A 72,089-nucleotide genomic window follows, 5' to 3' on the forward strand; every position below is an offset into this window, starting at 1 on the left:
AGATCAAAAACTCATGTCATATGCTCTTATTAACATATCTAATAGTGGAATTGTTCATTGACTTTTTTCAACTTTCATTAGGTGTTCTTCTGAGTATTTCGATGAAGAGTTATGAGTAAAACATATATAGTGAAAATCAACTCACAAGCTTGTCAACAAGGACACTCTGCCTTGAAGAGGATTGCTCCACAGCTGGCTTATATGTTGCCGAACAATTTTTTGTTTCACACATCTTTGTTTTTGGCCGTATTAAATATGAAAAGGAAGGATGTCATCAAACAAACAAAAAACTGCAGTGAATAAATCAGACTTTATTTACTAACAAAACATATCAAATAATACTACATGAAACACATGAATTGTGATTACTCCTGCAGCAATCTTCGTCTCTTCTGTTTAGATCTTTTACTTCTTCTTGGTTCCACTTTGTTGGGTGAACTGTGTTCAGCATGACTTGGTTCAACTATATCTGGTAAACTTGCAAATGCTGTAGGTGGTGATAAACTGTTGAATGTGTCCATGTCAGTTGTTTCAAACTGTGGTTGTGATAGCAGGGTGGTACTGTGCATCAGCTGATTCTCTAGAGGGACTGGTGTACTTGAGGTAGTGACGACAGGTTACAGAGGTGGCAAGCTGTTGATTAATCCGTCTGGATCTGTAAATAAACTGTCTTCCAATGCTATATGAATCGTTGGCTGGTTCTGTGTTCAAACCTGTATATTGATTAATATAGTGAAATTGTTAATACATGTATCTTAATTTGAAATACTAAAAATTTTCAAATTAATTATAGGTGTATTTATATTATAAGGTATTGATTTGCATAGCAGGCTTTATTTACTTAAATCATTACAGCTTGCAACTGCATTTTCATATGATTGAACAGTATTTTTTTAAATAAATATTATTGCTACACTGAATAACTTACCTGGAATTTCTTGTGTGGGTGTGTTTCCATATTGTGCCAGATATGTAAGAAAGAACAAAGATGATTTATGATTAACAATATTTGTAGCATGCTACAAGAACCATTATTTTTGTTGCACAATTCTACAATATATAAAGAGTTGAAAACAAGTCAAGAAATAAAACTTTTTTCAATTTTTTTTTTAATATGTGAAAATAGTGTTAACTTCACCATCTCTCTCAGATTGTTTCCTAACACCCCTTGCCTACTGGAAATAAAACTAAAATAATTACCTGGATTAGTGGGTTCCTCCTGTATTTCCAAGTTCAGCTACTTGGTCACCTGTGCGAAAAGGAAAAGGGGATAAGTTGGGAAAAACAACATTTTTGAGAGAATGATGTAATCTGTTAAAAGCTAGCACTTCGTCAGAAAGTAATATGAATATTTACCTGTATTTTTCAGTGCACCATAGTAAGGATAGCACTCTCTCGCTGCTGCTCTTCTTTAGTAAATAGTAGCTGGCCGGAGGCACTAAGTCAGTTGGTGCCTTACCACAAGGGTTTTGATAGGAGGTATCACTTGGCCAGTAAGCAGGTGCTTTAGACCGGTCTCCCCAGTGAGCCTGCAGTCTCCCGTCAGTGAAGGAACTCACTACAAGTGCTGGTACAAGTTTTCTTAAACAGTGGTTATTCTGCTTTGATAGTGTTTTCTTTAAAATTGGCAGGTTGTTTGACACCGTTGCACGATCGTCTGGTTCTGGTGGGGTATTTCCCTCTACATGAAAGTCCTCTTCCAAGTCCTCCTCAATAATGTCTGGCATCCTCTTCAAAATGCGTGATTGCATTGACTGTGTGCCATACACAGAAACATTTTCTTACTCCTGTTAGTCTGTCAAGGTACGTGGTTATTATAGCTGTTTCTTGGGTGCTCTTCTTATAACACATATCGGCTTGTCTGGAAAATGTTGTCCATTCCTTGGCGATGTTCCCTGGAATGGGTATAATACGTACAATATAGCAGGATAGCTTGAGCAGGAATGGTCACTAAAAGAACTCTAACCGAGATAAACTCAATTTTCTCTGGCTTTTTATACCCATATTTCTTTCAAGTACCGAGTGATTCACAACTTTTTAATAGATCTGACTATTCAACAAATCACGTAAGTCGGAAGAACAAGTTGCAAAGAGGTAGAAAAAGGTGTCCATTTTATGTGAATGGAAATTAATGAAAAATATTTACTAGGATGCAGTCATATATAACCAGTTTTTCTCTATGTTTTAAACTAACTATCGTAATTTTGTCCCAGAAAAAAAACGGTGGTTAACATACATTATACATTCTTGCAAATAATTTGCACTTTTCCACTTCCACAACAATCTCATAGTGCACATTGAGTGACATAAACCAAGGTTGTAACTAGTAATGAAATGTACTTCGATGTGAAAGGAATAAAAAAATAAAAAAAAAACATTTGATGTAATCGCGACAAAACCATATCCATATAACACTTGTCGTAGTTATGTAGGGCAAATAAGTTCAAAGTTTCCACGTATATTATATACTATACTGACAGTGTTAGTGACAAAAAAAAAATTGATCTTTCATTTCTATGTGTCACGTGTACAACTAATACTGAACGGGGACTATGCATTATCAATGCTTGTTAACTTAAAGATTAGATCATCACGTACACTAGCTGTGGAATCATAGCCCTATGTTGCCGACCGCATTATTTACGTGACTGACTCTGGCCGGCCCATAGGGCTATGGGGCCTTGTGCGACTGAATACCGGTTAAAATCCACATGCCAAATTTGGTCGTCGCGAAAATCACATTTTAAGACCTTCGAAAGTACTCACTATGTTTATTTACTTCCAAACAATGAGCAGAACCTATTTGCGCTGTGAAATGATGACGGTGGTCATAAAAAATTGACTTTATTTACCGTACACCGAGTCGCAGAAAAATAACAAGACGAAAGACGCCATTTTGTATTCCAGAGTTTATAGCAAATTACGCGAGACCTATAATTTTGTACCACGTGACCGAAATCCGTAGATAAATTGCGTTTATGCAACTAGTTTCTATTATTAAACAAAAATCATACAATTATAAATACTGTATGTGATTGCTTTGTTGGAACAATTAGAATAACGGGAAGAGTGAGTTTTATTCTTCCACCACTGTATCACATGACCGCCAAACGAGATTACATTTATTCTGCGCTAGGGAGTGTGGGATGTCAATGGCTGCCGTTTTCTCGTAATTTGCTTGGTTTCTGCGGTAATTGTAAAATATCACAAATTATTGCTTATTTATAAACACAAATTGCAAACAAAAGTTTGTATGTTATTCATCCAGCGATCAATTCACAATAAAGGTACGTCACACCATCGTAATCGAAAGCAAAAGCGATTTAATTTACGTATGCCAGATTTCTGTTTTTAAATGGTGATAGATCCCGTAGCTCTATGTTCGACGTACAACAACAAAATTTAAAAAAAGACGTCCAAATGAAATTGTTAGGGCGAAATTCGATTGTAGGTCGCACCAAAGAGCTACGGAACCGCAGCTACACGTACACGAAAATTCTTTCTAACGTTCGATTTTGAATTGTTAGAATTTGCTTTGTTCGAGTTTGGAATGTAACTGGACAAATTTCTGTACCCTATTTTGTCGCTATCTGCTGATATCAATGTGCTTTCTAGCAGAATCAATATTGAATCTTCGGCGTTCATTTGTCCGAGAATGCAAAGCTTTAAACATAAGCCCAGACGTCCTTTTGTTCGTAGAGACGTTGTCAAAATAGTGTGAAAATTTCAAGACAAAGTGGGAGCTAATTAATTTTCAATCTTTCTGACAAACCAAAAACCACCAACGGAGATAATGCCCGTTTTAAGAAAGTGATGTTAATCGTCTACAAAAATGGCTATTGCATCACGACGACATGCCAAAATTCATCATACACCGACGCTTGCTGATGTTCAATCGTCAGATAAAAAATAAAAATATTAAAACTGTCATCAAGCACATGAAGAATTTGATTTTAGTGTCGTGTGTATTGCAGGTTAAAGGGTTGAAACGTAACAAACTGACTGAAACCAGCACCGGATAGAAATTAATAGACACACTTGCTAAAAGGTTACCTGGACATTTCAGCAGCAGTTTGTTTGCTATTTAAACCCAACAGGCCGTACAATTAACATGAAAAGATTTACAACCTTGATAAAATTTATAACATCCCGAGATGTCCCCAACACGTCAGATCTTCCATATACAAGGGGATGCCCTTGATATGGTGGTGAGGGCGTAATACTTATGTTACTGAGTAGTAAAAACGGAACATCAAGAACCATGATTTTGTAGTTCTGGTAATATTTCAATATTTGTCAAAATTGATCAGACAACATAGGGGATGTGTGGTCAGTCAACCGAATGAAGTTTTACCCAGCAATGGCAAGTTTACACCTTGTAAATCTGATAGGCAGCTTTTATTACTATGTATTTGCTCTTGTGTGATACTTATCAGATACTTATTAGAAAAGAAGTTCAACAAAGTTTTAATGTAATACAAATACAATTTTGTTGGAAGACAAGATAACAAGTTACATACCTTAATGAAATTGTGCCACGTTTTGTAGTAAACAATCAAACTTTGTCTTAATTTACAGAAAGTTATGTGATTTTCTCAGATTCCGAGTTACAGAAATAAAAAAACTTAATGCAACACTCATTGAAGCAATTAGAAGAAATTGGTGGGGGGTATTGAAAGTTAGTTTTATTATGGCAGCAAATAATGGTGCCACACCGGCTCCTAAAGTTCTCAGTCATGATACTGAGATCGTTAACAACAAACTTCAATCATCAGTTTGTGCGAAATCAAGCTACACCAAGCTCATGCGCCATCAGTGCTAATTTTCTGTTGAATGGTTTTAACTCTTGTCATCTGTTCAGGATATTTCACATCTTCATGGTTTTCGATTCCACGTGTTCTGGAAAGTTTAATATTTTGTTCATATTTAAGTAAATGTCGGTTAGTAGTTGATACTAAGTAAATGCAACAATAGAGATTGTGGGGCTTTAATGTGATAGAAAGATATTGAAAACATTTTTTATATTTTATTACCAGTTTTTCAAATCTACTTATAGGAAACTTTTTCTATGAACAACGATAATTACTCAGATAAAAGTGTGCTATCATCAACTACAAGAACAAAAAACAGCTCGCATTTGTCCTAGTCTTGCATGTATACATACCTGGAAGATCAACATGACTGTCAGAGTTGTATTTATCAACATCATATACTAAGGCAAATAGTTTAATTGGTGGAGGTCCTGGTTGGCAATGTTTGCTGAACGCGATACATTAGTAAAGCTGTTTGCTCTGAAACATGCCTTTACTCAATTCATGGATGGCTGTGATCAAATCATCTATTACATAAATGATTGTTGCATGTAAATAACATACTGACAGTTATATGTAGACAAGTTTATGTAATTATCAGAAACAAGTTTTTGATACATCCCTTTCTGACGCTATGCTAATTGTATATCAATTTCATTAATATGCATATACTGTAAAACAAATCTGTTTGCCAATTTAATGCACTCAAGTAAAAGCATTGATACAAGGTACAATTTGATAGGTTGAACAAATCAACACAGACACAAAGTTCGCTTTCAGATTGACTAGATGGCAAATTAAATTGAATAAAATATTGCAATATGTTTTTGTCTTTTGATGTGGTTAGGTATTTAGTGTAGAAAACAAAATTTGTGTTTGCCTCTGTCAGAGTAATGATTTTGAAGTCAGCCCAATAACAGATTTATAAGCAATTCACACCTAAATGGTATGCCTTGACATCACCATGTACAAGACACTGGCTGGTACTTAATTTACAATGGAATGCTCGCGTACAGATGCAAAGTTGCATTGGGCATTGCACCAACACTTTAAGATATATTTCTACGATGGCAGTGCTAAAAGAGAATGAAGCTATTTATTACACATGGTTACAAAAGTACTTCAAAATTAAATGTTTGCATTTATTCTGTAAAATCTGTCAACCTCATTCAACAAATTATTAAACTCATTTAGAAAATCAAATGGTTCAAAACGTATATTTAGAAGGCAAATTATATATGTATCTATAAATCTAAGTGTCTAAGGTACATCACCACATTCATCTGAGGGAAACAAGTATGAACAATACAACTTTGCATGCAAAAAATGCATGTATGTGTAATATTTATAGTGAAGTCAAAGTAATATCAATTTTGACCAATTGCAATAATGTTTATACTTTAAATCATGACTACCTGTAAATAATAAAAATTACTATACAATACTCGTATGGCAATGTTGATTTTGTTTAATTGTTTATCACAAGGGCTTGTCAACTAACTGTAAAGTTGCAATAGAAAATATTGTTGCTAGGGCTTAACAGTGAGTTCACAAACCCATGAGATATGTGCATACCTTTGTCCTGTCTGTGTACTTCGGTCAGAAAAAAATGATGTGGCACCAGTTGTCATATGTCAATATGGTGACAAAGGAGAGCTCTTTTTAAGGGTTAGGTATTGGCTTTAGCCGGTTTAAATCCCCACAAGATGATCTGTACTCCACAGGATAGCTTGATGATCTTTTGCTTGATGGTCAAACTGCTTCTATCTAGACAAATATATATAAATATATTTAAAAAAGCTAGTATTTTCTTGTGTCCCTGAGGATGGCCCAAGTAGTTTCTCTCAGAATGTCACTTGTCCTTGTAATGGTGTTGATACCAATGATGTCATGTGGCATTATTATACATGAACTGCAGATTATGGCAAGCCAAACGTTGCAATATTAGTGAAAACGCATTTGTATTTAATATTCAATATTTGTGTTTAATAAACGTATTTTATATGCAACTTTTTATTTCATGTTATGAGTGTAATTTGATTTTTATGAGTGATTTTTTCATGTGCAATAATCCACACGCACTTGGTGGGGGGGGGGGGGGGCTCTGATAAAAATGGCGGTAGATTCTTTTGTGCAAGTGTTGGTCACAGCGGACAATGAACCTATTCATTTGCGTGTACAAGGGGAATGTCGTTCAACCATGAGTACTGACAGGGTTTTATTGTCTCCCTCCCAAATATGCTAATACATATTAGATAATTACAATTTTAGACCAGGGAGACATTGAGAACTGACTGAGGTTTATTGTCTCCCTCCCAAATATGCTGATACATATTAGATAATTACAATTTTAGACCAGGGAGACATTGAGAACTGACTGAGGTTTATTGTCTCCCTCCCAAATATGCTAACACATATTAGATAATTACAATTTTAGACCAGGGAGACATTGAGAACTGACTGAGGTTTATTGTCTCCCTCCCAAATATGCTAATACATATTAGATAATTACAATTTTAGACCAGGGAGACATTGAGTACTGACTGGGGTTTATTGTCTCCCTCCCAAATATTAGATAATTACAATTTTAGATCAGGGGACATTGAGGAATGATAGTATTTGTCAGATTGTGATAATTTTTTTTCATTCACTAAAATTATCGAGTATCATAGAACTACGGGAAGCAGATCAGTATTATTGTCATAAGCGAAGGTCTGATTCCCATAGCTTGCCTGGATCTCAGGTCACATTGTACCCACCCTACAAACTATGTTCGTTATATTATTTTGCTTCTATGTCTTATGAGAAACAATATTTTTTTGGTGTTCTCAAAAAAATCATTGCGGTCACCTTCAAATTCAAGATGGCGTCCAATATGGTTAACTGAATGGTAAATGTACACATATCTGGTTAAATACTTATGCTAGAATGTTAGTTTAAATGGCTATACAGATGTGTTATTGTCTAAATAATCAACATATTTGCATTCCAAGTTGATATCAATAGTTTTGATAGCAAGATATTCATGCTAACCAAGCATTTTAGTGAATTGTTCGTCTCGTGGACCTGACGACTTTAGTAAAATTATTATAGAAGTACCAATTAGTCTTTCTTAAACAATCAGTAGTCAAGAAAAATATACTGACAAAATCGATGGAATCGGAACATCATAAACCCCCATAAGTGAGTCAGGCCAGGTGCTTGTGAAGGGTAGGCATCTGCTGCGGGCATGTCAAACCCGCCCTGATGTTCCAGTCATGTCGGCGAGAAATGTCAAAACAAGTTTACTAGACAAACAACCACACCAAACCATGAGGATAAATAGTTGTTTTGTATATTAGATAGTGGATCTCTTTTATTGATACATGTATAATATTGTTCACTTCAAATTGACAAATATAAACCGAATTGTGTACAAATGATTTGCGCAATGAGCAGTTCATAACTATATGCTGGGCCATAATTTTCATAGTTGTTTTTGGACCCTATACATATATTTATAAACAGCTATATTTTTTTGCCAGATAGAAAATAACAATTTGCAATTGAAAGTCTGAGTGACTTTTTTTTTGAAATGTCCAATATGAAGTATACAGTGGGAAATTAAAGCTATCATTACTGGTTACAAATATTTATAATAATTGTGTGTGACACACATACACTAACATATCAAAGTAACACACACGTTTTAATATTACGATCTGAACAATAACTACTAGTATATGATAATCGGTATTCTGTACTCAGCGAAACAAGGATCTTACACATACACGTACAAACTGTCGGACGAAACTTGTCCTGTATACGTAGAGTTACCTTTCAGTAGTGTATATAAGGACATAAAATATTTGCCGAAAATAACAAAATTTTATTCAGTAAATCATTTGTTTCGCTAATTACTGATAAATATTGTTATTTTCGGCTAATGTTTTATGTCGTTATACTAGTATACACTACTGAAAAGTGAATATACAGGTCAGGTTTCGACCGATAGTTGTAAATATTGTACTTGTAAAACATTTGTTTCGCTGATTACGTATTTTTAATTATCTGTAATCAGCGAAACGAACCATTTATGTATTAAATATTGTTATTTTCGGCAAATATTTTGTAAATATTGTACGTATAAAAAACATTCCACTGATTACAGTTTAATTTTCATTATATGTTAACCCCGATTTGTTTTGTTTTTTCGATTACAATAAGCCAAAATGTGCCAATGACTCTTTAAATCTCGAAGGGCTTTTTTAAACTGTTTGTCCACTTGTTGGTGTGCATTGCAATTACGGTGACAACGCCTTCTGCTGATCAGTCCTTTGAGGGACTGTGTGCTGATTGAGTTCGATTTTCTCGTTCAGGATTTTTTATTGATATTTCTGGATATGTGCCAGTCACCCAATGTACATATGCTGTACATCTCGTAGGAACCTGTCTCATTATCAGCCTTAGTACAGTTCCTGCCAAGTCACCAAATGTGGAATTGCGATTCACTTTCAGCTGCCGAATAAGTGCCATGGTAAAAGCAAATGGATCATCAGTTATATACATAAAACGTGGTTTGCATCAAATGTGGGTGAATATCGTATAGTTTGATAAGAAACAATTCTTTTATCATCATGGAATGTTTCGTTCACAAAAACATATATTTAACCACTTTCACAAATATTCTATCACAAATGGAACCAGCTATATTAGGTTGTACAGGATTGGTCGCCATCTTGGATTTGAAGGTTACCGCAATAAATGTTTTAGAGCACACCAACAAATTATTGTATCTCATACCATAGAGGTGCAAATAAACACAGTGAACTTAGTTTGTAGGCCGGGTACAATGGGAGTGCCTAGTATGTGGGATCAGACCTTCGCTTATCATGTGATATTACAATCTTTTTCACAAAACATGCACAATGGTTTGTTCAAGAATATAAAGTAACACATCTCATTGATTTCATCTTTGCAATTGGCTAAATCCACTGTATTCACATTTGCAAAGATCACTTTGTTAACTTTTAAAAAGAATGTATGAGGATAGTGTTTTTGGCCACCAAAAGACCGCTCATCTGCTGAAACCCCACCCATGGTCAAGGTTTTGGGTGGGCTTTGTATCGGACAAATAGAGTACATTGTGTATATGTAAGTAAATATTGCTTAACTTTCAGTCGCAAATAAAATGTCCATGTGTATGTACATTTAACTCCTACTTATGTGCTGGTACATTGATACTGATCACTTTCAACTTGTCTCAATTACAGAAAAAGAACGTTCTTCTCTCTCATTAACTGATCAACTTGCGCAGAGTGTCACAAGAGCATTCAATCCCCATGCAACAGCAGCCTACTTTTCTGATCAGCGAGGAAACAAAGGAAGGGAAACAGCAAGAAATTGTGGAAGATCAAATCTAAAAACAAGCATTTAAAGGTCGTCTTTGTTGTTGACTGTAAGCTTCCTGCAAAACTGAAGCAGAATTTCATAATTGCAGATGGTCAAATTGATGTTCACCCGGATGAACGTGAAATATGTATTCGTAATAAAAAGATGTCAGTTTAAAGGCCAGCCATGCAATCTTGTAAGAGATTTTACCTTTTTGGCTTGTCCCCAAAAAACTATTTCTGAACCCGTGTATGCTGTAGATTATGAGTTGACAGGCCGCAGAATCAAAGCCCTGGTTGGTCAGGGAAGATTATATGTCAAAGTAAAGGGAATCCAGGTAATTACAAAAAGAATATGATGCATTGTGCCGTGCAGCCCCATGTCATCTTATTGTCAAGTAAACAACAAACAGTCTCAGACTGTGTTCAATCCATCCATCATGTGTCTTCAAAGATCGTTCTTTTTCCCGCAATTGAGCTTAGTTGATAAAAATATTGTTCTATGTCACAGTCTCTACAACTTTCAAAAACCTGCTTTTTCCATGATTTGACTTTAAGAGTGAAAACCTGTTAATTTATCAAGTCTACTTTCAATGATTTTAAAGACAGCATCAGTTGTTGTTCAGCAGAAAAAAATGACCTGTGCAAATCACAAGTTTCATGGTTGGTACAGTCTTCTTGATAGTAACATAAAAAAAATGCTAGGTTTTGGTGTACGATAGCTGCGCAACAATTTTTCCATTGATATGTACAGTATGTACCAAAATAATTCAACTGTCATGACAATTACGCGTCTAATTTCTGTGTAATTTATTTATAGAAAAGTAATCAATTCGAAGATTTGGGGTTTGGTAGTGATAATGATTATGAAAAGAAATCTACAAAAAAAAACCAAGTACATGTAAGTTGCAATTAGTGCAGTAATGTACAAACCGTATCACCTTGTGTAAAAAATGGATCATAGAGTGATACAACATCACATTTTTGAATGCAAAAGGAAACACTCCTCCGATACATTGTAATTTTAAGCGTCTTAGGTTAAATTATTCTTCATTTGTGAAAATATTTTGTGGGTGCAAAATAAACAGCACATCAGTGTAGCTGGAGTATTGTTTTTCCTCTGCAACAATTAGGTAAGCTCTGGGATATCTAATGTACATTCATGGTAATATTTTGTACAGAGACTCTGATACCAAATATATTGTCGATGAGATGGGGTTCGCGTCAAGCAATGCCAAACCTAAACCACAGCCAGTACCAATAGATGTCCTCCAAGTGCAACAACCAAGTACTTATCAGTCTGATCCAGAACCATGTCCATCCACCAGTACTGGAACCATTACTATGGCAAACAGTCATCATGTGCCCACTTTGGAAAGGTAAATTATTTGATAAGTAAACATAAATACACTTAATTTATTAGTCCTAATTTTTGACGCTGAATTTGTTTCATAGTTGGCTAAAAGATGACCGACTTGTAGTCATTACAGAACACTGTCAATAACAATAATACTAGTTTTAGACGTCACACCTTTAAGGGATTGACTTGATTGATAAACGCATAAAATAACAGGCAGGATATTAGCAAAATCATATAGGACCTGGTGTCCTATTTTGACACAAAATCCTATATGACTTTAAATAAGATCCAATAGAACAACTATCCAGTATGATATCATGAATATCCTATAGGACTTGATCATATTGCCAAAAACCCTATAGTATTTTGACACCAAATCTTATAGGACATTCAATAGGATCCTTTAAGACTTGGTCCTATATTATTAAAATCAAAAATCCTATAGTATTTCGACAGAAAATCCTATAGAACTCTTAATAAGACTCCGTCCTATAGAGAAATATTCTATATGATCATATTGAAAGTCATACATGATTTTTTTTTGTCAAAATATTCTGGGATTTTTACAATGGGATCCTTATAGCATTATGTTCGTTAGGATTCGTATAGGATAATTTGGTAAGGGTCTTCACCAAAATTGGTTTGTGTATCTATTTTGTAGAGAAAACATATAGTATGTGTGCTAATTAACAGATATGCATGTATTAATAGCTCTGTCATATAGCACATTTATTCATTGGCTCAACAGATCATAGGTCGCTGAGCCTATGGGATGGGTTTCTGTCCTGTGTCTGTCTTCCATCTAATATGTAGTGAATCAGAAAAAATGATATTGCAAGATAAAAACATTTTTATCATATGATCAACATGTCATGTGACAGTGTCAATTACATGTTATTCCTTACATTTATTTTATTAATTCCACCCCATTTGTTTAATTTTCTCACTTTGATACCAATACTAGAGTCATTATACCTTTAGAATTATTTCTTACCTGAATAAACATTTTCTTCGATAAACCAGGGACTTCATTAATTATTAATACATCGATTTCTTTGATATGTATCTTTGTTACCGCCATGTCATCTAGATTCTCTATTCTTTGAATCAATTCATCCGATTGAAAGCGCCCATCCATCAGCCTAAGGAACCAATGGATCGTAGTTACATTACGTAATAGTGTAGCTGCCATGCCAGTTAATGCGGTCATGACAACCTTTTTGAATAGCATTAATTTTCCGTTAATTCCTGTAATCAATTTAGTTTTGCCAGTGCCTACTTGGCCTAATATAAGAAGGTTGTGGCCCTCATTTACTGTGGTCATGATGTTTTCCTCTACAGTGGCCATGTTGTTTAAAATCAACAGTGCGTTAGGGGGTCTTTTACACGCCCAATTAGAAACAACCCAACAATAACTGACGTACAGTCATTCAGACTCGGGAAAACGTGTATTTTGTCGCTAATTTGCCGAACGGTGGTTTGAATAGATTACCACTTAACTGTATTCTGTTTGTGTGTTGTGATTGATTAGGCCAAAAAAAATGGTGTGTTTCTGGTAACGGACTAAAACAATATTGGGTAGGTAGGTAGGCAATTTTTTTATAAATTTGATTTGCAAAACGTACGTTTATAAAATAAAAAAACCAAAACAATCATTTTTTTTAACAAAATAGCCACAAGTATACAACAAACAAGTCTATTTCTTAGGCCCGTTTGGTCTGGCAACAACAGCATATTTGACATTTTTCTCAAACTCGACACACAAACACAGTCTTATTTTTTTTAGATCTATCTTTAATAGTAACAGAACAGTAAGCACATGTATCAATTGGTCCAAGTATAGGAGTTTAACATGACAGAGATTCATGTGTTGTAACCTTCATTGACGAACTGAACGGAACCCCACAAATGTTATCAACATAAAAAGGTGACCATCTATCTCGTTAACTGAAATGAATAGATATATAAATACATAAATGTAGATACAGACATACATTTCTGGTGCACAAGGAAACAAAATACTCTTGGACTCCATCCTACCCCCATTTCAGGGCTCGGCGGCCATCTCTTGGTCACCTCCCATCTATCTTGGCTTTGCAGCAGGATCTCTTTGACCCATCAAGGTCAAGACCTCGACCTACCTTGCAGGTGGGTCATGGCCTTGACCTCTGTAGTGTGACTGAAGGAGCCCCTTCCCAATTTTGTAGTTAGATTTTATATAAGTAGTTATTATATTGTGTTCTGTGCTTCTGTATTTGATTAAGACTTGTATTTTACCATTGTCGTTTTTTCTATTAAATGCAAACTGTTCCTCTTACAAGCGTGTGGCATGTTACAAAATATTTTCGCTGTGTGGATCTAATTTTCAGTGTCCATACTTGGGTTGTCTGGTTCTTGTTTTTTGTTGGATGGCATTGGAGTCATTTGTTTTATATTGTAGCTGCTTTGGGTTTTTTCAATTTGTTTCCTGTAGTCAGGGATGGACGACTATCTTCAGTCAATAAGCCTTTCACCTCCACTAACAAATCAGTAGCAGTCAGTATATTAAAAAATACAATTCTAAATGTAAAATGATCCAAAAATTGTAACTAGGTACACACCACACTGTTGCTATTTTCAAACATTTTAATACTACGATTACACACCAGTGTAATCGGTGTTAATGCAGGGGAATGACCATCTGCCCTCTCTAGGCCAACCCATAACATATCTTGACATCATGTTGCTTTACCATTCATTCAGTGTTTAATCAAGTTCAATATTATATAACATTATATAACAACATTGGTATTGTTTCTGTGAACCCTGACATTTAAGTTCTGCTTTACATAATCCTGCTTAATATTCAAACCTTAGCGTCACCAAGTTGCCTTGCGTACATAGCTGCAATGAGACTAGCATTCTCGTTCCTGCAAGCAGCCTGCTTACAACTCGTCATTTTGCTCCGATAATTCTCATCCTTCGTTCACCGATCAACATCTCAACGACGTTATTATGGGCAAGTCTAAAGCTACACGAAAGTCCGGTCGCACCACCCGCACGCCTGCTCGTTTCTCTACAACGGAAGAGCAACCCGTACAACCCCGAGTATCAAGAAATAGGTCCGCAACATCGTGTGACCTTCCAAGTAACATCGACATCTTGATCAGCGAAAAAATAGCCTCTGCACTGGCTAACATACAGCCGCAGAGCCAACCTCATGTTCTGCTTCAAGCAAGTTCCGCCGCTGCACGTACAGAAAATTCCGTAGCGAATACTGTTAATACTTCTAGTTCTGGCTTACTATCTCCGGGTAGCCTATCTCCAGCGTCGGTCATTGCAGTCAGTACCGCTCAAGCCATGGCTCAACAAGCTAACCAGCACCCCATCGAATCAACGATCGTCTCCACTAATCCTACATGTCAACAAACGGCCGCCATTACAAGCTTTCGCCCGGATGTTCATGGATTGGCCGTTGATGGCGCTGTGCATAACAACAACTTACCAAGCATGGCGGCGGCCACTCGCACGAATTTCCACAACCTCGCCGCGATGACACATCCGACCATTTCTCCAGCTCCTCGCATACCACCAGCCAATCTCCACTTGCCTTACGTGGACTCAGCTCTTCTTTCATCGCTATCAAACAAGGGTAAGTTCATCGAATTAAGTGATTTACACCCTGATTCTTTGAAACCAACCAACATTCAGAACAGAAAGACGCACATCTCCGTCGACCCCAATGAACCGGAATCCTTGATTACGTACACCACCCAGAGCAAACGTAAAAACATTGACTCCTTCGCTACTTGGGCACAGTGTTTTGCAATATTTCAGGCATACAGAGAATTCTACTTTCCGGAAGAACGCATTCATTTGTCAAACTACTTGGGCTACATCGCATCAAAAGCAGAAATCTACAAGCCTGAAGCCTGGTTGCGTTATGACAAGGCCTTCCGCCTAAATGCTGCACGGTACCCTGAAACTGTCAACTGGAGTCTACCAAGCCCTTCTTTGGATTTTGTTCATTTCCAGCAGCATCCACATCTCATAATCCCTTCATGCTTCCTATGTGGTCAAAAGGGTCACAAGAAAACAGATTGTAGTAGGTATACTACCGACACAACTGCTTCACCAAATCCTTACTACTGGAGTAAGAATAAACAACGCTCTAATGTTATCACTGGGCAATCACCACCGATCTGCAGAGATTTCAATCGTAATAATTGCAGTACTCCCTGCCAAAATGGTCGTCTGCATAAATGTTATACATGCTCCGCTACAGACCATGGTGCCTTATCACACAACACCAAAGAAAAACTACAGCCATTTCCACCACAGCCCTTTCGAGCACATCATAACCAAAACCAGCACAATCCGAACTTTATTCCCGTCAACTCCACTCCGAATTAGTAACTTCGCTGCTGAACTCCAGACTCATCCAGACAAAACATTTGTAGCCACACTACTCCATGACCTATCACATGGCTGTAATCTCGGTTTCAATGGTCATCACCACAGCAGATACACTCGCAATGCAAAATCAGCTCACATCAACCCGGATGTCATCACTGCATCAATTCTCAAAGAAATCTCACATGGCCAAACAATTGGACCTTTTCGCACTCCCCCATTAGCAAACTTCGTAGTAAACTCCCTTAGACTTCGACCAAAGAAAACAGGGGGTCACCGCATAATAATGGATCTTTCACAACCAACTCATGATAGTGTGAACAGTCATATTGACAAGGACAGCTACACCTTACGATATTCAACCGTGGATGATGCAACAACAATTATCCAGAGACATGGCAGAGGCTCTCTCCTTGCAAAGATCGACCTCAAGCATGCCTTTCGACTTTGCCCAGTCAGGAAAAATGACTGGCACCTACTTGGCTTTAAATGGATTGGTTACTATTTCTTCGACTGCGTACTTCCCTTCGGTCTTCGTTCAGCGCCATATTTATTCAACCAACTTGCCAAGGCTATCAAATGGATTATCTGTCACCGAGCCCAAACTGAAGACCTCATTCATTATTTGGATGACTACCTCGCAATTGGTTCGACCATCACTGACAACTGCCAGAAATTGATGAACACTACGCTCCATGTATGCCAATTACTAGGTGTACCTGTAGCAAGGGAGAAAGTTGAAGGGCCCTCTACTAATCTGACATTCCTTGGTGTAGAATTGGATACAATTAACATGAGTATATCTCTACCTCATGATAAACTCACAGATATCCTCCAAACCTTACCCACATGGCTGGAAAGGCTCAACTGCACTAAGCGTGAGCTCCTCTCCCTCATAGGAACATTGAGCTTTGCCTGCAAATGTATACCCGCCGGACGTATTTTCCTTCGTCGAATGATAGATGTCAGCACAACCACTACCAACATTAATGGTATCATAACGTTGACAAATGACTTTCGCCAGGATGTAAAGTGGTGGCTAGAATTTCTACCTACATGGAACGGAACTGCTTCTTTCCTATCTCCAACATGGTCTCAATCCCCTGAACTTGAACTGTTTACGGATGCATCTGGGTCACTAGGATGTGGTGGCTACTATTCAGGCCACTGGTTCACCATCACCTGGAAGGAAAACCTGTCAACATCAATCGCCTGGAAAGAACTATATCCGATAATGGTAGCATGCTCAATTTGGGGGCATCTTTGGCATGGCCGCAGAGTGCTCTTCCATTGTGACAATGAATCGGTGGTGAATATTTGGCAGAAGGGATCATCACTCTGTTCACTGATAATGCACCTTGTTCGGAGAATATTCTTTGTGGCCGCCCAAAGTAACTTTCATGTAAAAATTGTGCACCTTAGTGGCATTGATAACTCTATCGCTGATGCACTTTCTCGTTTACAGATGGACAGGTTCAGGAAGCTAGCACCAGGCGCCGACAGCGACCCCATGATTATCCCAACCATACTGCTGCCAGAGAACACCTTTCACCCGGATCAGAGTTACATTCACTAGTAAAGCAGGCTACCACCTTCATTCGCAACAGCATAGCAGACTCAACACGCAAAACATACCAGGTCGGTCAATCTCAGTATAAACATTTCTGTCACCATTACATGCTAGAAGCCCTGCCCTTAAAGCAGGACACAACAGTACTCTTTGTCACCCATCTAGCGCAAAGAGGTCTTTCATATAAAAGTATCAAAGTGTACTTGGCTGCAATCATCCACATGCATACTGAACTTGGGTTTGCCGATAACGTTTCGGACAACACACTACTGTATCGTGCCCTTCAGGGCATTAAAAGGACCATCGGCGACACTACACGCCGCAGACTGCCAATAACAATCGAAATTATGAGAAAGTTGAAGACAGCTCTCAGATTGCACCCGTCTATCCATCGACGGGATAAACTCATGCTATGGTCAGCGTTCACGCTGGCATTTTTTGGCTTCCTCAGAGTGAGCGAGTTCGCATCCACGCCCGGTTACCAGGATGACCGAATACTGCGGGAATGTGACATCGTTTTATCAACGGAACTACAGGTGACAAGACGGACCCTTTCCGCCATGGTTGTATCGTAAAAATTGCTTCCTCACAGACTTCTGTCTGTGCCGTTACTGCTTATACCAAATACCGCACTTTCCACCCCGTTGGACCATCAGAGCCAGCCTTTCAGTACGTTGGTGGCGAAGCCCTCACTCGCCACAACCTGACCACACATCTGCGAGACTTGTTGTCACGTTCACATGTACAACAAGTGAACCTGTATACAACCCACAGCTTCCGTCGAGGGGCAGCAACTTCAGCAGCGGAAGCAAATATACCGGATTGGCTAATCAAAACCCTAGGGAGATGGAGAAGCGACGCCTACCAAATATACATCACAACACCAGAATCAACTCTACGAGCTGTTCCGCGTCTCCTCACTGGACACTGAACTTTTAATTACTACCTACTACATATGAGACATTTATTAAACATGTACATTCTAGTGCATTCACCGAACTTTTATTCGTTAAGTACTTTCGTTAAAATGTGTTATGGTGCTGGTATTCATTATGCACATGTCTTCAATAAGTCTTTATCAGAATCGTTGTCGTTAGCTCGGTCTCGTATTTCGTTATTGCTGATGACAATTTGAGATTTTGCTTTCCATGTAAATGTATTATCCACATATTGCCTTCCCATGCTTGCTTTCACGTATACCATTGAGCCGTATAATTTATTGAATTGCTTTTTATTTGTGATTTACTCGCTGCTAATTTGGGGGGTCGCCATCGCAGTGCATGCTGGCTCCGCTCATGTACCACGCTGCCCCTCTCCAGGGGCCAAGTCAAACAGCCAGACTTGCCCCTGGGGACTGGTATCCGCGACGACGCATGGGTGGAGACCTCTGCGGTGGCAGTCTTCAGTCAAGTACCACGTTACCCTCTACTGACGTGATTCGAATCTGAGAATCGCGTCAAGAGACAGGTCGCCAAGACGCTTGCGCTGAAGTCCTGCACCCCCCTCACGTTTTCACGCCAACCTTGTGTGTCTGTGTCATTTCCTTGCATTAATACTACGATTACACACCAGTGTAATCGGTGTTAATGCAGGGGAATGACCATCTGCCCTCTCTAGGCCAACCCATAACATATCTTGACATCATGTTGCTTTACCATTCATTCAGTGTTTAATCAAGTTCAATATTATATAACATTATATAACAACATTGGTATTGTTTCTGTGAACCCTGACATTTAAGTTCTGCTTTACATAATCCTGCTTAATATTCAAACCTTAGCGTCACCAAGTTGCCTTGCGTACATAGCTGCAATGAGACTAGCATTCTCGTTCCTGCAAGCAGCCTGCTTACAACTCGTCATTTTCCCACCCACCCAACCCTTTTGGGTACAATGATTGTAAAAAAAAAAAATTATCGTGCTTCAATTTTGCAATAAAGCTTGTGCGGGGGGGTCGCCATCGCAGTGCATGCTGGCTCCGCTCATGTACCACGCTGCCCCTCTCCAGGGGCCAAGTCAAACAGCCAGACTTGCCCCTGGGGACTGGTATCCGCGACGACGCATGGGTGGAGACCTCTGCGGTGGCAGTCTTCAGTCAAGTACCACGTTACCCTCTACTGACGTGATTCGAATCTGAGAATCGCGTCAAGAGACAGGTCGCCAAGACGCTTGCGCTGAAGTCCTGCACCCCCTCACGTTTTCACGCCAACCTTGTGTGTCTGTGTCATTTCCTTGCATTAATATAAATTATTGTAACTTTTTGAGTACTGAATTTGCCGTATATGTAGAATGTTACTATAACCGTTTAAAATTTATTTTGCCTTGTGTTTTCAAAATATTTTTGCCCCAGGTTATTTGCGTAGAACGCATGAACTTTTACCTCCATAGTCAAACACCTGCGAATCGTTTGTTTACAAATTTCACCAAAAAAACCCCTAAAACTCACCTTGATTGTTTTTACTCTACAAATCCTCTCCCACCTGCCATTAAACATTCAAATGCGTTCATAGAATATTTCTGACATATAACTGACATGAATCCCCGTCTCTGTCAGAGTCGTCGTTACATTTTTAAAAGGAACGCCTCGGTCTTGCACGATGACATCTGCAGTACATCGCCGACGGTGATACCGCTAGCCCGCTCGATCTCTGCACCGCCTAAATGAACACTAAATGAAACATTTTACATATATGGATATCCTTGAAAGACAGACGATCGAAAGTCGACAAGGTTGGAACTTTTGTAATTTTTGTAACCGCCGAAATGTGTTTACACTTCACGTACTCTGTTCTAACAAGCACAGCTGACAACATCGCTACCATGTTGAATACAAAAAAATAGTCACAGGTTTCATGACATCCCAGAGAATAACAAATGAGATACGGTTTCAAGAAAGTCACATGACACATCGTATTAGGATATAGGATATAGGATACGTTTTCAAGTAACCTTGCTAACAGACGCCGAAGCCACCGAAGACTGCATGTTTTTTTTTCGCAATGCGTTGTGAAAAAATTAAGTAAATGCTTTAATTACAGCAAATTGGAGAAAATTTTGGGAAAATAATACTTTCTGGTCCAAAAAAAGTAGGGATATAACAAAAAAATGTATAATTTTGCCAAAAATAACAGTCGGTCGGGTTACTGTATAAATTTTAATAATTGTGAAGCTATGACGTCACTCTGATGTCCTCCCTCCTCGACTCTTTTTTTTTAATGAAATAACATGGCCAGGTACCAAAAACGATGATAGATTAACATGTCCAGCGCTCCAAGTTTGAAAAATGGCGGCGTTTGGTGGATGATTGCTCTGTACCTACGCGTTAAGAAATTTCAGTTTCAGATAATTTTGTAATTTCAACCGATTTCGCCTGGGAAACTACTTATTTTTAACTTGTTCACCAACCCCGGTGCGCGACCGGACTTTGTCCATGGAGGTACGAAGGCTGCATCTTGAATTTTCAAGGTGAATGTTCCGGCGAAGCACTCCACTATCACCTTGAAGTATTTCATTAGGAATATGTGTATGTGACAATGCCCTCACAGTTTGGAATCAGTTTACCAATAGCCAATCATATTGCTTCTTTCATCAACGCGCTTGGCCAAGCTATCAACACTGTCAGGGCGGAGCTAATTCACAAGACGCTATTAAAGACGCGCACCACTCTTTCATGTATTTCTATGGGCTCTGCGCGAGCTGCTGTGGAACGCCGGTTGAAAAGCCGTTGAAAATAGCTAAAATCGAAAAAACAGCACAAACTTAACTTTAAAGAAATCCTAAACAACCAAATTTAAATATGTTGCATATGCAGGGTAATCTTGTTACACGGTTCAGGGGGTGTCAACAACCATCCCAAAGTACCGTTTTCTGAGAGTTTTTGGCCTTTGTTTTCACCATGATGGTTGCCAGGCGGTGAAAATGCTCGCACAGTGGAAGCTGTATTGGCTTGGATGTCAGGGCAATACAATATTCGGACAAAAGCCATTCAGGGTACTTAGTTCTGAGTCTGATGTGTTCGTTTTTAGTCGCACTGGAAATGGTAAATCATTATGTTTTTATGCTTTACAAGCCTTGCGACCATCGAGCGTGGTAATAGTGTTGAGCCACTGTTGATTATTATAGAAGAGTAGGTGTTATACCTCAAAGCTCATGGTGTCACTGCAACATATATTGACAGAAATGAAGCCGAAGATGAAGAAATCAGAAATGCAAAGCCCCAAGCGCTTTTTGGTAGTCATTGTAACAAAGCTTTCTATTGGTCGGTAAACACAACCACGTGACATACACGGTTATGAATAGAATTACCACACGGTGTTGTGGAGGGAAGAATGTTCGAACGGAGCAACACCGTGCAGGCGGACGATGCGAAGGCTGTGGTGGGGAACATATTGTATATCAACTGAACGCGTCCCCGTACACACAGCACTACGCACGGCTATCACAGCATCGCCGTTTCAGTTTATGTACTTTCCCTCGCATACGAGGGGTGTTACATTCATAAGCGCCCATTAGTAAAACAAGATGCACAGAAATTGTTTCAACAGGTAAAATTCATAATCTGAGAGGTCTGTGGTCTCTGTCGTCAACCATTTTTGGTCTTATTTTTTTTAAACAATATCGTCTCCCCTCCAACAGTTGAGCTCCTAAATAGCACAACAAAATGAACATAAAGTATAATACTTCCTTCACCTTTCTCCCAATGTTATATTTAGTTTTGTAAGTATTACAATGCATCAAGAAAGTAATTTGTGGCTTTCTATGTTGAATATGTCTGTTTTTGGGTGGACAATTGTTATCCTAAGTTTAGTTTGCTCTTAATCAAACAAACCAGGACTTAGTAAGATTTTCTAAAGCTAGACTTTGTCTTGTCATTTTCAGTAGATAATCACATTTTTCTCCTAAATATTTATATATTATATATCAATGCGTCCCTCAGCTTTATAAATGTACCAAATTTGGCATTGATTTAAAAAGCAAGCCATTATAAAATGCAAGTGCTCTGATGGTTGCCAAGTGTCAGATGATGTTTTGTCAGTACTGTCTATCTTTAAAGATGTGCAATACTGATAAACATTGTATAAATATGTGATGGCAACAAGCACAGCACTTCCTGTTGTCCAGCCACTTTAACCATTATAAGGTTACATTGAGACCAAACGTAAACAAACTTTAGGTCTTGCACCTCAACACCCAAAAATAACTTGTTTCCCCTTTTTTATTCAATACAAGCTGCAAATTATTCTGTGTTGTTGCATTTTAATAGTTTATACTGGTACCCTAAAAGTCAATTTATTTAGTAAATGGGAGAAAAGCAGACTATTTAGTGATTTGCCACCTTAGATTATTCGACCTGTATTGTTTATGCATGTTTGAACAAACAAAGGGGAAAACATTAAAGAAATATCTCAAAAATGCTACAAAACTATAAATATCGCTGTAATACATTGACAGAAATATACCAAACATATTGTACTTCATATATATTCATTTTGTTGTGTTATTTGTGAATTTAGGAGTTGGATGGGTGTCGATAATGTTTGTGCCAAAACATGTACCGATACTAAAATGATCAACAGCAGAGGCCATAATATTTCCAAGCATGCCTTGCGGATTATACATTTTACCTTTTTGTGGTGAAACAATCATTTCTATGTATAGTTTCACTAACAAATTACGCCTGATGACTGTCTAGCTATACAACTAGTGACTTTATTTGATAAATCAGTATACAACAATGCTTAATTGCTTTTGCATATAAATAGATTTTTGAAGCACTGAATAGCACACATTGTCCTTTCAAAACGTCATCACTTGACTTACAATTGAAAAAAGCAGTTAAACTACCATTTTTTGTACATTTCATTAACATTGTTACATAGGGAAATTTACACAAATAACACTTTATGTTTATGGAAATTGTGCACTTTTTGTTGTAACGCTGATATTGAAACTCTTGAACATCTTTTTATTACATGCACTATTACTAGAAGATTTTGGGGAAATTGTCTGACAGGGATATTTGTTTTGAAATCTTCTCAACCTTTTTATTTTAATTTGTAAACAGCATCTTTATTCTGAATCGAAAAGAGGCTCTGTCCCAAAGGTGGAAGTCGTGGATAGTATTATGTTAAACATGTGTATTGCAGAGCGACAAATAGCTATCAATAATGGTTCAATGTCTAATGTTTAATGAAAAATGGATTAATTTTAATCATGAGTTATTCACTTATTAGCCAGATTTGTCAGATTATCAATATTGTCCCTCCACTCTTCCACTTCGTTTAAGCCATCCACTATTTACTTTTAGTAATTTTATTTTATAAATGTATTTATTTAAAGTAATAACAAAATAAATAAGTTAGGTGATTTTTTATGTGTTTCTATCAAATGTTGGTTAGAAAGGAAAATAAAAACATTTCTAGGTAAAAGGTATAAAAATTTGTTACCAAAATGTGACACTGCTGGTAAAATGGATAAATAATAAAACTATTCGCTGCTAAAATATGACCTTATACAGATACCATGATTAAATTGTATGAAAAGGCTTGAGTTCTGGAATAAACGACTAAGTTGTAGGAAAACAATAGCACTGACAACTTCAAACTGTTGATAGTGACCATTTGGGTACTGATTACATGGCAATGCTTTGCAGATACCCGCAACACACCTTGGCCGGGGCAAATTCACACCATATACAACGGCAGTTTCCAGACAGGAAATAGTGAAACTGTGGTTTAAACAAATAATTCTATTAATTAAGGGGCTGAATTTCCCCGGAAGACCATCCATGCGATTGTGGATGACTCAATACTTAGTATGTAGGTTAAATTCCATGGGTGCACCTGTGATTTGTAACTACAATGATCACATTGTACAGAACCTTTGCTTTGATTTCCAGAATACACTCTACAAAGACCATATTCACGGCTTAGTCTTTTCCACGAAACGAAACCCAAACCCTAACTCTCATTTTTTTTTTCATTGGCCCAATAATATCTGAGAAAATTTCACACTGTGAAATACGGACGTGACGATGTTTGAGGTCGTTCGAAATCTAAGGTTAGGGTTACGGTTTCGTTTCGTTTTATTTTGTTTCATTTCGTTTCGTGGAAAAGACTAAGCCCATATTCACTTGAATCCCTTCTACAGAAAACAGCATCATTTAGTGCACTTAAGGTAGAGATGCAGGTTCGTGGGCACTTGGGAGTGAAATTTTTTTTTTTGCCTTTTTATTATCCAAACGGTCTTGGCTATAGACTGTTAAAATTTTGTAGAATTGTGAAATAGTGGCACATACTCAAACGACGATTTTAAAATATAGATAACAGGTGCAAACATTCTCTCTTTTGAATGCTTAGCAAAATTTAGCAAGGCTGTACACAAATAATAAAAAAGAAATGACGGGATCGCCATATTATGCACTATACTTAACTTTTTACAAAACGGTAATACATTTAAATTTGGAACTGTTACAGCCATTTTAATAATGAGCATTAGCAAACTTCTTACTGAGTGAATTGTTATGCAAATTAGCAATTATCTCAGCTACTTTTTAGTACACATCCCAGAACTTTAAAAAAATAGCTCCTAGACGCTTTGACCTTTTGTTTTGAAATTTCACAAATGATTGACAATGTGTTCATCTTAAAAACGCCGTCGGGGCATTGTTTCTGGTTGAGCAGTGTTACAATCGTACAGACAACTAGCCTGGGTGTTAATTTATGCATAAACTTGAAGTAGTGAAATTTGAGCTGCTGCCCTGCAAAATTGACAACTGGTAGACAGTTTTCAAGACGGCACTTTCTTCATAGTAAACAGATGTACCCGTAAACAAATTTTGACAGAAAACAGAAGCATGGCTTAGAAGCTAATTTTTTTTAATCGCTTTGAAATATGCACAAAAATATGCTTTTTTGGTCAAAACTACAGTGTCCATGAAAAAAAAATACTAAAAAAATATTAAAATTCATACAATAAGCTTTCTGAAAATATATAGTTTTGTGGACAAGAGAGGTCATCATGGTTTTGTAATTAACTAATTAAAATACCTGGTAAACTAAATCTCTACCTTAATTAATTTATTTCATGTTAGTCTCGATAATTGACTGTTATATTTGTCATATTATCCCAGAAAAAAATGTGCTCCTGATAGGAAAGTGTTTTAATTCCTGCATTTCAATTTCTAGCTTTTATAGTACACCTGCATATGATTTAAAATGCAGTGACCAGAGCAGCTTTTAACCATTGCAACAAGATGAAATGGACTTTAATTACAGAATTCCACCAGCTTGAATTGCTTCTACAGTCAAAGAAATAACCACAAATGCTCAGGCTGAACAAGCTGTAAGTACATCTCGTGCATTACAAAATACATGTTGGTAATATTGTATCTGTATCTATTGATCTATGGCTTGCATCTGATGTAATGTAAATGGTAAATTACAAACAATGTTTTTGCAATAAGCACTTTCCAATAATAGTTCTTGATTTGAAAAAAAAAATCCATATTTAAATTACATTTTTTTTTATTTAATAACCACTTTTGATTCTATAATTGCCTCAAATCTAGTCTAGGAAGGTTATTGCGGCTCTTGTATCAAGGAGACCAATTCAAACTTTCTTTCTTGTTCATTAATATCAGCTTGCCGATTTTTAATTTCTCTGCTGTCAACTGCTGTCAAGCGAATTATATTACTAATTGTCATCCACACTTTTTAGAAATAATTGCACTTAGAAATTCAATTCCCAAAACATTCTGCATTTGTCCAAAGATGTATGAGGAGGTAAGAAGGAAACTGTACAATGAAATTAAAAAGGCAAATAAAGAAATGGCTGTAACAAAAAACAAAAACAAAATTCGCTGTCTCCCTCGTAGTCTAACCGTTTAGAAAGTTGTTCTTTCAATGATTACAAATAGAAAACCAGAGTTTGGAGCTCATTTTCGATTGATTTTATCATAGACCTAACTACCTCCGAGTGCCAAACTCGGTTGTAGTGTTTTCTTTGTAATACTCCAATGCAAACTTAACAAAATTACGACACCTGACACTAAGGTCGCCTGAGTTACTCATGAGTCAATCATCAGCAAACAGTGCCCTGTTAATATTCTTTTATGATCTGACACCCACAAATCAGTCAATTGGAGCAGACAGAAAAAATTGTCTCCAGGAATACCAAACATTTATATTGATAATATAATTAACAATTTTCTTCCAGACAATGGGAAGAGCGGTAAATGGAGAGGAGGAGATAGCCATATGGAAAGAAGTCGAGGATATAGGGATTATGGACAGGCTCGTAAAGCAAAGGCACAGAGCGACAGTTTTTTCACTCTGAAATAAACCAAATAAACATTCCTCAGCCAACTGTGTCGTTTACACTTTCTTAAAGTTGTGTTTTCGTTTTTCAATCAAACATTATCGCAATAGGTTTTACCGTTGTTGGATTGAGTTATAGGGTCAAATTAACCTATTTACAAAGTGCTTTCAAGACGCAATACTTTGTGTGGGGTGGGAGTGAGGGGCATGTATTTTTTAACAAATATTAACTGTATTTTCATCATTCTTTTTTTTCAATTATAAACAATACAAGTTTAACCCATTTTATTTAATTATTGTTTTCTATGTATCGTAATTGTCTTTAATAGAATACCCCCCCCCCATCCATAGGATAGAGAAACACCACTATAATTATTTATATGACATTGCAAAATGTCAATCAAAGGCCGATGCAGGCACACAAATTAGAATTTACCACTTCCTTACATTCAGGAGTAATGACAATGATATTTGTAACCATAATTCAGTGACATTTTATTTAAACCTTCAAACAAATTGAGTGTGCCAGCCTGTATTGAAGTATTTGTTTTAATACTCACTTTATATTAAGAAAAAAAGTCCCAATATTAATCCATTGCATAAATTAATGAAAATACACTCCCTGCATTACGCTTTTTCCATACATTTATGAAAATACAGTCCCCTGCATTAGGCTGTTTTTCCATTGATTCATAAAAATACAGTGTCCTGCATTAAGCTGTTTTTTCCAATAATTCAAAAAAGATACAGTCCCCTGCATTAAACTATATTTGCAATATAGTCAGAAATACAGATCAAAGAAAGCTTAGAAAGAACTCCCATGTGCTGAGAGTATTGGAGACACATTAAATATAATTCGAAATTATTTAGCTGAAAACTAATTATGCAAATCAGAAAATTAATATGACCAGATTTGAGTGTAAAACTAATGAGTTCTGCGCAATGTAACAGAAAATCTATGTCTCCAAGTTTAATTGAAATGTGATTAGAACCAACAAATTATGAATTATTATGCTTATTAGGGAATTAATATGAACAGATTTTTACCCAAAACTAATTAGGTTTGTACATTGTCCTAGAGCATCTTTATACTAAGTTTCATTGAAATGGAATAATTAGTACCGTGAAAACTCCAAAATTTCGACCCCTCTAAAAATTCGCTCGCCTATTTATTTGCCGGTTTCTGTGTTTTATTTACCTACAAATTTTCGACTCCACTAAAAATTGCCGACTCATTCTTATTCGAAAATTGCGACCAGTTTTAGTTTTCCCCCAAACGAAAAAAAAACGATGTGAGCGTTCAAACGGGACCTTCCTCGAAGGCATGAATCCGGGTTTCTGATTGACTGAGAGATTTTTATTTTATTGGTAACGAAAATATATTCTAAATAAACGAAGTTTCAAATAAAAACGAACACAAAAATCTCGGCATGCTGCGTTTCTGAATTGTTGATTATTACTGTACTCAGTAGTGATTATAATAATGTACACAAAATAAATTTGTTGAATGGTTATGAAATACAAATAAAAGTCAACTTAGTTTCATCGTAAGCGAATGATTCCGGTCTCGTATAAACGTTTGATGCTGTAGGATATCCGCCATGTTCTCTTAGGTCAAATAGGTCAAATCGCTAATTAACCAATCAAAAAGCTGGATGATGCCAACGTGTTCAAATTACCATAGCTTATTTAAATATGTTAATGTTATTGAACGCAATGCGGAAGAAATTGGTGTTGTAGTACGATATTTTGGCTTGGATTTTGATGCGAAAACGGCATGATTTTTTTTAAATAAAAAAATTAGTTGTTTTTAAAAAATAAACTGGTCATCTGAAGAATAATTTAACATTGTTCACAGTGATAACAGCTCATTCTCGAAAGGAAGCTTACCCGCTCACGCTAGTCACGATAAAAATCATACACGTGTACTCTTGAATAGACAAACGTCAATGACTACGGTAAAACTTAGACTCTATTTTAGCCGGCAGGATTGATTGAAATGTCCGAAAAATGACGCCAAAATACACCTTAAAAGTCCCATTTTATTTTCTTAAATCCCATTTTATTTTTTAATCCAAGGGCGAATTTACGGCAGAATTTGGTCCCTCAAATAAGGGACACGTGAGCTTTGATTCTAACCGGATACATTGCACTGGGTCGGGGAGATAGTTTGCTAAACTTCCATGCATCTTTTGTCCAATGGGTACCTGTACTTCGAACATTCGCAAGTTTTTCTAGGTAGTGCGAGACAGCTTTGTCTTTTGACCTATTAGTTTTGTGCTGACCTCTTCTCCGCGTCTTGATGTTTTGTTTTGCTTGTCATAATACTCACTGATTGATGACTTTGTTTAGATTTTGAGTTACAACTCAGCCACGACCTTTGCTTTTACCGTGAAACATGAGGAAGTTTACGTCAATTGACGGACATTGCATTTTTTAAAAACTAATGAAGCACACTGTCTATCATCCCCATTTTTTCATTTGCTGATTTCTATTCTGAAAAATTCGACCGTCCGAAAATGCACCTTAATTTTGACTATAAAAACACGTCACATATCGAACACCAATTATTTAAAACCGGTCGAAATTTTGGAGTTTTTACGGTACTTTAGATATCAGTGTGAAAGCTTAAAATCGGTTAATTATGCAAATTAGGTAATTAATATGTACAGATTTTAACCCACAATTATTCAGGTCTGTCTATTGTCCTACAGCATCCATGTACATTCATTGATATGTGATGTATAGTACCTGAGATATCAGTGTGAAAGTTGGTTAATTATGCAAATTAGGTGATTAATATGCACAAATATTTACCGGAAACTAATTGGGTCTGCATAATTCTAGATTCATTGAAATGTGATGATTAGTACTTTAGATATCAGTAGAAAAGCTGAAAATTAATTATGCAAATTAGGTAATTAATATGCACAATTATTTATCCTAAAACAAATCAGGTCTCTGCATAGTCCTAAAGGATCTATGTACCAAGTTTCATTGAAATGCGATGATTAGTACTTGAGATACCTGTGGAAAAGCTGAAAATTAACTAATTATGCAAATTAGGTGATTAATATGCACAAATATTTATCGAAAACAATCAATCTCTGCATAGTCCTTGAGTATGTAAGTACCAAGTTTCATTGAAATGTAATGCTAACTACTTATATCAAATGCTGAAAATTAATTAATTATGCAAATTAGGTAATTAATATGTACTGATATTACCTTAAAAACTATCAGGTCTGTGCAGTGTCGTATGACATCTATGTACCAAGTTTCATTGAAATGTGATGATTAGTACTTGAGATATCAGTGGAAAAACCGAAGATTGACTAATCATTATGCAAATTAGGTAATTAGTATCCACGGATTATTACCAAAAACTAATCAAACCCTAGCATTAGTTCAGAGCATCTATGTACCAAGTTTCATCAAAATCCAATGAGTGGTTGTTTAGATATCAGTGGAACAGTCATGGAACCACTAAAAAATAGCTAATTATCATGTAAATTAGGTAATTAATATGCACGGATTTTTACCAAAAATTAATCAAATCTGCGCATATGTTCAGAGCATCTATGTACCAAGTTTCATCAAAATCCAATGAGTGGTTCTTTAGATATCAGTGGAACAGTCATAGAACAGCTAAAAATTAGCTAATTATCATGCAAATTAGGTAATTAACGAGCATGGATTTTTACCAAAACCTAATCAAATCTGCGCATTGGCCCAGAGCATCTATGCACCAAGTTTCATCAAAAACCGATGTATGGTTCTTGAGATAGCAGTGGAACAGTCGGACACACATACACACACACACACATACACACATACACACACACATACAGACACACTAACTGCAAAGACTCCCATTTTGTGCTTCGCACATGGGAGTCAAAAAGTACACTGCTTGTATATTTTGGTGTATTTTCTGTTTTCGGAATTTCACGTAGTTCTAGCGTTATAATAGAAAAACTTTAGGTAGCAATCGTCGGTCATACGAAATACAGAAAGCGTACGCATATGAAAACTTTATCCCATAATAGTTATACTGTTAAAAAATGAAAGGGCGTCTATGAATAATAGAATAACAATATATGAATTTACCCATATTCATATACAACAGGATAAAAATCATGCTGACTGACAATACATTTATCAGAGGATGTCACATTTTCAGACTAATCTTGGTAGATACAGATATATTCTTTAGTTTGAAGAAAAATCAACTTCTAAGAAGATCATTGATGTTCTGCACATAAGGTGAGTGTACACGTCAATATCCTTCTCTTATAGCGATGGCGTTTCTTCCACACAGCAGAGCCGCAATTGATGTTGTTCCAATAACATGACAATTTAATATAATTTATAACAAGTCATTTGAATGTTTGTGTGAGCAGAATATAATATTATTTTGTTCTTTCAGAGGAATTATGGTTTTTCTGTTAGTACTTGAAATTATTATTGTAGAGCGTAGTAAAATGTATCTTGGCACAGAAAACTTTCAATTTGGTTTTAAAGAATCTCTCTAGTCCTGTGCGTGTTAATTTTTATCACATGGCTTTTGACCGTGTCAATCACTGGTCACTTTTTACTAAGCTTATTAGTATGGTCTGGTATCGTACACAGTCGTTCTGTGTCAAAAAGGTTAGCACTCGTTCTACTAATTCAATGTCAAAAATGGTCTGTTACTTTTTAATGTTTATATGGATCAACTTAGTACTCCGTTAAAGTTATGTGGGATAGGTGGTCTAACAATGAACCACTTTATGTATGCAACTGATATGATATGATTATTACGAGTTATAGCTTCTATTCAATGATTAAGATGATACTAGCAAAAGCGGTGACACGGAATTTTGAATGAGGGGGCGAGATCAGAAAACTTGACCTTCCAAAGCACTAATTTCATGCATTTTGAGGGGCACATTTTGCTGGTGACGTGTGGAAAGAGCTTATGACAGACCCCGGATAAGAAGGATTCTTTTGTTATGCTATGTTAAATGTGGTTTGGTGTCAACCGTATAAGCATGTGAATGCCTCTTTTGGAGTGATTTGTCTTGTTGTGCAAACCCTGCCACGTGAAAAACGATTCAAACCAGAAAACATTGACTATGAATTATACCAACCAATACAGTCTGAGCCTAAACGTAATACCAATTATTATTTAGATCCTCTAGTCGATGAATTGCTTTAACTATGGTAAGGAGTTCCTATTGAGGATGGCTCATATTGTGGGTGGAACATCTATAGAGTGATGCTGTTATCTTTATCGTGTGATATACCTGCTTGTCGTAAATGTGGAGATTTACTTTGCCATTCTGCAGAAAAAGGTATGATAACATCTCTCAAAAATTTCGTTGTGGCACTTTTGTTCTGCTCTATGTCTCAGCATTTTATTACAAGCCCAACCTGCTATTTGATGTTTAATAATGCTTTTTAATTGGAGAAGAGATGGAGGTGAAACTGCCTCATGTATCTAAAATACGGTTTATTTCAATACTTCCCAACAGGGTGTAATAAGTGTCTGAAAAGTTTCAAGCTAGGAGGATTTGGAAGTAAACCAGTCTATTCCGGCTATAATCCAGATGAATAGGAACCTAGAACCAATGAAGAACATAAGCACTATGCTGGTTAGTTAAATATACATACAGTGATTAATCAACAGAAAATAATGTGGGCATGGTATAATCTACCCAGTTTAGAACCCATACATACATAATATCATCTGATGTAACACATAATTTTGTGTCCAAAATATATTTTTGATTCACTTTGAAAACTATTAGTTTGAGGAAAAGTCACTTTACTTCATCACGTACCAGAAAATCCGTGGAAATAATAAAATTTATTTATTACTCGTTAGGCATAATTACAGATTACCAGCCCCAAACGGAAACATTATTAGTGCCCTAGTTTTGCCTGTGTTTGTTGAATCGCCAGCTCAGTTTGAATTCGCTTATAACTAATTATTTTCCATGGTCATCAACAGTTTAAGTATGGCCTAGGAATAACATTTTTAAACAAATTGTTTTTCATAGAACCCATTAAAACCATTATATAGTACTCATAGGTCTCAAAGTGACTTGAAAGTTTCTTCAGAATTACAATGCAAATAGTTTCTGAAATGTTCACGTCAAATGACATTATGTCATAGTATGGCTGCCTTAAACTACCATACTCGTCCAACTTCAACCAGCTCAAAAACAAAAATCATGAGTCTTCGGGGGTCGGGCGCTTACCTTTCCTTAAAAACGGTGCAAGTGACAATTTTAGTTCACCATATTATTCTTTAAGGGAAAACGAAATTACTTGTGTCATCATTTATTTGGGGTGTGCACGAAGCAGAGTATGGTAATTAACACAATAAAAATAACTTTAAAGTCAATGTTACATGGCCTTTGCAACTATAAATATATATATTTTGTGTAAGTTTATTTGATTGATATTTTTCTTCTTCACAACCATAATGGAGAGTATTTAGCTTTATTGTGCATAATATAATTATTTCAATTGACTATTCCCCTTGTTTTTTCTCAAATAGGGTTAGCAGCACGAGCTCATACAAAACGTCAGCGCCAGAATATCGAGAAAAAGTATGGAGCCTGATATTCAAGTCTTTTTAGGTTACCATATTACGATGCCATACGTTTTAGTTTAATCGACCCCATACACAATCTCCTATTAGGCACAGCTATACATGTTCTGAAAGTTAGGAAAAAGAAGAACATTGTTTCTGAAACTGATTTTGAGACAATTCAGGAACGAGTGAATGTATTCCAAGTAAAATCGGCTCTGGATCTGCAAGTTTCACAGCAGACCAATGGAAGAATGTGTGTTCTCGTTGGCTGCAATTCGTGGTATTGTGACTGGAAAGCACCAGGGTATTTCTTATGAGCGTCAATGTGGTCCAATTGGCTAAACGATTCAAAACAGTATAACTCATTTATCAACTAGAAGTGCTTGCACCTAGTGGCATGAATATCCAATTTCAGGCTTTCCACGTGATATAATGCCCACGTGGTTCTTTTATCTCTTTGTATAGTATTGTATTCCCGTTACACTGACGAAGAGTTGCACTCGAAACGTCTGTCCTATTTAACTCCAGCAGTATTTTACCATTTTCCCGCTGGTCGATCTTATTTTGTTCATTTTGTGATTGCATGTCGAACATTATGTAGCAGGACAATTTCTGTACAAATGGTCAACACTGCACACACTTACCTCAAGAGTGTTCTGTAAAAAGTTGGTGTAGAATTTTGTACATCCAACATGCATTTGAAACAATGCGTAATAGATTACGGACCAGTGTATGCTTTCTGGCGTATTTCGTGTGAACGTTATAATGGGATTCTGGTAAACTTTCCAATCACGTGCACGTTTCAATTAATGTGCAGATTTATGCAAGGGTTCCAGGTGCTTTCCTTGCAATGTAGTACTAACGATAGATATTTTGACACTGTACTCGCCTCATTTGATAGTAATTGTAAGGGTTCTTTGCTAAAGTCAACCATTGAAAATGAGCAGTGTTGTTTTGATGACAGTAGTAGTAGTACATTGCATACCATATCATTTTGTGAAAATGATTCACACTATCACTAGTTGCACAATCTAATTTAAATTGTACATAGTTTTCAATAATTCCAAATTTTCAGTTTTGTATACCCTAATGGTGCTGTCGAATTGGTTATTGGCTTAATCGAAACCTTCAACAAAGTCATGCAAGATGGACAATTGTACTGCTCAATTTTTTTCTAGAAATCAGCATCATGCATGTGTTATTGCTAAATAGTGTAAAAAAAAACGCATCTGGATTTTTAGAAATAGATCCATTCTATGAAAAAGAGTGTTGGGTTCATTATTTATTTTGAAGGTTCGAAATGCCAAATTTAGAATGGTTTCACATATTGTCGCCTGAGTTAACTGGCTCAAAATACATCCTAGATAATAGGTTTGGATGGAATGTATCTGTGTAGCGCAGTGACACAGAACTATGCATCACAGTTTATTCCATTAGGAAGAGTTGGATCGCGTTGCGCAGTTTCTAATGCACATGCAGAATTTCCATATCAAGTACGATTGCTGAAAGAGAAATAGAAGATAATTGCTGTTCCATGGTGAGCTGCCACTGTTTAATACATGATGGTTAAGATGTTTAATGCAGTGTCATTGTCAATTAAATTGATTACTGTGATGATGGAGAAATAAAAACTGTATATTACTACCCGATAGTATGTTCTCTTATCAAATAACAATGATAATTGTAATGTATTTGATTTGATGCCCAAAATTTATTTTAAAAATGATTTTCCACACTGGTAATTGTTTTCCTTATGTGCATTTCCTAATAGTGCATATTGTAATCATGAAGTTGTAGTTAATCAAGTTCTGTAATGTGCTAGATTAATTGTGTTTCTGAATGTGTCATATTTTATTTTTATTTTTCAGCAGAATCCTCATCTTGTTGGAACATTGTTAGAACATTAGAGGATGTTTATATCTAGATACGGCTACTACTCTAAACCCATTTTATTTGTACCAAAGAAGGACAATTTTTACGAACCTTTGTAAACCATGGGAACCAATTCAGATGCATCTGCAACATCATAGGTTTATAGTGCCCGATATTTGTACATGCACACAGCAAAACGCTTTCGTGGTGAGTACACATAACAAAAGTCGCATTGTCTACACTCAGGTACTTGATTTGAATGAAAATGTACAATTGTTTGGTAAATGGTTCAATACGAAATACATACAAATCACTTCTGGGATGTATAACCCTTTCTGGAAGATTAGATTGGGGACAACAGTACCAATATACCTGGTTCCATTATTCCACAGAATCCTACAGGCAATCCCACTACATGTGAATCATTACAGATAAACACATAAGCAAAACAACTATGAAACTGTATTTTAAGGCACCGACAAAAAGACTTGTCACTTGAAGTCTAGTGTACAACTGCTAAAGAACAGTTGGAAAAGCAAGAAGCTAATCTATCATACAAAACGGGGAATTGGCTGAGAGAGGCAAACAACTGAGAGCTGACATTATAGGTTTTCGTCATAGCATGGTGAAGATGCTAGGTTTTTTAGCCATCTCAGCTGAATGTGTGGTTTCTGATACCAGGAAACAGCAGTTATAGAATAAGCTATTTTTATTATCATCAAGCACATAAAGAATTTGATCTTGGTGTCGTATATATTGCAGGTTGAAGCACAGGGAGTCATGGGACTATACTGCGTACTCTCTATGATCGGGGGGGTATCGGCTGGTAGCTAGTGTACGAAATAGACAAGGGGTCAAGGCTCCAGCCAGCTCATATTTTTTAAACTGGAAAAAACAGACGAACAGAATGAAAAATAAAATCTATAAAAAATACCGGGTTGAAAAATATTAGTTGCTCTTTCAAACTTCGCCAAAGCCTTACCTATATCTGCAGAATAAATCAAGAAAACTACACAAATTGACTCCATTTATGAATAATTAACGATTTGGAGGCGTGGCCTGTTCAGCATTTGTCAACAACCAATCTTAAAGGGGAACTAAGTTATGTATATTGATGATTTAAATATGAGAAACCATAAACCTGCGAAGGACTTCCGTTTGCGCCATCTTGCCGTAAATAACGCCTTCATGAGGTATAAACAGCAAAGGTAACAAAGCATGATGACGAAATAGTATCTGATTAAATATAAACACCTTAGAGAGCCATAGTTTGCTGGACTGGTGAATTGACTTCAAGTCTACATTGTTTCGACTTTTACGTTAATGTTATTTACAAGCATATCAACATACAGACATTATGGATGTGCGATTGATCGAGACAGGCATTTTGTTTTCTTTTTTTTCTAACTGTCTAATAAATGCTGTTTCCAGTACAGCATTTTCGTCCATGATAGTTTCAGAATACTGTGGTTCAAACGCATAACGCTCTAACCCAAGTTCTAAAAAGCACACTGTGCATATAAAAGTTGAGTTTATACTAGTAGTGCACAATGCTAGGCAGCATGAATGTACAATGGCGTAGTATACGAATGCGATCAGACACTAAAACGTCATAGCTTTGAAAAGTACCCGGATGTTAAATGTGTTCGTTGTTATTTATTATCCTCCATGAATGGCCTCCATGGTGTTTAATTTCAAGCACTTCAAATGGCTACCGTTATAATTAAAACAAAATTAAACCACTGCAATACTATATCGAATACAGTTTAGAATATACACAACTATAAACTAAGGCCACATTTAGGTTCGCTTTAAGACTGGTTACGAACCACATCAAGGTCACGACTCGGTTAGCCATGCTCAACTGGTTCGTAACCAGTCTTGTGATTGGTTCTTCGCCTCCAACTGTGCCGTACGTTCGGGCAACCCGTTAATTGTTCGTAAATGGAGTCAATTTGTGTAGTTTTCTTGATTTATTCTGCAGATATAGGTATATCTTGGCGAAGTTTCAAAGAGCAACTAATATTCTTCAACCTGGTATTTTTTTATATATTATTAGACAACTTTATTAGGGGATATGTGGTCAGTCTACCACAAGGAAGTTTTACCCAGCAATAGTAATTTTAGATTTTGTAAATCTAATAGGCAGCTTTTAATTTAATGTCTTTGTAGACACACTTGAAACTGAGGATTGTAAGTAGTGAAAACATTTCTTCACCTTCATCTTACATGTGAAAACGGTGGGTTTCAGATTAAGTATATTACTGAACAAGTTGCTTCTGGTTTTATTGTTTGGCAAAACATTAGTTCATGGTTTTAATTATATAGACAAGAAAACGTTTTGTTTCTTATGCTGAGCATATTCCTTATACTTCAGGTTAACCTTATACTTCAGGTTAATTCTGAAATACCACAGGTGAGATACTTATCTAGGGGATTAGAAAAGAAGTTCAACAATATTTTAATGTCAGTGTTATCTGGTTCAGTGTCTTCTAACCTGTATGTGGTTGAATGTACTTTCTCTGTAACAGTCTTTGCTTTTGAGCATTTGCTTCTCATAGCACTGAAAGTACGCATAACTGATTATTTCTTTCTGCACTGTAGGACATCATTGATTCGTAAGTCAGTCTTAAGAAATTGAACGGTTTTGACAGGACTAAGGAGTGGCATTGCACAAAATGATTTGGTTTCCACTCGTTACCAGGCTAAGGATGTGTAATCATTGAATGGGACCGTAAAATTGTAACACGGTTTATAACCTCTCTTACACGGTTTAAAATCAGGATATAGTAAGCTTATTCCCAAATTAGTAGAAGATGCTAGAATGATATGCTAAAAGGTGGGATAATAGTATTTTTGGAAGCCAGAAATTGTTTCTACTTCGAAAGCTTCTAGGACGCTATCTCTGTTTTGTGTAGGAATATTTTCTGCTGCTCGAAAAATGCTCTTTAACAGTGGCACTTTCAGTAATCTTCATTAACAGCCATTTCAACCACAGTTCGCACTCTCAGTTCTGTATGCATCACTACATTTCCACTTGGAGGAGTGAACATGTTTTAAAAAACAGTTCCCGTCACAGACTCAAGATAATGGTACTATAGGCTGGTGTTTGCATCTGTGGGATAGAGATGCTGAGCAGTTTTGTCTATTCTCAAATTATTGATTAATGTTGGTTGGCAATGTATACTTTTTGCATTTGCACACTCACTCAGCTCTACAAAACCATGTTTGCCTGCATCTTGCAACTTAAGTTGGTAGTGGTGAAAGAACACTTCCCTGGAAACATTTACAGCATCATCATTGATATTCTAAAAAGAAAATATGTCGTGTATTTGAGTAAAGCACACCATTGGCAAATGAGTGTGACATGGATACCTATGCAATCTACTTTTCCTTCAGTCTCAGCTGGGAGAAAAAATAAGTGTTTAAGATACTGTGCACACAAACGCATACAAAAATAATTTTCTGGAAGTGGATAACAGTTTAACTTTGCAGGACATACAATTTTCAAACATTATCACCCACATATAAAGCACAAAATCACTTAACATCAAAAGAAGCTTATGACCAGATTCGCAAGTATTTCATTTCAAAAACAAATCACAAAAGTCATTCTTGTGATCACAGGTAAGCCCCCCCCCCCCCTCAACCGACACCCACCCATGTGTCATAAAATTGATGAAAATATTAGTATTGTACACTTAAAATTTATAACATATATGGGTGAAATGATGAACTTTCCCAATGATTCTAATTATATCGCCCAAACAAAAATTACTGGAAAATACATCTATGTTTATGGTGGTGGACTATTAGAAATCCTGTTGGGGCTCACAATTTTAAGTGCACTTTTTTATAGGTAGAACTGCTTTCTCTGTATTTGTCTACATATACTCAACAATAACACTGTTTTTGAATGAATGACAGAGAAAACTGGTAGATGTATTGGTTTGTGATATAGAATCACAGAAAAACAATTAACATCCACCGTTACTACAGCCATTGGGATACAAAAGCCCCATATGCCACAACAAACTTCGTAGGTGAAACGAAATAAATATTGTGAAAAGGAAAACAAATCTTAATCTGTTTTCTACCACATTCCCACTATAGTCGTTATCATGGAGCTGTTACCTAACAAAAACAACAGTTTATTTAATGTGTTCGTTTTAGATTCACAACTGCTCGATTTTTACCACGTAGAGTCCCTCTATCCCGATCTAGAAACGTCCATTATGTCCGTCAGTATTAATGACGTCTAAAAAATAATCACACCTCCCAAGTGAGCTACATTGTTCCCAATTACTGAAAACATTTTGCCTGTTGCACTGTTATTGTACGTTATCCTATAGTCGATGGAAAACTGGAAGCAAGATTGGTGACATTTACCTGCTTGTTATTCTTAACAAAAAGTGAATTAACTTGTATTTGTTCAGGATTTCTTAAATTATTTCACTGATTAGAAGAGGATTACCCAGCGGCCTGGAAATTTTACCAAAGCTCAGAGAAGTGCTTATAAGCAGACAAATAAGGAGGGTTTAGAGATGACAGGCAAGTCTACAGTGACATAATTAACACTGCATCTGCTTTTATGTGTTAGGTTCCTAATGCTTTAGTAGTGTTGCTTTAGTAGAACATAATCACCTACTACAAAGTTATGTGCTTTGGTGTTTCTGTTCTCAGCGTTGCGTTTCAGTCTCTGTTTATACTCCTTGTCTCTATCATTAATGATAATATCTCTTATAGTCTCTATCTTTATCTCTCTACGCCGATAAAATATCGAGAAAAACTAGAATCATCCATGAATTCTATGTGTCTTTTTCATACATGTCAACGACTAATTAAATTATCGAACCAATTTACAATGACCGAAGCTTTAATAGAAATGGGAGATTCGTTCAAAATTGTTCTCATCCACGTTAGAGCAAAATTTTCCGCCTGAAGAAAATCCAATCCTTCGATTACTACGACAATATCGCCATACTCGTATATATCGTTATGAATTTGAGCAGTAGTTAAATATTTTAAAAATATATGCCAAAGGTCCGCTGTTACTATTGGGGCAACTTGTATATTTTCGATATTTATGACGCCTTGAACAGTTGCTGTGGTAGTATTTAGTATATATTTATGTAAAAACGGGATCTCCCGTTGCAAAATATCCATTGTCGTAACATATTTTTTTCCTTCGAGATGCAATTCAATCTGTTCTTCTTTCATTTTGTTTGATTTGTCACCCGGAAAAACGTCACTAATACATGCTCGCCTTCGAATACGTTGAGCGTCGCAGTCCAGGGGGAAACTATGAAAATTCCTGCTTACAACTCTTGCAAGGGAGATTTAGAATATAAATCATTGTTTTTAGTGTCGATAGCTACGTACTGATAACACGTCATGACTTTATGCATTACGTGAAATGTCAGTTAAGGCCACGAAGCGACTTCGCGTTCGGTTGTTTTTAGACAACTTGCATGTTTTTAGAATGGAGATTATAAACACGGGTGTAGATTGTTTTACTTATTGTATTTTAATAATAATAATATAATCTTTTGTAAGGGTTAACGCAACGGCTGACTGCCCGTGTCAACGAGGCGCTGGACTGTGCTGTGCTGTAATGGTGTGTATTAATTTGAGTCAGTCAAATCTCGTATCTCTTACGTGTAATAGCCAAGCGAGACGAAATTACCTGGTCCCTGACACGTCTAAGCATAGACCTTAGAAAACAGGAACTTGCAACTTCTGTCTGAGACAAAGGAAAATCCAGTTCAGGATATTATAACACGTATAGATATACAGTAGTCTGATTTCATTCATACTGCGCGGGCACACCGTAACACTGACGGATGTGTCTGCGTGTACGCAGGTGCCACCCCCCCCCCCCACAAAAAAAAATCAAGTCTGCATTATCATTATGTGAAATCGTTCGTATTTTTTAAATGCGTCGAAATAAAACACTGTCACATATTACAGCCTGTTATTGAAGCTGTTGTTTTCACTTCTAGCTCCATGCTGTAGTATAGATAGGTCGCAATGATCATTTAAAAAAAGGAAAATCAAAATCAATTGGGTATGTAATTTTAGAATGTTTTTATTGGAGTAGTTTTTGTGTGTGACAAGTATCACATAAACAGGTGTCCGATTAAGAAAGTGTAAACTTCAGTCTCACTAGAGTACCGGCTAAAAGGGGGACTAGTACATGTCTACCGTCGTCGGCGGTACCATACAGTGAAAAACAAATGACAGGTATCAATTAACAGGTTTAATAATGAATGACAGATAAGTCAAAATACATCTTTTTTTGTGTGTGCTTTACCTGAATTATAACACCCAATGGGTGACACACTTGACCTGAGTTACCCGGCGGGTGACATTTATTGGGATATGGTCCCAATGAAACAACCCTATCAACAGGTGGTACGACAAACAATATATAAATTAACCTTCGAAATAAATGCTGCTTATACCATAACACAGCTAAAATATGATATCAAAACCCAACAATACACTGTCAATAACTGTCCACGCCATGCATCATGTTCACAACACTAGGCGGCGATGCGGGGGGACCGATTGTCGGTCACAGCTACGTACCGTGACAGTGCACTGGTCTATCACTAGTCAATCAAAGCGCGACGAATGTCACGATCACTGTTGTTTACATGCAGGAAACTGCACACAGCGATCCAGTATGCCGACTGCGTCGTTTATCACTACACAATATTTCCCAATGCCGGCATTTATCCACACGCTCGTTATGGCACATGGGCGCTGCCATATTGTTTACATCGTATAAACGAGGTCAACTGACGTCATGCCTTGAAAGTTCTCGGCAGACCTGTACACCTCATCATGCATGGGTTTCGAAGGAAAAACTCGTGGCTATCGCAGTTATTCTGCATCAAAATGCACTGAAGGCAGTCCGCGTGTCTATTTTTTTTTACCGCCGGCACGTATCAGAACTGTTCTGTCAGTGGATTCATCACAATTTTCTGAGCGTCGTAACAATCTCAAGCCTGTTCCACTCTCGCTCTATCTGCGCATGTCTAGTACTCAATCACGTTTACCCATCACGCGGGAAATACCCCAAAACCCTCCCCCAATAGCACAGATTAATACAAATAAAAGACACACACTCAAAATGTGAATGATATTTAAAAATTGAAAAATTACAAGCAGAGAAACACTACTACTATCTATAGCAAAATACGATACACGAAAAAAGTACGCCTAGACAATGACGTCATAATTATTCATAGACACACTCGCTAGCAAAAATCGGCTACACCAGTGTTTTTCAGTCGGGGCACAGAGGGACTGTGGTCGGGGGGGGGGTTACTAACCATACACAACACTGGGTCACAAAAGCAATATTTTTTGACAACGGACACTAGGGTGATGTAATCGGTTAGTCGAGAGTGACTGCTTGTGTGATTAAGCTTGACTATCTGGTATCTCTAAGTGTAAGCCAAGCGATACGGAGTCCTCCTCCCGATCTCACAACGCTAATCTTCATGAAAAACAAAAACAAAAAACAAGCAGTCAGTCTGTCACAATCAGCGCAATCATGTGTACAAAACTTCTATTAGGTTTTTGAAACAGGGCTCAGACTACTATAGCATGGACGTACTAACACGTCTATGATGACTATAGAATAGTATTCTGATTTCAGAGTGAGTACTTCACAGAACTTATTGCCGTGTGTGTGTGTGATTATAACTTCTAGTATGTCGGACTTTTCATGGCGTAGTAGGCAGCGAGAAATAATGAAGGTCATTAGTGACTGAACTCAATATGGGAAAACCTCCATATCTTATTAATTCTTTGCGCTCACGGAAACAAAACAAAAATGAATGCAAATATCAACATAACGAGTGATGGCGAATATAAACATTGCATTGCATTATCTTTGAAACTTAAAGGCACACAGATTAAACCCGTGTTGTTGATTTTGATAAAAAAAAAATACTGAGGCTATAATACTCATGGTGAATGACTAAACCATGCTATACGTATATTTTGGTACCGAATTCAATTAAAACAAATAAATGGAATAGCAGCGAGGTATGAAAGAGACGAGTGAGCCGCTGCAGACACAATCGCGCATCATCAGTAATCCGTGGTCACAACCATAGTACCATTTATTATCAAAACGAGTGGTATACTCTGACCCATTCCGTGCTCGCATTTTGTTTTTTGGAAACCACATCAGCATTTTTGCTTGTTTTTCCTGCACTCTGCCCCTAAGGAGTCTTGATAGTTGAAACGAGCCCTGGATTTAAAAAAACGGAATGCTCTATCAGCTCGTTGTGGAACATTCCATTTATTTTACGGGTGCCTAAAAAAAACGTATATGAGGGAGAGTTGGGCGGGGCACGAAGAAGCCATAACACTGCGTGTATGTTCTGAGGATATACGCAGGGGACAAAAGAAAGTGGATATCGTGCATCGAAATAAAACAATGGTTACAGAGAGCGCATACATACACCGCACCCGACGGATTTTTTGTAACATCCCAAGGTTACCGACCGTTGTAGACGCAATAAAGTTACGGTTAATTAAAACACCGGACTAAAAAGAAACCACCCCTCGTTCCTCGAGGCCAAACACCAAAGGCATTCCGCGTCCGGTGGTTTTGATTAACTGTATGTAACCTTTTTTTTTAAAAAAAAGTCTACAACGCGTCTAGGGAATTAAATCTTGCTAAAATGTCGGGAGAGAATGTGTTCAAAAAACAAGAAATGGGAGTTACTAGGTGTCACATATTACAGTCCGTATGTCTACACACGTCACGGTGTCGGGTTGTTAAGAAAGCAGCGTGCCATTGAGATCGTATTTTTTTTTGCGACAACGGAGATGAACTAAAATATTAAATAAAATATTTTACAAAAAAGCATAAAACTTGTCCCTCCACTTGCGTACAACGCAACACAGATTCTTTTCAGTCAAGAGAGAGCGGTAAAGTCGGTGTGAAGCAATGTTCTCTACGGGTCAACGGAATTTACAATTACTGTTGCTTATTCTTTCTCATTTCGTTCTTCCCAAATGTTACAATAATAACGTTACCGCGTCCGATGTTTTTTGATAATGTGCCCGCTGTAAAAAGCAGCTACGCTAGCAGCTCACTTTTGTCATTTTCATACTTGTTTTTTTTTTTTTTTAATCTTTTTACACCACCTCCAAAAATAAGTAACATCTACCGTTCTCAAATCGACGGATTTTATTTTTCGTTATTACTTGTAATATTAGGTTATTGAAGGTGACTAAATGAATCAAAAAAAAAAAAGAGTTTTTGTTTGTCAGCCGGAAACTGAATACGCCACTTCGAGCGTCGGTGTTGGGGACAAAACTTAGTACATTTGTAGTGGTTGGATCCATAACAAACACACAAAAAATAAAACGTACTAGTTACCAACCTGTTGGCACGATTACCGGGTGAGGAATTACAAACAATGTATTTCGCTATGTCAGAATACTCATGGTACAATCAGTTCATTCCGTTACACAATACATCCATGATGGCGTAATGAAAAAAAAGGGAGGGTGAGACACATCCCTGGTAATCACGTGATCGTGCCCAAAGACTGCAGCGATTGGATTATTATCGCCTTTTGAATTTTGTAAACATTTTTTTGTAGTAAGGTGTGGCGGCCAGCGGTTACCTCAGTTGACTGCTCGTGTGGGTCTGATACAAAAGTATGCACCACGTCCTGACTGATGTGAGATGAAAAAAAAAATAACATCAAGTCAGGTAATGGTGAAGGTAGGGAAAAAACAAAACAATAAACACACCGTAATATTACGTTTCAAAAAAAACTATTTAATTTTCAAAACTATATTACAAAAAACTTGAAAAAATGTTCAATAACATTGTTGTTGATGTACAAGGTAATCCCGCTGATCGCATGTCGTGCATTTAGTCTCTTCATAATCATCCTTCAAAAGCGGCTTCAGATAAATGTATATTTTTAAAGTTTCTTTTGGAAAGTTCAATCTCCATAGAACATCTGCCAACGTAGGATCTATTCTAAGATCTGGCGGCAATTGTTGTATTCGCGGGTTATCGTAAGTTATCCCGATGAATAACGAAGTCGCCTTTTCGCATAAGATGTCTTCAAAGTGTCTGTTAATTGTCCCATCATATAAATCCTATTGATAAATATAAAAAACAAACAAATAATAACTGGCAAGAAGACGATGACGCGTATCGAATTAACCGATTCAATGCGTATATATACAATTACTTACCGTAAGGAAATGTTTCAAACCCTCTTTGCACAATACATCTAATTTCAGGCAGTACTCTGTATCGCAGCATTGAAAATACATGATGAAGATGATAAAGTGTTCAACCTTCTTTATATAACACGGCGAACAACAATTGTGACGTCACGATTGTTTTAGCGAAAGTAATTGGAATTGTAAGGTGGACCATTGTCACTTTCTAGCTGCCTTGGTGTACCATGTGCTATTGGTACTGCTTCTGGTTTCATGCTAAGTTTGGCATAAATCTCTTTGTCATGCTTTATATCTCTTATTCTTCCTATGCCACTGAATAACTTGCTATATTTGCCAGTTATGTCTTTTAACTGATTTCTGTCTTTTGTGACAGCCTTGATATTGGGTTTGATTCTTAAGCTATTGGTTTCTGCTAGTGACCCATCTGGTTGAAATTGTATCATGCCTAACTTGATGAGGGTGCTTTTGCTGATAAGTGGAGGTGAGTTAATTCTGCCCTTGACCACTATGAATTTGGTCGCTGCTCCACATGTCTCATTTCTCACAACGGTCTTGAATTCACCTTTGACAGGTAGGCTGCTTTGCAAAGTGGTGAGCTTGACATGACTCTTCTCTAGTGTATGTACATGTATATCATTAGATCTGTGTACTAGAGCTTTAAACTGATGTTCATCCATAATGTTGACATCCGCGCCACTGTCGGGTTCTACACGAGTATCAACATCACCAATTCTTACAGTTACAGTTTTGTTACTGTTGTTGATTTCACTTATCTTTATTACTTGCTTGAGATGTTTGACTGTTTGTTTGAAATATTCATCATCAGAACTTGTATCACTGCCTTGCATCTGCTCTGTAGCCTTTATGATGTTTTGTTTTTGTTGTCTTCTCCAGTTGTATGTACTGTATTGATTGGTGTCATGTCTAGATTTTTTGTCTCTTTCATGCCCTCATCTCTGTTGCTGGTTTTACATACTGCAGCAAAGTGGTTCCATTTCTGGCATTTTCTGCACTTTTTGCCATATGCAGGTCAATTTTGACCTTCCTTATGAGCTCCATTTAATCCATAGTATCCACACGGTTTCTGTTGAATTTGTATTTTTCTCTTTTCAAATGTACCTGATTTCTTGTGTTGCTTATGTTGCCTTACTTTAGCGACTGACCTCTCTTCTGACGGTTTCATGTGACGTAGCTGTAGTGATGTGTCTTCCAACTGAGCTGCTTCGGTTAGTAGTTGTGTCAAAGACACAATTATTAATGGCTTTATTAATGGCTTTCTGGATTATGGCCTGTTTGTCAATTGTTTGGATCAAATGTTCCAAAATTCGCTCATCACAATTGGTACCGAACTCACATTCATTAGCCTTTTTTCTGAGCCTGGCTGCATAAGCTATAGTGGTTTCATTCATTTCTGGTTTCATCTTGAGAAATAAATATCTAGCGTGATGCTTATTTTTCTTTGGGGTGTAGTATGCATCAAGATTATTCTTCAATTTTTGGTACACATCGAGGCCAGCTGTAGTAGGATCGGGTAAACTTTTCTCCAATCTCGCTATTTCTTTTCCCCCATAAATTATCAACACATCTTTCTTGTCTGTGTACTCTGTTATTCTGAAATACCGAAATTCTCGTTCAATGCTTTCTAGCCACTCTTCCCAAGCTTTGCCAGTTGTTATGTGATCATCAGCATGTGTGAACAGTTGGCATTTGAGGTTTATAGTTTCTGTTACAACGGTTACTGCCATCGGTGCATCGGCCATGCTTTCTGTGTACACGTCGCAATTCTCACGTTGTCGCTGTTTTCTCAGTCAGTTTCTAAACAAATTGTTTTGCTCAAATTTATCACACAGTCACTTTGGCACTCACCAGGTATTTAGGATTGCCTTCCCGTGGTTCTTTCTTCCTCGTCGCTAATGTAATGTCTGTCCCTGTCAATAAATATTCGACACATTGCTTTTGGTCTCGCTATTTAGCCATGTTGGATTCTATATATATTTTTAGTAACAACGCACAATGCAATGCGCGTCTCGATGACGTCATACATAACAAAGATATAACAAGCGCCAAATGGCAACAATACTAAAACTATCGCTTAACGTCTGGATATTACAGCAATCAGACTACAGAAATCACATCACTTAAAGCACAGGTCGACTTAAAGGAGTTCTGGAAGAAGTTATTGAGCACACCTCTCTTCGAAAATAATCTAGGACAGGGTTTGTCTTGTGACAGGTAGAATATTGACAAAACAACTCTTGAAAAAAACAGGGCAGGAACATTACAGTTTTGAAGTAAATAAATATTTCAGCATTGTAAATATTTTTAATAATGGGCATAGTAGAACAACTCGCAGCAAGCAACAAAAATGGCACAATTTCACATAAGTGTAAAAAAATCCATGGTTACTCTTTACACACGATTGATTTGTATGAGATCTACCAAATTTCTCCAATGTAAACTAGCTTACTGTTTTGGTCCTAGATACAATTTTGAAAAAATGACAGTGAAAGGGTCACATCCAAAACTTGTTAGAAATTTTAGTGCAAATGAAATTTCCTTGATGTGAATAAACTCTTCATCATTGTAAGAATGTCAGTATTATTCAGTATTTACTCTACATTTTAATTTGAAGAAGAAAGGGTTGAATACAAAACCATCTACTGTAAAATACTTTCGCTGGAGTTAATGTTCACTGAAAAGATATTTTGGGTGTTTTGTATGGAATTTATTTTCACTGATTTTTGACGAGTTGAGTTTAAAATCATAGGGAAAAGTTATATTAGCTAGATTTTATTTTCACTGAATCATACCCCCAGCAAAAATAAAGTATTTACAGTATTTGTTTTCTTTTGATTGTTCGGTCACTGTCCCTTAATCTCAGTTCATCGCAGTGTTTGGCAGGACTCCAGAAGATGTACCTACACTTTATGCAATTTTTTTTTAAATTATGCTAATTTATTCATGACGTAGCAGTTCCTGTGCTCATGAATATTCATTAATTTGTGGGTCAATACATTTTAAAAGGGGCGATATATTATTTTGGGGGGAAGAGTTAGAAAGGGAGATCAGTAATCATTAGGGGGTCAATACAAAAGAAGGGACCCATTTAGAGAGCAGCAATGCTCCTCGTGTCTGTTGTTGCACGTGACCTACAGCTGTCAACTGTGTTCGTTCTTCGTTGACTTCGACTGGTGTCCAATCCGTGATTCGGACTTGCGATCTTTAAGTTCTATTCATAGGAGCACTGTCTTCACTAGCATTCAAAAATCTAACTAAACATACTGGATTCGAACCAGCGATCGCTCACATTGCTGACAGAGCTATATGGGTAGTCATGCAAATTGAATAATTTGTTGTCATATTTAGGTTTATTGCCGAAAAGTGTTTGCGAGAAAAAGATGGCCAGGCAAGGGAATTGAACCCGGGTCCTGATCCTGATCACTATGTGGTCTTGTGGATCAGATCTCTACAATCGATTGACTAGTTTTGTTTGCATTTGATGAACCTATATAGTGTGTATATATCTAGAAATACCACTAGAAATATTTTTGAGTTTCAATTGTCCAAGAAATTGACAATTTTGTGTTTTTACTTGTGTAAACTATATACATGGCATAACCCGTTAGTGTACATTTTGCCAATTGGGTGTTTGCCATCTGCGTTGCTCATACCTGACCCGACCCTAACCCTAATGCCAAGACACGTTCCTGTTAATAATTGCTCAATAATGATACTCTGTTGTACACTGTCTGTGGGTAAGTTGCATTGATGTCAACTGATTAAACAAGTTGCGTTTAAGCAATTTCCACTATTAACAAAGGGTTACATTGTGGCAATAAAAAAGTGGACATATATTTGAGACTGATTTTGGTGTAGACAACTCTCGTTTAATTAATTTCAACCATTAACAAGTGGTTAAATTGTGACACTAAATGTGTGGACATACTTTGAACTTATTTGGGTGTTGACACAGTGTTTAATTAATTGTCACCATTGCAGGTTGTGAGAATAAACCTATTGTGGGTTGTTTGAGATGCAATTCAACTTTGGGCAAATGTTTAATATGGCCACTTACACTTATTCTATAGTTGTGTATAAATTTGGTGTTAATTTCATTTTACTTGTGTGAGACTTTATGTAATGGTAATGTGGATGCAAAGCACATGAATGAACTTGTGCTATTTATACTCTATTTTTGAATTTGATTTGGTGCGGCCACCCTCTGGGTGAAACCGTGTGTGTTTGCGTGTGCGTTCTTGTTTAGGGGTTTAAGGCTTTATTGTTTGAGAGACGGGCTTGGGACCTAAAACGGCCCCATATATATATATATATATATATAACTCGTAACCCTGAGTAGGGACCCGGAACAAGGGACTACCAGCCGGGCCAACTGGACCTTCACAGGGCTATACAGTCTGTATAGCCAATAACTTGAAAGAAAATTAGTCTGAACGCTCATCCTCCAAAGAATGAAGAGGATAAAGAAAACGGATATGCTGAAGAAGTGGCGACCACGCTTCGATCTTATTACCATAACGTTTTTGCCACATAAACTCGTATAAATAAGAAGGAAACAATGCCTTGGAGGTAGTCGGGACATGTTTTTTGACATGACTCCACATGCCCTCGGCGGTGTTGGTACAGGCGCCGCTGTCAGGATCTACATAATGCATTGATTGGTTAACAGTTAAATGATAATACAGAGAATCAGGAGAACTCAAAGCAGAATAAGCCTTCCATTGGTCGGACATGATTGTAGTACCCGGTAAAATAAATGTGTTAATAAGAGGAATGAGAGTATCAGCGTCCCGTTGTTTGATGGCGCCAAAAACCCTTCTCACCATCTGCCCCGGTTGTATTTGTTTTTGCCAAATTTGGATTCGTTGATTTCGACAATACAACCGGGGCCTCCTAATTGCACCAGGTTCTTCGCAAAATACACCAAAAATACAGCAACTGTAGAGTGGTAGCAACAGAAATATAGCTGTTTGAAAACCATGTTCCGTTGCGAGCAGAAACACGCTTTCCACAAGCGCGATGGTTACACCACCACTCCAGTGGTTCCAGAGCTGGTGTGCGCCTGCAGAGAGTCATGTTTCTGCCACATGCATCACAGGAACGTGTTTTCGCAATCAGTCCGTTCTGCTGACACCATTTCACAGTTTTCTGCGGGTTAGAAGTTAGTGAAAACAGAGCAGGCAGAGTAGGCTGTTTTCCGTCGATCTGGCCAATCTTGTTGATGGATGCTTGAGCCATTTTTTGAGTGAGACTGGTCCTTGCTGCGAAGTAGTAGTAGTATAGAAACTTGAACATGGAATAAGTTTCTATTTCTGATGCAACGAAAGTTACTTGTTTGTCGATGCTTTATATATACAGACATTCACATCTTTCAAAAACCATATGGACACCGAGAAACACCAACGAGAAGTGCCAAAAGAACAATGTATGATGCCATCAGAAAAAAGTGGGCAGCTAAGGTGTCACCTTTCAAAATGAAAACTAATGCCAACAATCGATTCTAGTCGAGAAGAGATCGCTGCAGTGAAGGTTGCTGAAAAGGGCTGTGCTTTGAAAGGACTGAAAAAACACCAGAAAGTAACTCAAGGTGTAAGATCCTATCTAATTGAGAAGTTTAAAACCGGTAACAAAACAGGCCGTAAAGCTGATCCAGCTCAAGTCTCCAAAGAAATGCGGTTCTTGAAGAGGGATGATGGAGATCTGATGTTCACTTCATCAGAGTGAAAACAACCAGACAAATAGAAAGTTATTTTAGCAGGCTTGCAGCTAAGCAGAAGCAGGCTAAATGAAGAAGTCACCTGCCTGTTGCTGACCCAATGCAGAGTAACCAGAAGCCTGATGACAAGTATGATGCTGATAGCGAACGCCTTGATATGCATGATCTTGTCTTCCAAGAACTGGGGTTGCAACATCCAATTATGTTCAGAGGAATGAAATTATGTCATCTCTATGAAAATCGCACGCTGGAGAAATCGCTCAAATTGAAAGACTCGAAAGATACAATTCAAAATAAAGGATGCATGACCATTGTCTAGAAGAGTTAGCTTTTTGAAGCCACTGGAAGAGTACCGTACATACAGCAGTGTACTTGCGCCACTACGTAACTGAAAGAAACATTGTACTCCGTAAACTGAACGGAACACTTGCAAAGTAGATGATGAAAATTGTTTGTTTCTTCCATCGTCGCTAAAATGATTTGATAGTATTCAGGTATAAATATGCTAGGCCTAACAATGGCGATTGCAAAGGTTTCACTCAGTCATTACTCCGTCGAGGGAAAATCTTGGAACTTAATTAGGTTCTGCTTTGCATACGTGTGTATTAACTATAGTTAACTATCAGTCGTCTTATACACACATTGATTATTCCAATCTACCTGGGTTAGTTTGTAAAATCCATTAAGCCCATTTGTGACATTTCAAGTTAAGAACACTCTCATATGGCACCAAATGATACACTTTATATAAAATTGTTCACAATTTAATAAAAGTGTATTTTTGAAATGTTAAAACAGGGAACAAAATACTTACTAAATTAATTACCTTTTTTGATTACTAATTGCAAATATTTTAGCTCAGCAAAGGCAAATTTAAAAAAAATAAAACAAGGAGCAAAACAAACATAAATAATGTTCTCAGGAGTCGCTTTTACCTCACGCAACAATTGAATTCGGGGGTTATGTCTTTAGGCCTACCTCCCCAATTTTTTTTCGGGGGGCAAACCCCTATCAATCTGCCTCTGAAATCCAAACTGATTTTAATGTAAATATTTGCGCCTACCAATTGAGAACATAAAGGAAATGACATAAAAATTGACAGAAATTTACTGTAATCATTATTGTTCTTAAAACTTCATGGTGTCATTTGTTGTGTATTTTCGTGATATGTGTGACCCTAGAGGTTTATTATAAGACCTGTAATGTTTTTATAAAGTCCATGTACCAATGGATTACTATTTAAGTTAATTTTTATCATTATATGCCTTCCTTATCATATTCCCGTTTTGTGTTGTACAAGTAATCTATGACTCGTATGTATGATTTAGATGTACATTATCACATGGGGGCAGACCATTTTTCGATATAGGGGTGTAAACAGATGGAAATCCCTGAAATTATATTTGCCAGAATTTCTTAAGGACATCCTCTTGGTGTAAGGTGTTTTTTCAAATGCCTATGTTTGGTTTACTGCACATAATTATAATTCATTGGCACCATGTACAAGATTCCATAATTTCATGTTTCCTTGAAAAGGTTGAATTTTAAGCAGCTCCTGACAAAAGAGCTGAAGACACTCCACGGATTTTAAACTTGTAATGGGTTGACCTATGTTTGGTTCACATTCTATAAAAAAATCAGCCTGCAAAAAGTCGGGCCATTTTTTGTTATACAGCTTTGAAAATTGCCAAAATTTTGCTTATTTCCGCTTCTTGAAAAATGCAAAAAATTGCAACACCCCTATTGCAAAAATGGAAGCTTTCCATGCTTTGTTTTAAATGAATATAAAGAAGGGGGGGTTAGATTTTACGCCCTGGAAATTTCATTTGAATCCCAATCTCTTAAATTACTTTAAGGGGGTCATGAAAATGACCATAAATTGAAAGATGCGAGGTTTTGAAGATACCCAAAAAGGGTCTATTTTAGGGGGGTGAGATAACTATGAAGATAATTATGATCAGAAATTTTGAACCTTATTTTCGTAGTAAGGACCCTTGATGTACTTAAACCTCAGAATATAAAAGAAATCCGCCAACCCCCATCGTCCGACTTTTTTCAAATCTGCCTGATTCTCTCAGACAGTGAGAAAATGGTGGTTGAATTTTAGTGGATAGTAGCTATTTTTACAAGTAATGTAACGCTTTTATCATATGTCACATTGTAGTTTGGCGAATATATGTTTTTCACAATTATTTAAAAAATTTGAGTTTAAAAAAATGCTATTTTCCCTTAACATTGTGTTCTATGGAATTGTTTGGAAAATATATGAACAAGTTTTTCAAAATACGTCACTGTAACACACATGGTGCCATGGAACATTAGCTTCATGGTTTTACATAATAAACCAATGAACTTTGTCATGCAATTCATGACCTTTTTTTCAAAAAAATATGATTAGCCTTCTACTTTAATATGGGCAGATCATAGCATATGATGAGGCAGATTGGAAGATGGACAAAAGGTAGGGAAGATATGTTCAGGAGACCACTGCATACATAGGGTGGGTAAAATATGCATGCAGATTATATACAGGGGATGTTGCGGTCATGTCTATATTTACATAAACTCGCTCACTTGTGTATGCATATTAATAGAATGCAACAATCTACAACTTAATTGATCTGGGAATGTTGTAAGAAAATGATTTTTGTCATTGAAATTGTTGCCATTTAGCCATCTTGAATCGGATCATCAAACAAATGCTACAAGTTGATATGACCAAATGTATCAGGTGCAGCCAAAAAAGATGTTCCAAGGGATTTTGTTGAGGGCAGAGGGATTTTTTCTATTTTTTGTGGCAGATTTTTAAAAAAATGCAGGGACAGGGACAGACGGAAATTTTTTAGTGGGTACGGTACTTGCATAAGCAAATATCGCAGGGTGGGCAAAACAGCCTTTAGGGCAGGGTATAATAAAAAGCTCATTGGGGGAATAACATCTGCTAAATGTGGGCGGCCGTGTGCTATCAATAACAGAAAATGTGAGTCACCCACTGATCTGCTGAGCGGTTAATGTATTATAGAAGCCAATGATTCGATGAATTACGTCGCCACCAATCGGCACAGCAATGTAGGCAAAAAAGTGTTTTTTTTAATGAGGGCAGGGGAAAGATGAATTTGGTTAGGAGGAGGGAAAGTCATTTTTTTCAGGTGGAGGGTAGTTATGAACAGCTTTTAATTTCCCCTCTTTCTTTTATATTAATTAGCATACTTCAAAAGACCCAGAGAATTGACCATTTCAATTTATTGCTCGTTGGTTGCATCTGATATATATGTGAACTTTGAACTTGATGGTCTTAAATGTGTGATATACAGCTGGATACGGGCAGACAAATTAAAGAGCAAACACATGCACACATTGGTCAGGTTCTCTGGTATATCCTAGCGAAGAATTTGATTGGATCATAAAAAAAAACAATTTACATTCCATCATCGGTAACTGAGAAAGTGTACATTATAAACCTATGTAAATTGATCTAAATCGTTGAACACAGAACCAAGCATTATCTTTTAACCACACCCAAACCTTCCCTCATTAATCAAAAAACTTTGTGTTTTGTGTTACTTTAACCACATTTTCAGTTAAATGAATGGGTTTACCTGACCCTCAAAGGCGTTCATTCTACATGTTGTGTTCATTTTGAGTTACCTAATTTCGTTATCATGTCATGTCATGTACCTTCAACCGTTTATCTGGCATGCTTTAATCGATTTCATTCACACCCGTATGATTTGCTACTGAATTAACTAATTTTGCGATTTGTAGAATCATCTGGTTTAATTTATAGACGATTCTTGGTACACTTCCTTGTGACACTATGCGAGTATAGACTTTTTATACAGGCACTCTTGAAATTGTTGTTCACTTACCACTGAATTCTGATCGAGATTGTGCATAGGGTAATCTCAACTTAATCCTTCCAAGATCATCTGCAGCGATTTCTGTGCCGGCATTTCTTTGTTGAATTTCTAATTTCATTGATTAGGCGATGCAAAAATACATGAGTGGTACTACGCATGCTGTTCATGAAGAAGCTATTGCCGCCAATGTCTCTTAAAAGTTGGTCAGTAGTCTGTAAATTTACTGCCCCCTTTAATTCTTCATATTGGGCTCGTAGAATCAGTCAACGTTGCATACTGTGCACTCACTCCAGTTATTGGATGAAGTTAAAGATCCATCATTGTTTGACAACCACTGCCACTACAAAAGCCATGTTTGCCTAGGGACTATAAACTATTTTCTTATCCTGTCCAAATTTAATGTTTTCCTCTGTTCCCTCAGCGACTTTACCTTGATGTCGATGGGACATCCGTGGTTCCTGTTATTAACATGTACAGCAATTGGATGCGCACGGTTGGCTGGTGCTTGAACGATGGTAAAATATGCAAATAGTTACTTGTGCCTTCCATTCTTACTGGGCATTTCATTGCATACACTATCCCGTGTGGACAGGTTGCTGCAAGAAACTTGCTTGTGTATTTAATTTAACCACACCCGACCGCAACTGCCTCTCGTTATAAATTTTTAAAGTCAAAATGACCATGTTGTATACATTCATTTGAATTTACAAGTGCTATAAAAGTGTGAACATTTATTTTGGCCTCACGCAGTTGTTTAATAGGATTTTTTGTTTTATCAAGCATAGAATAGTGCAATAGTTCAGTTAGTCACTCTTTCTCAATAACTTCATCAGCAGTTTCACGGTGACAATTTTTTCAGTTTTGTTTTTACCAATCCGCGGTGCCCAGTATGTTCAACACACTGTACTGGTTCTGCCTGCCTGTTCTAAAATAAAATAATTACACATACTTCGTGTTCAAGTTAGGAGTCAATACATGCTAAAATGTGTTAGTGGTCTGGAGGATATGAACACACATATAGTCTGCTACCAGGGCCTGAGCCGTAGGACAGCAGAGCCATATCGACCGTGAGATCGCTTGTCTACTGTCGCTTGGGGCCATGGAGATTGGGGCCATGGAGAGAACAATATGTGTCAGCTACCCTTTGAAATTAGCAGTACCAATTTTTTTCTACAATAAACACAGGGATATACAAATTTCTTTTTTTCATGTCACAATATGAAAACATTTGGTGAACTAGGTCAAATCATGACATGCTTCTTTTCTTTTGAATGTCATGAAAGGTTTTAGTTTCTGCATTATACGAGAACTCACTTTACACTGATAACTTGGACAAGTTAATTCTATCACGAGACTTGAACCAGTGGATTCTATTTTGCTGTATCTGTCAATTGTTGCTATATATTTTGTCAAGTACCAGGTAACAAACACTCAAATCTGGACCAATTACGGTCACATGCATGAATTCCGTCAAAAATGAGTCATAAATAAACATGGAATACTGTAGCAAATAATTCATCACCATCCCTAACATTTCTTCAGATAGTTAATTGATTGATTTTTTGTAGAAAGCACAATGGAAATGCACTTTGCAAACTACATTATAACAGTTTTTGTTGCACTTCAACATATGAAACCCTTTTGGCGTTGTATTTGTTCTAAAGATTGCATTGAAATAAAATATTAAAATATTGTTTTCTACTGATCCTAAATAAAGAAGTTGTTCCTGTTACTAGTACCTGTATTTAACCTTATTTGTAAGAATGGCATGCCATTGGCGTTTTTAATGAAAAGGCTAACTTCACGTGGTTTTGCACTTATGACATTGTTTGTCTTTAATGTGCAATTTCGTGCTTGGGTTTCCCATAACTTCATGTCTATCTGCCACATCAGTAACGCCATTCGTCTTTTACCTACATTTGTTACATGATGTAACAACACAATGCACAGGGAAATGTACATGTTGAACTTGTTTTTGCTGAGATTTCTGGCATGGTGAACGAACTCAAAAATAAAAGATTAAAAATATTCTCCGGGAAAAAAATGTGTTGGTTGAATTTAGAGAGACTGAATTATTAGAAGGAATATGGTAAGAACGTTTTACTAGTGTGTTCTCTTTACCGTAAATTTATTCATCTTACCCATAATCCGGGAAAATCGTACAAAAATGGCCGTAAATTGCCGGTAAACACAAAACACCGGTATACAAGGAACGTGGCCAAAGTAAAGGCTAAGAACATACGAAAACTACTGCACTGTTAAAATAGATCCAATATCATTTTGAATAAAAACGCTTACGCTTCTCGTTCTAAAACGCCGTTCCACTACGTCTTCAGCTTTTGGGAGCCCTACTACTTCCACTGGTCGATGCCATTGGCGTTTCATTTCGCTGTGGCGCCGTGGTGGCATTCAGTGGCATTCTGGAGAACGATCCCGGCAAGGCCAGCTGAAAACTCTGACACCATCTTTGCTACGTTTACTGCACCATCCAACACTCTTCTTTTGGTTTCTGTTCGTCTTCCTTGACCTACCTGTCGCTAGCATCTGACGTTTCTTTTTCATGAAACATGCTTGATAACACCGAATTCACTGGAGAGGTCACGCAATGTACTAAAATAATGGCAGAAGCCATTATGAGATTCATGTTCTTATGTCATCTTGGGGGGGGGGGGGGACGAAGATTCCCGAAGAATAAAATTGTTCGCAAGACACCAGAAAAGATGGGCTGGTTGACGTACAAAGTCCTCGATTGTTCACAAACGAAATTTTTCCGCCAAAATACTACGTTAATGTGCAAATAAGTAATAATACAGATGCTGAATTTGCTACTGGGAATGATGCACGCCAACTACAGAGATATCTTCTTAAGGCATGAACGTTTGTATGAAAAATTATGAAACATTTACCTTGGAGACCTAAAAACATTCTATTCTATTCCAGAGAATACACTTTTACTGGCTTAGTAGTCATTAGGTAATTGCTCACTAGCCACACGTCTTTACACGATTACAATACATTTATAAAACAGTTAATTTATATACATTTATGCACATACATGAATAACATTAATTATTGTTAATTCTCATTATACTTGCGCATAGGTTTCTGTTACATACGTTTAAAGCAGAAGGTAGTGGTTGAGTCGGGGGTCGTTCTGACAATCTTTGTCCAAAAAACATCCATCAAGAACGAAGGGACTTTACTTTTCCAACAAGTCATCCACGAGACTCTTCCGGGTTGCCTTAGAACTGCCATGGTAATTCTTCCACTTTAATTAAATCATTAACCATAATGGTCAATTCCCCATCACTGGTCGCCTTATAGGCATGAACTGCCTTATTTCTAGAGAAAAAAAATCTATTATATAAAAACTTGATCAATGCTGAAATTTATTCTTACATCGCTTAATAGTACGGTAAGAGGATGAGTTAGAATCTGAGACTGGGAATGCCACTTCTTTAAGGTGGAACTTGCGTTATGGATGCACTACTAAATTTAATCACACAAAACGGCATTTGGGGGCAGTGGCATGCAATTTGCGCCATTGACGATTGGAGAATTTGTTTGGCGCTACAAAAATGTACTGACTAATCCATTGGCGAATGACTCGCATGGACTCGTAGTCACCTCCGACCGTGATATAACCGACTTATGCTCCAGTAAATGTCAACCCCGACCTCTCCCACCCTTGGCGATACAGGACAAATGTGGGGCATTAGACGGGGATTACTGCCAAACTGTGCCCGTGGAGGTGGGGTAATAGCAGTGTTTCGTGTCCCGTTATCGTTTTGACGTCATCGTTTTATGCGTATACATTCATTGAGTACTCTGCTTATAGCAAGCATGGCGGACAGTGGCGTTCCCCCAGGGTTTGGGTGGAGATTTGCCTAAGTATCCTTTTCAATAATTTTAATTTTACAATAATTTCTAAATCCCCCACTAAACCCAGAGGTGGGGAGGGTTGGTATTTGATATTGGCCAGTGCTAATGCTCCAGTCAATCAGCCCGAGAAAAGAATTTTATTAGCCAATCAAACTTGTGAAATAACCTTTTAATACATTATTTTACATTCTGTCAAAATGTTGCAACGATGGCCTATGTGCTGCTAGTAGTGTCAGTTGACAGTTTCTGGAACATAGTTGCAATGAAAACCCTTTGTTTTCTTGCGTTTTTTCAACCATGATCTAAGTACATTCGCGGTGAAATAGAACCACACTTTATCGCGACTCTGATTGATCGAGGCCTTTGGCCATGTGCTAAGAGTAGGGACCATAAGTATGCTGAATGTGACGAACAATCATCACAGCGACGTGAAGTGCCAATTGCTGCATCAAAATTTTACAACGCCGTCTCCGAAGCAATTATCCACACTATGAAAAACGTGTACTTTACAAAACCACACACCACACACGCGTTCAGGTAAAATATTTCTTGTAAAATAACACTTAAATAAAAATAAAAAACATCAGCGTCTGCTAATAAGTGTTTCTCAATTTTTTTAAAACAATAACGTAGGAGAATGCAATTTTCATTCTTTAAATAATATATTGATTATTTATACTCGTTCCAAATTTTCCTCAGGTTCCCATGTACAGTGTTTTTTCCCAAACCAACCCATTTTATGAAACTGTGCTTCTTTCCATATATCATTTTTCTTCTCAGCGCCTTTACAACAGTGAAGACTCCTGAATAAAATGTAAAACAATATACATCAGGGTTTTTTCTAGAAAACAGAGAGCACTGCAATTCAGCAGCTCCACCAAGTGGGAGAGATAGGGTTCTCCCCACCAGGGTGTGGAGTTTTTAACAATTCTAAGTTAAACTGGAGCATTCTTATTATGGCTTCCTTGGGGTCAAAATTACTATCAGACAGGTCACAGTTGAAGACTGTGGCGACATGTGATCCCTGGTCAATAAGAATTTTATGGTTGCCAGAGGATCTGATTCCAAGGGTAAGGGGATGCATGGCCAAGGCATGAGGGCGCTATGCCACTGTTTTCTTGTTTAAGAAAATCTCTGTACATTACATGGATAGCTCAAGCAGTTGCATCCCAGAACTTGATGTTTCATCGCTGCAGCTACATTTGCAAAACTGAAATTCAGATGCCTTTATTGAAATGTAAGATATATTGTGTCACAGGCCAAAAAATGTGATTGTTTTGGTACTCCTTTCCCAACTAGGTTGTGATTTGAGATGTGTCTTTATTTCATTATTATGTGACTTTGGTGAAATATACTGCAAGGTAGAGCATATCGTATTTTTGTATCATTTGTAAAATAAATAATGTAGGAAAAGTATTTAGAACTAAAAACAGCACAAACCATTTATTGTCACTGTCACTTAATTTTACTATTTCATGTTTACCTATGTGCTCTAAATGAAAACTACAGAATGATGTGTTTCTGTCAAAATAAGTCAACAAATGTAATTTTTGTATTTGCTTGTATTGGAGATGTGCTTCAAATAAAATGAATATAGTATATGAGAAAGGCCGGCTACGTTTCATTCATATTAACTACCCAATGACAGAATAAAGTAGTTTTTCTTTGTAAACACATCGTTTTTGTTATAATATATCATATTTATACTGTGAAACAATAGTTGGACATTTCGGAGCTAATACCGGTATCACATATTTAGATTTTCAACACTAGATGAAATCAACATTACACTTACCACTTTTCTTGTCTTTTTTGTCAATACTTTGATTGCATTTTCGGCTCAAAACATCACCTTATTCAACAAACCAGAAAGTTCTATATAACAAATATCACATTGGGTATACCCGGTAGATGAGCAACAACTAATTTTGTTGCATTACAAATATTTTTTTTTCAAAATGTTAAATGTAATGTACACAAATATATACATGTACTTACAAGATTTTTTCTTTGACTTCTTGTTTACTGGAAAATGTAACATAATTTTTTTTTGTTAAAATAGAGCGACACAATTTATTCTGAATATTATAATGCTCAATGTTGAGACATTTATTAGTCACTTCATGATTCATCATATTAAAATGTTGCAGATAACCACTTGGCGATACAGTGATCATGATTATCATTCAAAACATGCAAATAATATTGTATACATATCATTGTTTAATACCATATTTTCTTTTTTTCGACAAATCTACATGACTACCTACATATATACAAAATAAATAATTTCAAAGATGCAGTTATATGGAAATAAACAACAATTGTTAAGAACAGTACCATCTTATTATTGTCAAAGAGTTGGTATTGAAACACCCATGCATCCCACTGAGAATCCATGAACTGTGAATAATATTTCATCCAGTAAAACATGCCATTTTATATGTTGAGTAAACTATTTGTCATTTTGGAACATTTTTCAGTTGTATAAATGTTGCATAACCAAAAACCATTAATGGTTTTAACTACAAGTTAAGTATTTGTTCCAATTTCCCTTATTGCATTCTTAATATCAAACATATTTGATCCACAAATTGTCATACAAAAGGCATCTTGTTTTTTACCTTCTGAGATGACACCAAGTATGTCTTGGACCACAAAGTAAGGGGGACTCCACAGGATCTGCAACACTGCCTAAAATAACGTATGAATACTATAATCATATTCTGGCGTACTTGCCCATACTTGGATGAAAGACAATGAATATTGAATGCACAAACCGCTATAGTTATAGCCAACAGACAAATAGAGGTCACTGATACTGATACAGCTGACAAATATTAGTCAATGTAGTTGTGTCTTAATTTTGATAAAATAGTATGTAGCAATAAGTAACTAATTGTTATGACAGACAGCCACTCCTTCCTGTATGTCTGCAAATATCTGTTCAGCTATTAAGAAAAATTAAAAAAAATGGTGCAGAGTTCAGCCAGCGCCGCAGGTATGATTGACTAACTTAAACCACTGTTACACTAAAACATATACAGTTAACCACTTAAGTAGTGCATACTAAAGCCAATTATACTTGACAGTGCTTGCTGAACTGACACTGTGAGCATGTTAATTGATCAAAGACAATGGCAATCTGATATCCCTGCACAAAGCAAGCATTCACACTGGTGTATAAAATTACTGCTTTTAAATTGTGATAGTTTATAGTAAGCTCACATAGTGGTGTACATAATTACACTATCTTAATAACATATTATAAAATTATTATTTTACCTTCTGAGATGACACCATGTACGTGGTGTACATAATTACACATTATTATATACATACAATTAAATTATTATTTTACCTTCTGAGATGACACCATGTACATTTTCTGTTGGTCCACAATATAATGGGGACTCCACAGGATCTGCAACACTGCCTAGAATAACATAAAATCAACCATCTTCAAAAGTATACTTCTGTATCTAAATCACAATTAAAGAAGAAAGTATTAATCATCATGAAAACAATATCTTACCAAGTGCGTGAAAGGGGTTGGTGGAGGTGATCAGTGAGGTCCCACACGTTTTTTTTTTCTAATTCGTCATGAACAATTTATTATTAACAATTGATATATAAAACAAATAATTCTGTCTGCACATTTAAAGTACTACATTTTCCGGGGAAAGAGTAATTGCTTTAATAGCTGACGACTCAATGATGCTGACACATAATATTATTAGAAAATTATATATACCTCATTTTCATTCGACTATGGAGTCGAACCATTCACCAATAGTGTTACATAGCTCAGCTGAACCAGTGTCTCCCTTTTTCAGCATGTTGAGTGAATCTTCCATCATGCCAAGTTTTAATGATGTGGAATTGTCTTCGGCAACTTCAATGAGTTGTCTTGTTTTGTAGTACCAATGTCACGTCTACATAATGCTGACCTATGTCTTGTTAACAAATGGTGTGGGTCAATCTTTCTCACTTGCAGACCATTTCTCTTTGCGGACAATTTTGGTGTGTGAAACCAATCAACAGAACCACAACTGTCAAGACCTGGAATAATCATTCCATGCTTTATTTTTGAATTCATCTGCAAATATTTCATAATACTTTTGGATTGTTTATTAATTTGAGGCACAACTGTGATAATTTCTGTGGAGATCTTTTGCGTGTTGGTGGGATTGGTATATCTACTGCAATAATTCCTAGATTGCGAATTTGCTTTATATACATTGTTTTTCGGCCTGATAAAACTGGTAATTGTTTAAGTCTTCAGATACTTTAGAATAACTTTGAGTTCTGCTACACTAACTATAACAGACTATACAGGATGTAAGAATGTGTATACATGTACTATCAAAATCCTGTTTTTTATTTTAACATTAGCTCATCAGCAACTACAGGAAACACGTTTTCAGTGCAACTTATACATTAGCGTCTATTTCTGGCTTACTTTTGACGACTCAATTAAAATTCAACGGTCTTTTTGACACCAGATTTCACACGGCTTCTGGAAATTAAATTCCAACAAACTAGGCCCCTCAACTTTGACAAATTTTCGGCTTTCAATCTATTGCACAAAGTGGTTTTCACCAAGTTCTGCCTGCTGAACCCTCTCTCCACAATAACTGATGTCTGTGAATAGCCGGAACGCAGCCCACTGTCATAGAGGGCGTTTATTAGACATAGGTCACGTGACACGTATGCACATGACGTCATGAATCGGAAGTTCCGCCATGTTGGAGATACGCGCGGCAATTTTGATGTCGACGACGTAGTGAAACAGATTCGATATTTTGACAGGCGTATTGTTTGGAATTGTTTAGACATCTCAAGAGTAGTATTACATAATTGTTAATTACTGTAACGTATATGGATGTCACAAAAGATCAGATAGGGAGACGGATCGTTCGTTTTACAGGCTTCCTTCGGTAATTACTAATCAAGGTACCGAGTGTGAGGAATTATCCCGGCAGCGCAGACGAGAGTGGTTATGTAATCTGAACCAGGATATCATTCACAAAAACCTCGGGAATGTCAGAGTTTGCTCTGACCATTTCATTAACAGTAAGTCAAGCGCGAACTAAATAATTATTAGGAAATCTGTTATTAAAATGTCAGCTTTAGAACATTTCTTGTCAACTTGACACTGGTCGTACAAGAGAGTAAGTACGTCCATGACTTTGAGTTTGACAGAGTTTGTTTATAAATATCGTTGCTGTAGATATGGTCGCGTATCATTCATTGTTCATCAATGAGCCCATTTCGTTTTTGATTAGTGATGATTTGTGCTTTAAAAGTGTATTTTAATAGTCACACATGCACTTCTATATTTTAGAAACGTTTTAGTTTTTGTGGTCACGGTTGTTTGCTTACAGTGTTTTATTGGACTTTACTATGTACTTGTATTGTGTATTTTCCAAATGAAATATAATATTCTATCTTGTATTTTGACAAATTCTGAAATTTATATACATTTGTTACCCTGTGCAATGGCACATACCTTTCAAATCAAATTTTATTTGTAGGGAAACCAGCTGATCTGTACAACAAAACGTTTCCTGACTGGACACCAACTCTGCTAATGGGACACAAGAAAATAAAGACACCAGAACTCCATCTTAAACGGTACAGTAGACAAGAGAAAAGGGAAGCTAAACAGAGAAAGTGTATCAGCCCAGGCTCTCCTTTCATTACAAAATGTGCACCATCTGATATATGCGAAGAGCCAGTTCATAAAAATGTGGAAATACAAACTGAAGTTAATAATACTTTATATGAGTCAATGATTTCAGAAATGCAACAATTAAGATTTCAAATTACAGACTTGAAACAACAGATAGAATTTTCTACATGTAGTTCCTTGTCCAATTTGTGTTTAAACAATTTGGAAGGGAAAGATGAAAAGGTAAAATTTTTGACTGGCTTGTCATCATTTGATGTTTTGTTGACTTTTTATTCTTATTGAGCCTTTCTTACCATCAAAAAAATCAATGACCAAATTCCAGATATTATTTATGACACTTGTACGCCTTCGATTGAAAATTGCAAAATAGTTTTTAGCATATGAATTTCATGTATCACAGTCTACAATATCAAGAGTGTTTTCTGATGTCATTAATGTACTTTATGTTAGAACTAAACCATTTGTGTTCTTGCCTGAACAGGAGGTGTTGTACAAAATAATGCCTATGAAATTTGTGAAGCACTTTGGGAAGAAAGTAGCTGTGATTATTGACTGCTTTGAAATTTTCTTAGAAAGACCCTCCAATCTCACTGACAGGGCACAAACATGGTCCAACTACAAACACCATAATACAGTTAAGTTTTTGTTAGGTATAACACCTCAGGGTGCTGTTTCTTTTGTTTCTAAGGCTTGGGGTGGGCGGGCATCAGATAAGCATATAACATTCTGGTTTTCTTGATCATATTTTACCAGGGGATGTAATATTAGCAGATCGGGGGTTTGATGAACAGAATATGGTGGGCTGCATGTGTGCAGAAGCCAAAATTCCAGCATTCACTCGGGGTAAGGGTCAGTTGTCTGCCCTTGAACAAACACGCAAGGTAGCTCACTGTCGAATTCATGTTGAACATGTGATTGGCCTGGTTCGTCAAAAATACACAATATAGGATGGCACACTGCCCATAGATTGATCATCTTATTTCTAAAGATAGTGACAGAATGACAAACATAGACAAAATATGTTATGTATGTTGTGCACTTACTAATTTGAATGAACCAATTGTTTGCCTTGACTAAAATACTTACCCAGATTATTTGGTATTGTAAGAGAATGAAATGTATACTTTTCATGCTTGTCCAAATGTTTCAGTACATTATTTATAAGACACAGTATTCAAAGATTTTGACCATGGAAACATCGCAGACTCATTTATGTAACAGTATGCGCTACTAATACTAAATATGGTAATTGTTTTTTGCTAAACATTTAATTTTTTCATCCATGAATACAGAGGATGTGTATTTCTGGCTGGTACTAGCAGCCTTTTTTTTTCTGTTGCATGTACTGCAATGATGCAATATTTTTATTATAGTCAAGAGGCTATACAATGACATTTGTCAAATGAAAACAATACAACAAATAATAATATAATCATTGTATTATGTCGCTTTCACAGTGTTGATATACCGGTATACATTCCACAATCAAATGAATGGATGATCTTTATTTTGTCATGCCAGATATAAACTACTGTATACAAAGTTAAAATTACATTGTAAGCACAACTACATACAAAATGTGTTACAGAATCAGTTTGAAACTCAAAGAGCAGGGAGGTAGAGAATAGGCAAAAGGCAGCAAAAAAACCTGCTGTGGGCAAGAAATGTTCTTCTGTAAAAATAAGCAGTCAATACATACATATGACAACAATTACATTTGGTTGTTAAAATTTCTGGCTGTAATTTTCAAAATTCCTTCTTATTCAAATATTTCTTGCATCCCAGAAGAGCAACATTTAAGTTAAAATTGTCAGAGTTTGCAAAGGTAAGTATTTTGATCAAACACATCACATGATTAAACTATTTGGTGAACTAAATTTTAAAAACACTACATTTCATGGTTTTCCTTTATTTTTCCCACCACGCCTAAATTCTGGAAGCTTCCTGCAGTCAGGACAGTACCATTTTTTAGGCCTGGGAGCCCTATTTATTTTAACACATTCAAAGTGGAACCATTTAATTTCACAATTCACATTGTCACATGCAATCATTTCACCGGATTCTACCTGTTCACAATAGCAATACAACACGTCTCCCTCAGATGATGTTGATATCTTATTAAGAGCGTGAGTGCTGGTACTGAAACAGGTGCTAGGTAACCGAGAATAAAATTTCCCCACTAGTTCTGGTAAAATTGCAATTCTAAATAACCGTGAACTATTATTATTAAGTGAACTATTAAATTGTATTATCTCAATGTGAATGCTCTTTTCAGTCCATAAAACAAAATAACCAAATTCAAATTTACAAACACCAAGCTGAGTTTGAACCTGATAATAATATGCATGTTTCCGACTTAGTTTTAAATTACCATCCTCGTTTACCGGTAAACAAAACATTTTGTCAATAGATTCTGGTATAATTGTTTTATCTTTCTTGCAGAATGGACATTTAATTTCCAAGCTTCCAACCCCACAGCAATCACAAGATACAGTGATACAGTGACCTTCCATCAGGGGAGGCACCTATATGTGGACAATCAGGGTTTATCACAAATCCACTATCATTTACAACAAAATTTTCATGCATTTTCCCAATTTTTTCCACAAAACTGTCTCTTGCCACTTTGTCATGCTCACATCCCCATTCTGTAGCCCTTGTTGTGAATGTTGTGCTTTCTGGGTTACAAATACTTGTTATTAAACTTAAAGAAGGATATGCTGGATCAGCTTGCATTTGACAAGCAGCTTTCATTTTTGAGGCAGTTATTCTGCCCTCTCTAAATCTATACCACAGTTTGCAATTTGTACTGCTTTAGCTTGTTCATCACTAACAGAAATCTACAAGATTACAGTAATTCATTTCAAAACACTGTTTGTCTAATAGTGAAGTTAAATAGTTGGGAAATTTTCTTTAATAACAGTTGGCACAGTCTTCACAAAAAGGTTCACAAGTTGTCAAAATTAATGAACGTTTACCAGTTATATGTAATTTTTTACAAAAATCAAACATGTCCTCCTCGGAGGCAACTTGATATGAGCTACTGGCCTTGTCATTCCTTGGTGTTGGGTTTTTGGGTTTGGCAATTGAAGTATCCAACACCTTCTTTTTTCGTTTTGTAGATGAAAAGTCTATATCACTGATTTCACTATACTGAACCCCTTTACCTGGTACTAGCCAATATGCTTTTTCTTCTGTCGCGATTTGAGAGTCACGAATTTTAACCATAGCTTCCACAGCAAACAGCACAGCTGCCACATGAGTGCAAGTTTCCCCTAGACCTGCCATACAATTACAATGTTCTGCTAAAATACGTGCACCATTACCTACTATAATCCAAGGATTTAATGGTTTTGCTGTCAATCTCTGTGAATGCTTTACCTATGCAAAAAGAAAAAAAAAGAATATAAAGCATGGCCACCATGTCATTTCTAATTAATTAGTATGTTACAATTGTAATCACATCATTGGCCAAATCTACTAAGTAAAATTACATTTCAACTGGTAAATTTAATGAAATAAGTAAAACGTTATCCATGGTACGAGTATTTACCTGTCTGTGAATTAATATTTTTTTGTGAATTGACTACTGGTATATTTATGTGTCAGAATTGTCTAATTGCTAATATTAACTTGATGTATGTAGTATACTAAATAAAAATATATAATTATATTAAATCACTCAAAAAGGTTATTGTAAAGTTCATAGTTCACCTTGGCAGACAGAACAGGGTGATCGTTCTTTACGCAGACGCGTTTGTCGTACACCCAACCGCAAACAAACTGGTTATAAGCCTCCAAAGATTTATAGTTACGCAGATCTTCCATGGTATACGAGCTGCGCTTGCAGAATGAATTAAATAATTTAACATGTCCATATACGTAATTGGTGGTAAAAGCTTTACATCGTCTGCCCAGTTGGACCACTCGAAAGACGCAAACGTGTATGGGTCTTCATTCCCGATTATCTCTAAATTTTTTTCATAGCGTGTTCGTTCGGAGTAGTTTAGAGTATCCCGGTAGCACATAGTTATGGCTGGTATTTCCCTGGATGCCATTTCCCAGAATAATCTACCAATTTCACTAATGTGTTCTGCTAGCGCGCTAAACGGTGTTGTCAACGTTGGCGCCAGTCGGCGTTGATATCTCCAATATGGCGGCCATGACGCGTTGCTATGACATTGTGATGTCAGTGCATACGCTCTATAGAATAGCGTTAGTTACAAATGACGTCACAATCAATGATGTCATTGCATAATATTCATGAGGCTATTTACCCGGATGTCACTCGGACAAACAAACCAAAAATATGGCGGCTTCGCAAGCGTTTATACGTATTGCCTTAACTGAAGACGATGTACCAGGAGCAAAATTTTTGCATCCGACATACTTGAAAATTCCGTGGACAGGTTGAGACGATGGTTGAAATGTCGTGGATTGAAGATTTTCGGCAAAAAACAGGATCGGTAAGTAAAAATTGTCGTGAGCGTCTGACGTTACCACTGGCAACCGTGCCTCATAACGTAAATATTACTTTGACGTGCATGAAGTGGTGTCGCACTGTCAGCGATCGACGTAATTCATATTTGAAAGTTTTTAATTAGAATCATTTGTCGTTTAGTCGTCTGTCGAATGATGCTTCGTTTATATTGAAAAATGGTATGTGAGCGAAATGAAACTGCTACCGTGAGTTGCGGAAAAAATATCGTACGATCACGACGGTCGGAACACTTTCACTGACTTGCATGATAATATTGCACGAATGACTGATCGGAAAGTAATATTGAGGCCTCTATGATTCACATATTCGTCAAAGTTTGTGTTTCCCCCAGTTTTACTTGCCAGAGGCGAAGTGACCATGGTTTGATCGTTGCAGATTTCGTACTTCCTGTCAGGGTGCTAATGTGGCCTTTTACGACGGCTGACAAGTGTGAAACGTCATTGTTTCGTGTCTTTATGGTGTTTATAGTGTCTGTCCCTTATTAAAAGATTATTATGAAGTTCTGGAAATTCTCAATTTTAAAAATAAGCTTAAGTATTCGGGGATGCTGCGTTGTGATTTGTTTGTTTGGGAGAGGGTGTGTGTAAAATTGTATATTTTATTTTTAATTCTGATTGCTTTATACTCCAGTCAAACTTCCCTGAATTTAAGCAACTATTCACAGTTTCAATATATAATTTGAATTGTCAACATTTAATAATTTGTACGATGAATGTTACAGAAAATGATTATTACACACAATAATTTGCATGTTATTTTTACCAGTCTTGAGCACAGTAAATATACAAGTATTCTAATTTATTTATAAATTTATGTACTTTTAACAGAATAAACAAATGTATCGAAGCAAATAAAAGCAGTGAAATGAGTATAACAGTGGATAACGGGAAATGGTATGAAATCAAATGCAGGGAGACAATGCAATCAATACCAGCAAGGGACAAAGGGCCACCACTTTTGCCCATCAATGGATGGAAGCCATTTCCTAGTCAGCACATCCCAGAATGTTTTAACAAAGGACACATCTATTATCACTTAGTGGAGTCAGCACAATTTGTGGAGAATGGTATGACATCAGCTATTGAATATGACTGCCAGACATCCAAGCCAATGCGACGAGGTCTACAGTTTTTCAGAAGTGGATGTCCAGGATATGAAGGACTGTAAGAGAGATGGTAATTACCATGTAAAGGCAAAAGTCCTAGCGTCAATGACATCTGTCACGTATGCCGTCACCATCACTATTTCTAGTGAATCTGGTCTTGTGCAGGATGCCAGCTGTAATTGCAAAGCATCAGCTATGGGTCGCTGTAGCCATGTATCAGCCCTGTTGTATGCTTTGCTTGATTATACCAACAACCATGGCTATGCTCCTCCATCCAGCACAAGCCAGACTTGCAACTGGAACAAAGGCAGACAGAAAAAAAGAAATCCAAATTCTAGACTAAACACTCAGGACATTAACAAATTTGTAACATTACTGCAAACCAAAAGACACAGTCAGTTTCCATGTGGCAGACTCTATTATTTATTACATATGAGAACTATGAACTTGATGATACACGTATGGACATATTAAGGAAAAAGAGGACACAGATACTGGAAAACTTGTCAGTACCATCTCATCAGCCATACATGTTGGTAAAGCAGCAAGGTACTGATGAATGGTTCTCCCAGAGATTGTTGCGTATTACTGCGTCAAATTGCAGAGAGATTTACATGGCCAATTCTGATAAAAGAATAATGGATGTTCTCAGAAGAAAGCTATGGGAAAAATCCCCAACAACATTTGCCATGCAGTATGGAATTGGGAATGAAGATCAGGCCAGAACAGACAAGCTGATGGAAGATACTGAATCAGATATGAAAGTCATACCGACTGGTATGTGGGTAAATCCACTTTTTCCAGAACTTGGATGTGATCCAGATGGATTAATATATCAGCCATCTCAACCTAGCAATAAATATGGTGTACTGGAAATAAAATGTCCAAAGGTGCTGGAAGATATTGACCCCAATAAAGCGAAGTCAAAGCTCTCTAAAAAAAAGTGGTCGTCATTATGCTTAAGAGAACATGATGATGGGGTGCTATCCCTGAAAACCTCGCACCAGTACTACCTTCAAATACAGATGCAGATGGGTGTGACTGGATTGTCTTTTGCTTACTTTGTTGTATGGTCTAAGAGGGGCATTTTCTATCAGCGAGTGACTTTTGATCATGAGCTATGGGGGAAACTAAAGCCCAGGTTACCACAATTTCATCAGTTTTATCTGTCCAGAATATTTTGAAATGAGAATTCCACAAGACCTGGAACCAGTACATTTAGAGTAAACTTTATGTACGTGTATGTACTGGATCTGTAGATTCTGGATTGATTGTTCGTTGCGGCAATGAAATTTGTTGTTTCCGAAAGGTCTGGACTAATTTTTATAAATATTTACAAGATTCAATGTTTTCACCATTTTTTATTTACAGTTTTATCATAAATATTTAAAAAAAATGTATTTACAGTATTTAACAATTAAGGGATGGGTCAATTAAATTTGAATGAGTTGGGAGTATTTATTATGCCAAGGACAGTTTTGCAATATTGCTCAGCTATTACTGCTAAATTATTTTTTTGTAAATATGCAACATTACATTTACATTGCACCAACAGTAAAAACAACAAATTCAATATTGTGCCATTTTTTATTTACTAATTCTGACATGACAAAGAAAACGTATTTATTCACTGAAAATAAAGGTACTGATAAATAAAATGCATTTCCCTTGACCTTTGTAGTGCTTTCATAAACACACGACAGATGCAAGTTTACACACAAATAATCTTGATCACAAAATCATATCCATTCCTAACTTTTGTTTATTTCTTGGTAGTTTACAGATCATACAAAGTGAATTTCA

The 72,089-nt window shown here is 36.7% G+C and overlaps 1 protein-coding gene and 1 long non-coding RNA gene across 2 annotated transcripts; one reads left to right on the forward strand and one right to left on the reverse strand.

Moving 5' to 3' along the window:
* Positions 1-1,814: 1,814 nt before the first annotated feature.
* Positions 1,815-12,888, reverse strand: LOC102802975 (uncharacterized). The gene is made up of 2 exons (XM_006818073.1): positions 12,535-12,888; positions 1,815-1,895 (listed from the first exon to the last, which is right to left on the reverse strand). The coding sequence occupies exons 1-2, from the start codon at positions 12,886-12,888 to the stop codon at positions 1,815-1,817; spliced, it is 435 nt and encodes a 144-aa protein (XP_006818136.1).
* A 50,817-nt stretch (positions 12,889-63,705) lies between these two features.
* Positions 63,706-64,736, forward strand: LOC144354700 (uncharacterized). Its single transcript, XR_013421001.2, has 2 exons — positions 63,706-64,061; positions 64,523-64,736. It is a non-coding gene; the product is annotated as an uncharacterized LOC144354700 (long non-coding RNA).
* The last annotated feature ends 7,353 nt before the right edge of the window (positions 64,737-72,089 follow it).

The sequence above is a fragment of the Saccoglossus kowalevskii genome, chromosome 3 (genome assembly GCF_978046115.1).
Source record: "Saccoglossus kowalevskii chromosome 3, keSacKowa6.1, whole genome shotgun sequence".
Lineage (NCBI taxonomy): Eukaryota > Metazoa > Hemichordata > Enteropneusta > Harrimaniidae > Saccoglossus > Saccoglossus kowalevskii.

What these genes read in the sequence shown, in the direction of transcription:
- LOC102802975 (XM_006818073.1), bottom strand. Translation starts at nt 12,888, where the DNA reads ATGGCCACTGTAGAGGAAAACATCATGACCACAGTAAATGAGGGCCAC. An exon ending in CGAAGAAAATGTTTATTCAG is followed by an intron (nt 1,896 to 12,534) that starts GTAAGAAATAAT and finishes TACCCATTCCAG; the next exon opens with GGAACATCGCCAAGGAATGG.